The sequence below is a fragment of the Aegilops tauschii genome, chromosome 2 (genome assembly GCF_002575655.3).
Source record: "Aegilops tauschii subsp. strangulata cultivar AL8/78 chromosome 2, Aet v6.0, whole genome shotgun sequence".
NCBI lineage: Eukaryota > Viridiplantae > Streptophyta > Magnoliopsida > Poales > Poaceae > Aegilops > Aegilops tauschii.
In genome coordinates this window covers 430,535,954-430,606,240 of record NC_053036.3, presented here as the reverse complement: position 1 = coordinate 430,606,240, position 70,287 = coordinate 430,535,954, and the positions used below count along the sequence as shown (strand labels likewise).

The following is a 70,287-nucleotide window of genomic DNA, read 5'->3' as shown; positions in this document are numbered from 1 at the left end:
AAGGGGAGGCAGAGGTGGGCGCTGGGCCTTGGCGAGGCAAGAGGAGGCCCACGCACGGTCAACACGCGCGAGCGGCCGCAGCGCTCCAGCAAAGTCAAAGCGACCTAGCGCTCGCGTCTTGAACGAAGTAGAGGCGCGACGCGGTGGGGCTGCGGGGCACAGGGAGGCGCGACTCCGGTGGGCAGGTGCCGGAGACGAAGCGGCGCGGATCCGGGCGACGGTAGGAGGTGAACGGCGCGGCTGCTGCTTGAGGAAACACGTCCATGGTTGCTCCTGCTTAGAAGGGAGACAGAGACTGGAGTGTGTGGAGAGAAAAGGGGGAGGAATAGGGAGATGGAGGAAGGAGAGAACGGGAGCGGAGCTCATCTGCTGGAGCTGCTGCTTGACGGCAGATCGAAGCGACTGGCGAGCTCTGGCTTGACGAGGCTAGGGGCACAGGGACGGGCCTGCGGGGGAAAACTGCGGTCTCTTCGTGAAGAAGAGAAGGCCGCGGAAGCTTGCTGCTGGTGGCGCACAGCGGCGGGGTGCTCGGGGAAGAACCGGTGGAAGCGCACGGGAGGCTTGGGCAGAAGCTCCTGCTCGGGGAAGATTCGGTTCGGAGCGGCAAGGACGCGCGAGGAGACGAGGTCGAGCGCTCCTGCTCGGGCCTCGGGAACAGAGGAGGTGGCGACTGGAAAAACGGGCGCCGTGGTGCTTTGCTCCCCGGCGAGCTCAAGCGAGGCAAGGGGATCCACGGGCGCGAGGAGAAGCAGAGGAGGCCGAGGCAGGGAACGACGAGGTGGTGGCTGCTCCTGGGATCGAGCGAGGATGAGGGAAGCAGAGGAGACCGCAGCGCCTTCGGGATTGGGTGGAGGAGGAGACCAAGGAGAAGGGGATCTGGGAGGATCCCGAGGAAGAAGGGAGTTGGTCGGCTGGCGGCGGAGACGGGATGGATGGATTGGACTAGGGTTAGCTATTTATATATTAGGTTGATATTTGGGTAGGTGTTCCCTCATCCCTCCGATCGCAATCGGATGATCAAGAAATTAAAAGGTAGAGAGTCCAAACAAGAAAATGGAGATGTTTTATAGATGTTTGGGGATGATCCGGACCCAACGGTAACAACAACCCGGGTCGGGTTCGGGACAATTTTCGGACGCGCGCGAGGGGTGGTCTTAGAGGGGTCGACAAAGACAAAGTGTCTGACAAAAGGCCCTGGAGAAGACAAGACAGAAAACGAGGAGCAACGTTGCAAGTGAGGTTGGTCTCGAAACGGTCAATGTAAGCAAGGGGGAACGCGGCAACTATGAGCGGATGCAAGTTTTATGAAAACATGCGGATGCAAGTTTTATGAAAACATGCGGATGCAATGCGATGATGAATGCAACAAACAAAAATAAAACACACGGCGAACACGAAATATATGGAAGTCTTCTGGAGCATCGGTCTCGGGGCGTTACAACACTCCACCACTACAAGAGGATCTTGTCCCGAGATCTAGGATGGCACCGGAGAGAAACGGGAGAGGAAGAGGTAAAACAAAGTTGCTTCTTTGACAAACGAGTGAAACCACGAACCTTGAGAGGTTAAATAATTTAAAGAAGAATACAATGGAGATGAACGCGATTGCAAACACTCCGTTAGATAAGAGGAACCTGGGATACGACGAGAACCAAGAGGTTAAGTGACAAGATAGATATTTAAACCACTCCGGTTAAAACAAGATAGGGAAGGAATAAGAATGATATAATTTGGGCAGCACTCCGACTGTAAATGGAAGGAATTGAACATGAACTTTACAAGATGAGAGGATACTCAATGAAATTAACAACACATTGCCTCCGGAACTATTGAAAGAATGGCACAAGGGGTAAGAAAGATTTCAGACAGCACTCTGGTTGAGAAGGGAGGCAAAACTTGACAGAATGGGAAGAACTTGAAAAGAGGGCACGACACTCCGGTTGGAAATGGATAAGCACGAAAAGAACACGGTCTTGATAAAACGAGACAAAGGGTCAAAGAGAGGAACATCACAATGCCTCCGGGACGAACGAATAGAAGATAGATCGTCGGAATAAGAGAACGGAGAAGGAAATGGTAACTTCTACCACAATTTAATTTGGGAAGCATCCTTCCAAGAAGGTTAGAACGGAGTTGTTGAAAAATCAACAAAGAAAGGATATGATCTTCGTGGGCTTATGGAGACATCTCAAAACTTGAGGTGAAATTCTGCCACTAACGAAAACAATTGCTTGCTTGAGATCAACGAAGAGATGAAAACTTCTCTCGCCGAGAGGATAGGAGAAAACTTGGATCATTGATAAGCACCATAATAGCAACATTCCTTAGGGAAAGCTTTAGGTGAAATCTTTACCAAGATAACTCCAATGGAGGGATTGATAGGTTGAGACCATCTCCTAAACGAAGAGAAAATGATGGATTTAAAATATCTCATTCTTGACAACTTGAATCGCGAAGGGAAATTTTCAAGAATGACATAACACCATCTCAAGAGATAAGGTAGAAAGAATTGCACTTCGGAATGCAAGATGAAGAATGCTTGAACTCCTCAAAACAAAACATGTGTTGAGCACCATGTTTATTTTGAAGTATGGCTTGACAGATCATAGCTTCGAGAGAAATCTTGAAGAACAATTGAAGAATGAAAGGGATCCTTGATGAAGCACCATGTAGAGCCTCCATGAAGAACTCCGGTAATAAAAGGATGATAAAAAGAAAGAGAAGTTGACAACACAAGGTGAAGCCTTGCAATGATTTGGGTGGAGCTTTGAAATGATATAACCGAGAAAACTTGGAACTCCGGAAAGAAAAATGAACAAATGAGATCAAGAATTTTGATGAATCTCCGGAATAAGGAATTAATCACTTGGATGAAACAAGAATAAGAATTATGTTATGCATATCCTTCACCAATTTAAATTGATGACAAGCAACGGATTTGGCATGCCACTTATTTCTTTTGCAAGGATTGAAGAGGAATATAGCGCCAACTTGAAGAATTCTTCGCCGAATCACCGGGAGGAATGGAAAGAACGAACGAAATGATACGATAATAAAGGAATAGGAATGTTGAACAAACCACCGGTAGGATTTGGAAACAACAAATGAATTAATATGATAACCAAGAAAGAGAACTCTTGAACAAACCACCGTAAGAATTGGAAATGAAAGTAGCAAAGGCGCAATTCACCGGGAAGAATTAGAAAACAAATAAAGATACTTGACAGAATTTAGATACATGAGAACGAAGAGATCATGAACTGATTAGAGGATACTTGAATGATGCACCTGTAAGATTTGGAGAATGAGATCTGAAAGCTGAGAATGAATAATTCTGAGATGATGAGTTCCAGAGAATCAAACTGAAAAGACTTCTGAATTGCTCCGGATGGATGAAAAGAATTCTCGCAATCGAAAACTATTATGAGAGGATGGCATCAAGCTTGAACTACACATCTTGAAGAGAATGGAGCAAGATTTAAGAGAAACTCTTCTTCGGTCTTCAAATGTTGAGAATGACGATGAGAAACACCACCATGAATTGTTGAGATACTACGGGATGAAAATTAGAAAGGTTGAACCAACGATGAAAAGAGTTTGAAAGATCTTGGAGAAAGACATTTGACTGATGATAATTCATTCTTACGTCAAACTTTGAAAAGAATTTTAGAAGCTCCGGAAATATTAGAAGAGTCAGGTAAGATCCTGGGAAAAGACCTATGGGTTAGGGCCCACTCAAAAGAAACACCGTTGAACAATTTAAAAGAGAGATTGCGCCAGTTGAATTAAATGGCTTGAATGAGATAACAACCTCGAAATAACTTGAACGGATCGAGAGTGGAAACGCGAATCTTCTGAGATATCTTCGTCACTTCGGATATGAATAAAGAGAGATGAACGATTAAGAGGTGCACCGGCATGGAAAAGCATTTGAAACAAGGAAAGGAATGTGATCAACATTGAAAGCTTGAATTGAATCCACCGGAGAAGAAATAACAACGAAGGATGATGAACTTGAAGCTCCGTTGTATCTTCATGGGAAATCACCGGATAAGAACATTGAATGAAAAGAATGAAGAGACTTCGCATCAATAAAAAGGATACTTGATTAAGAAATCTGAGTCCTTGAAGAAAAAGGGTGGGAGGGCAGGAAAACAAAGACAATTTGGGACGGATGAAGCAAACACCGTTGCAAAGAACTGAGAATTGATCTCGCGAATGTTGAAATGATCGGATCCACTTGAACAGAAGCACGCCGGTTGGAAAAGAATTGACATGAAAGTCTCGATAATCAAGAAGGATTATCATCCACATAGAAATATGAGAACACCGCTTAGGATAAGGTATGGAATCAACACTTGACATTGAAGCAACTCGAATACCACAACTTAAAACAAAACAAAGGATTGGCTTGCAGAATAAGCCAGAAACAAACATATGATAGATCCCATATCGTATCATGTGTGTGTTGGAAAGATATCCTACGAGATACTTGAATTCCCACTTATAGCTCCCGAAACTTTCTGGTTATGCAATCTGGTGTTGGGGATACAGGGGACACAAAATATATCACCCAAACTAACAATACCTATATCCAGCTGTATCCATCCTTCAACACATAACCAAGAAACCTTTGGAAATCATTTACCTCAACCTTCGAAAAGCATCCGTTATATGAGTTATGGCAATACTCCCGAACTCCCGCCCAAGTACTGGGTGGCGTCGAGGTGATCTCACCAACAACTGCATAAAAGAGATTTTCGATGTCGGCGAAACTCAGGTATTCCAGAACTGCAACGATAAAATTGTGACGACAACACCTCGGAGCTCAACTCCCCGGGACACTGCCACAACCCCTAAATGTCAGGAGGCACCAAGAACAATGTTCTCATCACAAAACCATCGGAACAATTCCAAGATACCCGCGTGATACTAAAAAAATTAGTGAAATTTGAGGAGAGGAGAGTCAAAACTTCTACGTCAGGGGGCCTCACCAGAGCGACGAAGGGGCTGAGGAGTAAAAAGAATCCTACTCTCCAATATATATAATCCTAAGACTCAAAACATTTTTGTTCTAGACTCAACAACGTCAGCGATTCGATCAAGCAGGGGGCTCCTAAGTCGGGGATGGCTCTAATACCAATTTGTAACACCCACGATGCGACTATATCTCCCACGTGTCGAGGCACGACTTAGAGGCATAACCGCATTGTGGTTTTGTCGCAAGAAGGGTCATCTTCACACAATCACATGTAATGAACAAGAATGGGATAAAGAGTTGGCTTACAATCGCCACTTCACACAATACATAGATAAATCATACATCAATCAGAGTACACACATAGGTCCGACTACGGAACCAAAAGAAAAGAAGACAACCCAACTGCTAGATCCCCGATCGTCCCAACGGGGCTCCACTACTGATCAACGGGAAAAGAAACATAATTACGACCAAGGTCCTCGTCGAACTCCCACTTGAGTTCGGTAGCATCGCCTGCACTGGTATCCTCGGCTCCTGCAACTGTTTTGGAAGTATCAGGTGAGTCACGAGGACTCAGCAATCTCACACCCGCGAGATCAAGACTATTCAAGCTTATGAGAAGGATGGGGTGATGAGGTGGAGCTGCAGCAAGCACTAAGTATATATGGTGGCTAACATACGCAAATGAGAGCGAGAAGAGGAGCAACGGAACGGTCGTCAACTAGTAATGATCAAGAAGTGATCCTGAACTCCTACTTACGTCAAACATAACCCAAAAGCCGTGTTCTCTTCCCGGACTCCGCCGAAAAGAGACCATCACGGCTACACACGCGGTTGATGCGTTTTAATTAAGTCGAGTGTCAAGTTCTCTACAACCGGATATTAACAAATTCTCATCTGCCACATAACCGCGGGCACGGCTTTCGAAAGTTTAAACCCTGCAGGGGTGTCCCAACTTAGCCCATTATAAGCTCTCACGGTCAACGAAGGATAAACCTTCTCCCGGGAAGACTCGATCAGTCTCGGAATCCCGGTTTACAAGACATTTCAACAATGGTAAAACAAGACCAGCAAAGCCGCCCGATGTGCCGACAAATCCCGATAGGAGCTGCACATATCTCGTTCTCAGGGCACACCGGATGAGCAAGACGTCAGGTTGGCATAGACCCTGATTTCCCAGGGGGCGCCAGACATCGCTCGGTTTGGACCAGCACTCGAAGGAGCACTGGCCCGGGGGGGTAAATAAAGATGACCCTTGAGTCTGCAGAACCCAAGGGAAAAGGCTTAGGTAGGCAAATGTTAAAACCATGGTTGGGCCTTGCTGGAGGAGTTTTATACAAAGCGAACTGTCAAGGGGGTCCCATAAATCACCCAACCGCGTAAGGAACGCAAAATCAAGGAATATAACACCGGTATGACGGAAACTAGGGCGGCAAGAGTGGAACAAAACACCAGGCATAAGGCCGAGCCTTCCACCCTTTACCAAGTATATAGATGCATTAATTAAAATAAGAGATATTGTGATATCCCAACATATCCATGTTCCATCATGGAACAAACTTCATCTTCACCTGCAACTAGCAACGCTATAAGAGGGGCTGAGCAAAAGCGGTAACATAGCCAAACAACGGTTTGCTAGGAAAGGATGGTTAGAGGCTTGACATGGCAATATGGGAGGCATGATATAGCAAGTGGTAGGTAGCGCGGCATAGCAATAGAGCGAACAACTAGCAAGCAAAGATAGAAGTGATTTCGAGGGTATGGTCATCTTGCCTGAAATCCCGCTAGGAAGAAGAACGAGTCCATGAAGAAGACAAACGGACGTAGTCGAACGGATCCTCACAACTCCGGAACGAAACCGAAGCTAACGAGAGAAGCAAACCGGAAAGAAGCAAACAACATAGTAAACAAACATCACATAAACATGGCATGATGCACAATCAAGTATGATGCATGTCCGATTTAATGAGCATGGCATGGCAAAGTGCAACAAACAACACTACAACTTAAGTGGAGCTCAATATGCAACGAGTTGCATATTGACGAAACACCACATCAATTATTTAGTTCTCTCTCGGTTATGTACCCAACAATATTAAATGTTATTAAACATGGCAAAAGGGTGAAGCATAAGAAAACTACCTATTTAGGAAAGTTTAAATGAGGCCGGAACAACAAACAACAGTTCCGGAAAATCCCCATGTGCATATTTTAGATTTGGTACTGTTCTGCCATAAACGCAATTTTAATGTTGTTAAACAGCAAAATAAAGTGCACCATGTTAATCTATGCATTTTTCTACCCCATTTACATATAAATTTTATTTAAAATGGAGCTACGGTTATTTAGTTATGAAATAAATCATTTTAGCATGGCATTTGAGCAAATTTAAACAAACAGCATTTTAAACATTTTAAACATGGATGCAAGCAGCATATTATGAAACTAGATAAAATTCTAAGCATTTTTCATATATAATGTTTTTACAAATGATGCATGGTTATGGAGTTATTGTATGCATGATCTAGAGGGACTTTTCTGTAAAACTGCACTCTCTGGATAATTAGCTAAAAACGCGGCAGAGGAAAAACATGCATCGGGCCAAAACTTGAACAGGGCCGAACAGGAGCAGGCGCTGGGGTGTGGCCTCACCCAGTGGGCCTTGGCCCGTTCGATGGAGAGGGAGGCCGGATGAAGGGGAGGCAGAGGTGGGCGCTGGGCCTTGGCGAGGCAAGAGGAGGCCCACGCGCGGTCAACGCGCGCGAGCGGCCGCAGTGCTCCAGCGAAGGCAACGTGACCTGGCGCTCGCGTCTTGAATGAAGCAGAGGTGCGACGCGGCGGGGCTGCGGGGCACAAGGAGGCGCGACTCCGGTGGGCAGGGGCCGGAGACGAAGCGGCGCGGATCCGGGCGACGGCAGGAGGTGAACGGCGCGGCTGCTGCTTGAGGAAACACGTCCATGGCTGCTCCTGCTTAGAAGGGAGACAGAGACCGGAGTGTGAGGAGAGAAAAGGGGGAGGAATAGGGAGATGGAGGAAGGAGAGAACGGGAGCGGAGCTCATCTGCTGGAGCTGCTGCTTGACGGCAGATCGAAGCGACTGGCGAGCTCTGGCTTGACGAGGCCAGGGGCACAGGCATGGGCCTGCGGGGGAAAACTGCGGTCTCTTCATGAAGCAGAGAAGGCCGCGGAAGCTTGCTGCTGGTGGCGCACAGCAGCGGGGTGCTCGGGGAAGAACCGGTGGAAGCGCACGGGAGGCTTGGGCAGAAGCTCCTGCTCGGGGAAGATTCGGTTCGGGGTGGCAAGGACGCGCGAGGAGACGAGGTCGAGCGCTCCTGCTCGGGCCTCGGGAACAGAGGAGGTGGCGACTGGAAAAACGGGCGCCGTGGTGCTTTGCTCCCCAGCGAGCTCCAGCGAGGCAAGGGGATCCACGGGCACGAGGAGAAGCAGAGGAGGCCGAGGCAGGGAACGACGAGGTGGTGGCTGCTCCTGGGATCGAGCGAGGATGAGGGAATCAGAGGAGACCGCGGCGCCTTCGGGATTGGGTGGAGGAGGAGACCGAGGAGAAGGGGATCTGGGAGGATCCCGAGGAAGAAGGGAGTTGGTCGGCTGGCGGCGGAGACGGGATGGATGGATTGGACTAGGGTTAGCTATTTATATATTAGATTGATATTTGGGTAGGTGTTCCCTCATCCCTCCGATCGCAATCGGACGATCGAGAAATAAAAAGGTAGAGAGTCCAAACAAGAAAACGGAGATGTTTTATAGATGTTTGGGGATGATCCGGACCCAACGGTAACAACAACCCGGGTCGGGTTCGGGACAATTTTCGGACGCGCGCGAGGGGTGGTCTTAGAGGGGTCGACAAAGACAAAGTGTCTTATAAAAGGCCCTGGAGAAGACAAGAGAGAAAACGAGGAGCAACGTTGCAAGTGAGGTTGGTCTCGAAACGGTCAACGAAAGCAAGGGGGAACGCGGCAACTATGAGCGGATGCAAGTTTTATGAAAACATGCGGATGCAATGTGATGATGAATGCAACAAACAAAAATAAAACACACGGCGAACACGAAATATATAGAAGTCTTCTGTTGCGTCGGTCTCGGGGCATTACATACATGAGGGTTATGTTGTGGATAGAGAGATAGATAGGGAATTCCTTGCTTGCAATGATAGAGATGATCCTAAGAAATTATTATGCAAGTTGAAACAAAATCTTTGAATGCTAGAATGAAATATGATCCTAAGTTTGCTACTTCACCTATCTTTGTTACTGATAAGGATTATGAATTATCTATTGATCCTGAGTTAATTACTTTGGTTGAATCTGATCTTTTCCATGGTTATGAATCTGAAACTGTTGTGGCACATTTTACTAAACTGAATGATATAGCAACCGTATTTGACCACGAGGAAAAAATTTGCTACTACTATATTCTTAAGTTGTTTACTTTCTCATTAAAGGGTGATGCTAAGAAATGGTTTAATTCTCTTGCTCCTGGCTGTGTGCGTAGTACCCAGGATATGATATATTACTTCTTTGAAAAATATTTTCTTGCTCATAAGAAACAAGCTGCTCTACAGGAAATATTTAAATTTGTGCAAATTAAAGAAGAGAATCTCCCTCAAGCTTGGGGGGAGGCTTAACCAATTACTTAATGCTTTGCCTGATCATCCTCTCAAGAAAAATGAAATACTTGATATCTTTTATAATGGACTAACCGATGCTTCTAGGACTATCTAGATAGTTGTGCTAGTTGTGTTTTGAGGGAACGAACTGTTGAACAAGCTGAAGAACTACTGAATAATATACTGAGGAATGGTAATGATTGGACTCTTCCTGAACCACCACCCAAGCCAACTATGAAAAAGATGGGTATTCTATTTCTCAGTCCTGAAGATATGCAAGAGGCAAAGAAATCTATGAAAGGAAAAGGGGTTAAAGCTAAAGATGTTAAGAATTTACCACCTATTGAAGAAATACATGACCTCGACATCCCGACACAGGTAGTAGAGGTAAATTATCTCCATAGATTTGATGAAGGTGATATTCCTTATACTAAGTCTGCTAGTCAACGCTTGGATGAATTGGATAACTTTATTGTCAAAGAAGAAAACTTTAATGCATATTTTAGTAGACAATTGAAACAAAATGCTTATATGATTGAACCCTTGAGTGACTTTATGTTTAGAACTATTAATGATGTCAAGGGTGTGAGTAAACATGCATTCATGATAAAAACCCAAGTAGAACAAGTCATCAAGTCACAAAATGATTTGCTTAATGAGATGAACAATAAGATGAATGATCATGCTGTTAGAGTTATGACTAGGGGTGGTAAAATGACTCAGGAACCCTTGTATCCTAAAGTTCATCCTAAAAGAATTGAACAAGAATCTCAAAGAATTAATACTGATGCACCTAGTCCATCTAAAAAGAAAAAGAAAGATGATAAGACTTTGCATGTCTCTAGTGAACCTACTATAGACACACTTGAAAATCCAAATCATATTTCTATTTTCTGATGCTGAAACACAATCTGGTGATGAACATGAACCTAGTAACAATGATAATGAGGATGTTCATGTTAATGCTCAACCTAATAATGATAATGATTTGGAAATAGAACCTGTTGTTGATCTTGATAACCCACAACCTAAGAATAAAAGATATGATAAGAGAGACTTCATTGCTAGGAAACATGGTAAAGAAAGAGAACCATGGGTTCGAAAACCCATGCCTTTTCCTCCTAAAGCTTCAAAGAGTAAGGATGAAGAAGAATTTGAGCGCTTTGTTGAAATGCTTAGACCTGTCTTTTTGCGCCTTGGTTTGATTGACATTCTGAAAATGTCTCTACTCCTCGATGGATCGCCGGGCGACGACATCCTCCAATTCCTTCTTCAATTCCTCACGACTTTGCTTGAAAGCAGCCACAGATTCCTCCACCTCCTGATCGCGCTCGATCCGGAGCTTCCTCAAGTAACCCATCAGTTCCTCGACGACCGCTGTCAGCGTCATCCCCGAAGCACTAATCTGCTCATGCAGGATCTTCCAGCCGGCGGCCTCCTCCTCCTTCTCGGCGAGCGCCTTGAGGAGCTTCGCATTGTCACCCATGAGTTGCTCGACGAGGCCGGTCGCCTTCTCAACCGAGGCATCGCTCATCTCAAGAAGCTTCATCAAGCCGTCGACCAGCTCCTGCTGCTTAATGAGGCCAGCAAGAATGTCGTTGTCACCGGCCAAGGACTTCAGCAACACGAGCTCGTCGCGATCGCCGACATGGTGAATGTGCTTGTGAGAGCCCTCGCATGCCTGTGAGAGCTTGTTCGAGGGCTCCGCAGCGCGCCGGGACATCTCTGCTGCGGCTGCCGCTTGGCGGCGGGACCTTTCTAGTGCTTCTGCGGCCTTCGTCTTTGCTCCCTCGTTATATGTCCAGCCGAAACTCCTCCTACCGGTCATGGCAGAACGACTTGACAGGAAAGATCAGTTTTGTGGGTGATGAGGAGAGGAACTGTGAAGTAATTTTTGAGTGGGTAGTTTTTATAGCCCGGTGCTAAGTGTGAACACATATTGGTTTGATCGGTGTGAATAGATTTGAAATTACTTTTTTTAGGTGATGCAATTACTTATTGTGTTGTAATCTGCAATGTGACGAGAAACAAGGTCAAAATTTATTAATGGTTCTGGGCCTACAAAGCCCGTTTTTGTTTTTTTGGCTCATCGCAAACAGTTCTTATGGATCAACCGTATGCCACGCATTGGAAGCCCGAAACGGTCCCCAGATGGCGTACGTGGGCCCGCATTCTCGGATGTACGTGTACGTGTATGTGAACTGTATGCCACATATCACACACATCTTGTTAAGTTGAACTGTTTCTGTTATGTTCCCTAATCGAAAACAGTTCGTCCGAGTGAACCGTATGCCGTATATCACACACACCTTGATCTGGCTGATTGTTCCTGTTGTGTTGCCTAATCACAAACAGTTATCAGAGCGAACCATATGCCGTATATCGCACACACCTTGATATGGCTGTCCATTTCTGTTGTTCTATCTCATCGCAAACAGTTCGTATGGATCAACCGTATGCGCCGCATCGCACACGCAACTAAAACCTGAACCGTGTTTGATGTATCCACCATCGCAAAGGTTTTGCATCTTTTTTGACGAGGTTTTTACATCACTGTTTGTGATTAATGCATCGCACACAGTTTCGTCAAAGGGTCTCTGATCATAGTGTCGCGTTAGCAGCATCCTGCAGTACTGTGGGTTCTTCTGCTACAAGAATTTGACTTGCATATTACTGATAGGAAGGAGCTAATAATCCCGTAGCTGATAACTTGTCTAGGTTAGAAAATATCCTTGATGGCCCACTACCTATTGATGATAGCTTCCCCGATGAACAAGTACCTGTCATAAATGCTTCTTATAATACTCCTTGATATGTAGACTATGCTAATTATATTGTTGCTAAATTTATACCACCTAGTTTCACTTACCAACAAAACAAAAAAATCTTCTTTGACTTAAGACGTTACTTTTAGGATGACCCACATCTTTATAAAGGAGTAGATGGTATTATTAGACGTTGTACACCTGAGCATGAACATGAACAAATCCTACGGAAATGTCACTCTGAAGCCTATGGAGCACATCATGCGGGAGATAGAACTGCACATAAGGTACTACAATCTTGTTTTCATTGGCCTACTCTTTTCAAGGATGCTCGTAAGTTTGTGTTATCTTGTGATGAATCTAAAATAATAGGTAATATTGGTAGACGTCAGGAAATGCCTATGAATTATTCACTTGTTATTGAACCATTTGATGTTTGGGGCTTTGATTATATGGGACCTTTTCCTTCCTCTAAAGGGTATACACATATTTTGGTTGCTGTTGATTATGTCGCTAAGTGGGTAGGAGCTATCCCAACTAGCAGTGCCGATCACAACACCTCCATTAAAATGCTTAAAGAAGTTATTTTCCCGAGGTTTGGAGTCCCTAGATATTTAATGACTGATGGTGGTTCACATTTTATTCATGGTGCTTTCCGTAAATTGCTTGCTAAATATGATGTCAACCATAGAATTGCATCCCCATATCACCCCCAATCTAGTGGACAAGTTGAACTTAGAAATAGAGAAATAAAATTAATATTGTAAAAGACCGTCAATAGATCTAGGAAAAATTGGTGTAAGAAACTTGATGATGCACTAGGGGCTTATAGAATTACTTATAAAAATCCTATCAGTATGTCTCCATATAAAATTTTATACAGAAAAGCTTGTCATTTGCCTCTTGAGTTAGAACATAAAGTATATTTGGCAATTAAAGAACTCAATTATGACATCAAACTTGACGGTGAAAGAGGTTATCTGATATTAGCTCACTTGATGAATGGAAAACCCAAGCCTATGAAAATGCCAAACTATTCAAAGAAAAAATCAAAAGATGGCATGATAAAAGAATCCAAAAGCGGGAATTCAAAGTGGGTCAATATGTTCTGTTGTACACTTCTCGTTTTAGATTTTTTGCAGGAAAACTTCTCTTCAAGTGGGGAGGACCATATATCATTGAAGAAGTTTATCGCTCTGGAGCTATTAAGATCAACAATGCCGAAGGCACTAATCCAAAGGTGGTCAATGGACAAAGAATTAAGCACTATATTTCTGGTGCACCTATTAATGTTGAAACTAACATAATTCAAACCATGACACCGGAGGAATACATAAAAGAGACCTTCGAGAACACTCCAGAACCCTGAAATGGAATAGGTACGTAATACAGTAAGTAAACATACTCCAAAAATTCCGCAAAAATATTTTCTGTCAATTTTGGAATATTATTAAAAAAACACCCGAGAAGGCAACCAAGGTGCCCAATAGGCACCAGGGCACGCCTGCCCCTCTTGGCGCGCCCTGGTGGGTAGTGGGCCCCTCGGGAACCTTCTCGACTCTGTTTTCCTATGGTATACTTGTTTCCCAAGATAAAATTCTTCATACATACCCGAGACGATTTGACCATGGCATCGCGAAAATATCCTCTGTTCTTGTTTTGTGCTATTTTTCTGGAAGATCTAAAAGTATGTCATCTCAAGATTCAGATGGAGAGAGCTATGTCTCCCACTATGTTTGCAGATCCAAAGATCTTTTGGGAGATTTATCCCTACCTATGGTCCACCGAGGAGGAGGAAGATACCGACTTGGAGGAAACGAGGGATGCCAGCTCAAATGAAGATGAAGTTCCACTACCTCAACCTGGAGATATGCACGTGGAATTCAAGAAGTCAAGTCTCCCAAATGGAGTAAACAAATCTAAGATCCAATTTATCCCGTCCCGTTTTCTGTAGGAAAGCAAGGAGGCACTATGCGAAAAGATATTGAATCTTGAGCAAGAAAACGATGATTTGAGGGAGGAAAATTGTATCCTCAAGCATAAGCTGGAGAAGAAGAATGCTACTTCCTCACCACCACCACCATCACCAAAGAAGGAGACTTAAGCACACAGGTATCGGAACTCCCCTTGGCTTGTGCCAAGCTTGGGGGAGGTGCCCCGGTATCGTATCACCATCACTTTTATTATCTTTGCCTATCTTAGTTTGATCCTTAGTTATTTCGTGATTTAGTTAAATAAAAATGTAGTATGATCTATTTTTGAGTGCTAGTTTCGTGATCTATCCATCTGTGTAATCAAGTTGAGAGTTATATAATAGATTAGTTTGAGTTTTTGCTTCTTTACTTTTATGTTTCAATCAAAATAAAGAAAATAATGAAAAAGGTCATATGCCAATCCTATGGAAAGTAATGATATTACATTAGGAAAAGTATAAGTAGTAAAATTTATTGAAAGTTGACAAACATAGCATTGGTCAATGATGCAATTCACGAAAGAATTAATAAGGGAAGAGAAGATTCACAAGCAAATATACTATCTCACTACAGGAATCAGGCACTTTGCCGTCTGCCATGGCAGATGGCAAAGGCATGCCTGGGGGACGGTAAAGGTTGACGTCCGCCAACAGACGGCAACAGGTCCGGCTGGATAGGCTACGACGAAGGGCTCTTTGCTGTCTGCTGGCGGACAGCAAAGATGAAATGGTCGTTGCCGTCCGCTAGCAAACGGCAAAGAGCCCGGACGGCACACGTGGCAGGTTTGGTCCGTTAGGGGGTTAACGGCGTGCTTTGACACCGCTGGCATACGACAAAGACCGTTGCACCTTTGTCGTCTGCCGGTGGACAGTAAAGTGCACAAATAGGCCAGCCCCCAGGTGCTGCCACGTGCCATCCTATGTCGTCCGCTAGCAGACGACAAAGGTGCAACGGTCTTTGTCGTCTGCTAGCAAACGGCAAAGTAACCAAATAGGCCAGCCAGTGCCCCCAGGTTGCACAGGTAGCTGCCATGTGGCAGCTTTGCCGTCTGCTGGCTGATGGCAAAGAGCCTGTATAGCCCCTGTTTTTTCTTAAATTCATTCAATTTCAACACACAAATTTCACAGCAGACATATGACATATCCAACACACAAGTTTCATCATACATACATAACCAACACATAGTTCCATCCATGCATATTACAATAGTTTCACATTGTTCACCAACACCTATCCATCCATTGATATAACAAGTTCCACATTGTTCATCGATACAAAAGAAAAGCAGAAAGGGAAAAGAAGCAGTCCATCCATGCAAGCTTCCATGAAGTAAATGAAATCTGCAAAATGGGAAACACACTACTAGGAAAAGGCTAATTAGTGGCGCACTTGTTTTTGCCATTAATGGCGCACTACAGGTGCGCCACTATTATCACGCCATTAGTAACAAAATAGTAATGGCGCACCTCTGGTGCGCCATTAGTATCCCAGATCTAACTTAGTAATGGCGCACCACATAAAAGCGCGCCAGTACTAACAATTTTTTTTCGAATTTCTTTTCAGAATTTTTTTTTCAAATTTTTTTCGTTTTTTTCTTAATCTCAGGTCACTATGGCTTAATCTCAGGTCAAATCGCACTCCGTGGTCAAACTTCCCAGAAGGTCACCCATCCTCACACTACTCTAGCCCGAGCACGCTTAACTTTGTAGTTCTATCCAACCCCATCACCAGCTCACTTCACAGGCACTTGTTGATATATCTATCATATCAATCCTATTAAACCTTGTTGATGTCTAGGACTTTGTTCATGTTCATGAGTGTGATGAAATTTTGAAAAAATATTTCAAACTTCCCGGTCATATTACATATCATATTTTGAAAAAAAATCCAATTTTTTTTCTGTTACTAGTGGCGCACCACTAGTAAGTTTGAATTTTTTTCATTTTCCCCCCTCTAGATCTTAAAAGCCCCGTAACTTTTCGAGTAGATGATTTTTCATATAAAAAACTTTTTAATCCGAGTTCGTATGCAAAAGTTATGCCCATTTTACTAAATTCCAGAGAGATTTTGCAAATAAAGTCGAAATTCATATTTGTAAATTTTCCCAACAACTAGACCACATATCACATGGGAAACTTATTTTCTTTTATTTTTTTGACATTTCCATCATTTTCTTTTATTTATTTTTTAAACTGAAAAGGCGGTCCAAGGGGGGGTGCATTTAGCACCAGGGTTACTAATGGCGCACCTGGTGTGTGGTGCGCCATTAGTAGTTTTGAAAAAAATATTTAAAAAAATTGTTAGTACTGGCGCACCATGGGATAGTGCGCCATTACTAGTTAAAACTAGTAATGGCGCACTGTCCACTGGTGCGCCACTACTAACAATTTTTTTATTTTTTTCAAAAGTACTAATGGTGCACGGTGGGTGTGGTGCGCCATTACTATGTCAACTAGTAATGGCGCACTATCCCCTGGTGCGCCACTGCTAACAATTTTTTTTGAAAACTACTAATGGCCCACCACACACCAGGTGCGCCATTAGTAATATGTCAATAATGGCGCACCTGTATCTGGTGCGCCACTGCTATATAGCAGTGGCGCACCACATACATGGTGCGCCATTAATGTCCATATCAGCTATAGCCCTTTTCCTAGCAGTGACAAGAAAGTTAGAGGAAGAAAACTAGAAGAAGAAGAAGAAGAAGAAGAAGAAAATGAAGAAGAAGAAGAAGAAGAAGAAGTAAGCATACTTAGGTAAAATGGAGCTAACCTTGCTAATTATGCCATTTTTAGTGAACTAAGCATATTATGCCATTTTTTATATAAAGCAGCTAAGTATAGGCATTATTGAGCTAACCTAGGTAACTAAGCATATTAGAGCTAACTTAGTTCATTTTGGAGAAGAAGAAGAAGGAGAAGACTGGAAGAATAAGAAGAAGGTTTTTACCCTTTTCCTTCTCATTCGTCTTCTTTTATTCTTTCCTTTTCTTCTCTTTCTTCTTCTATTCTTTCTTTTTCTCCTCTTCCTTGCTTTTCTTCTTCTTATTCCTTATTTGTGTCATTTTAGAGCTTACATAGGTAATTATGCCATTTTTTAGCTAACTAAGCTTATTATGTCAATTTGGAGGAAAATAAGGTAAGTATAGGTCATTTTTGTGGTAACATAAGTAATTATGCCATTTTTTAGCTAACGTAGGTAAAATGGATCATTTTGGAGCTAACCAGGCTAAAATGGATCATATTGGAGCTAACGTAGGTAAAATGGATCATTTTGGAGCTAACCTAGGTAAAATGGATCATATTGGAGCTAACCTAGGTAAACTTGGTCAGTTTGGAGCTAACCTAGGTAAAATGGATCATATTGGAGCTAACCTAGGTAAAATGGGTCATTTTGGAGCTAAATTGACTAATTATGCCATTTTTGAGTTAACTAAGCATATTATGCCATTTTGACATAAGTAAGCTAAGTATAGGTCTTGATTGAGCTAACCTAGGTAACTAAGCATATTAGAGCTAATTTAGCATTTTAGAGCTAACTTGGAGCTAACTTAGGTCATTTTGGAGCTAACTTAGGTAAATTGATCGTTTTGGAGCTAACTTAGGTAAATTGATCATTTTAGAGCTAATTAGGCTTATTATGTCATTTTCGAGGATAATAAGCTAACTATATGACATATATGAGGTTACCAAGATTGTTATACCATTTCAAACCTAAGTAAGCTAATTATGCCATGTTTTACATAAGTAAGCTAAGTGTATGTCATTATTGAGCAAACCTAGGTAACTAAGCATATTAGAGATAACTTAGCATATTAGAGATAACTTAGGTCATTTCAGAGGAAACAAAGCTAAGTATAGATCATTTTGGAGCTAAGTAAGCTAATTATGTCATTTTGGAGGAAGATTAGCTAAGTCTAGGTCATTATGGAAAGCATTTTGGAGGAAATAAAGCTAAGTCTAGGTCTTTATGCATTTGGTAGGCAAAACACTAGAGAAAACTTACCGTCATCATGGAGGTGAAGGACTAGTCGGGTTTACGCCACTGCCAGACGGAGAAGGACCGGTCGGGGTCGGGGTTACGCTAGTGCGAGACGGAGAAGGATCGGTCGGGGTCGGGGTTGCGCCAGTGCGACACGGAGAAGGATCGGTCGATGCTTGTCGGGAGGCATGCTGCACCAATGATCATTTGCAATGTCTCGTTAGCATGATGCAACTGAAATGTGAATACTAGTAACTAATGACCATTCAAATGAAACTCATTGTGTCTGCTATACCAATCTCAGGCATCGGCGGAGGGGTCTGACCATTTTTCTCGCACACGGACTACACATTTTGTTTTCATGAGTCAGTCATATTAGTTAGTAATGAAACGAACATTACATGCATGATTTGGCTAATAAGCAGGAGAAACTTACCACGAGGAGCTCGTATAGGGCCCGATGAGACGCGTCGTTCCGGTTCCTCTCCGCCTCCAACATACTAGACGTCCTCTGCTCCAGCTCGATCTCCCTTTGCTTGGCCTGCCTGTTTGCCTCCGCCAGAAGCTCCTAGGCCCTAGCCTCGATGGCGAGGTCCGCTGGCCGTGGTTGAGGCGGTATCTCAGGAAGAGACCTCGCGTGGCGCTTCTTGATCTCCAGGAGACTTCTAGGACAACGTATCAGTCCATCCCCAATGGCTACCGAGCCATGTTTCCTCCCCTCACCAGATAGTATCACGAGCTCTGTATCAAAAGGACTCTGGCTCGGGTTGAAGTCATCCCCTTTCATCGCCTTCCCAAAGTCTTTGTACCTCACGAGCTTGTTGTGGGAGGAGATGTTGGTGAAGCTCTCTGGATGATCGAGGTCATCCTCAGAGAATGCCTTGGCCTTCTTGAACGGGGCCATATGGGCCATGGCATAGAGGTCGTACAGCGGTGGCACTTCCTTCTTGTTGTGTTTCGCCTAAAAGAGAGGAACAACATATTAGTTAAGGGTTGAAGCTAGCATGAAGAATGAAATTGCATGAATCGTTAAGGGCTGAAACCACATACCCAGTGATCCCCGTACTCAAACAGGTTGGAGCTCCCTTGCTGGTGTGGCACACCTCGCATTTGGGCACGCTTATCCCTGGCCTTGTTGTGTTCGGCTAGCCATTGAGGAGAGCACCACTCATCCACCAACGCCTCCCAACAGTCCATCATATCCGCACACCATCTCGAGGGCACCTAAGTTTGGCAAAGAGAAATTTCAGCGCTACGCCTATGAATGAAATCAAGGAAACTAAGTACAAGGCCTTAAGAATAGGTAATTACCTTCATGTACTTCTCCTAACTCAGATACTTGCGGCGGCACTTCTTCTTGGCCCTCCTAATGTTAGTCGAGGCGTAGTAGTCTCGAACAGCCTGCACCCTAGCCTCGTGCCGTAAGTTCTGAAGTAGGCACTTGCACTCGGCTTCGAGAACCCTGGCCGCCTCCGCCTCGTGTTCCTCAGCAACCCTGTAGAAGGTCTGCAATCGAACAAGACAACACTGATTAGTACAATCACTAGGTAATGTTGATTTTAAATTCTGTAAAGGAGAAATTACCCAAAACCGCCGCCTCACAATGTCAGCCACCGTCTCGCACAAAACACCATCGACCCTCTCCTCTGGTGGGGCCAGGGCAGCCACGTACAGCTCCCAGCTCATTGCTAGCTGTGGAGCCTGACCCTCACCGGGCAACGTGACCCACCCGGGGAAGTGCTGCCGATAAATCACACCAAGGACCTGGTTGGGCCTGCGGACACCATCGGCGTGTATCCAACCCCTGAGTATGACAAGGCCAACACATTAGATATTAATTTGAAGAAACATGAAGGACAAAGGTTAAAAAAGAGTAAATGCACTTACTTCTCCCCGTTAGGCTGAATCAGCCAACTCTGATCACGGGTCGCCGGCACGGCCGGGAGCTTCGTACCACCATGCTGGTAGACCCTCTTGCCCTGCTCAACCAGCTCGCCCTCGCTGAAACTATCGTCAGACCAAGTCTCCTCGCCATCAGCATGGCCACTAGTCTCCAAAGTCACGTGGGATGAAGACTCTGGGACCGGAGTCTCGTGGGACGAAGACTCTGGGGCCCGAGTCTCTTGTGAAGAAGGCTCGGCGATCCGAGGCTCGTGGACCGGAGTTTGAGACGGGTCCAAGTCTGACGGCTCCACCTGAGATGGAGCACTCCGGCGGTCCGAAGAATCAGCTGGGGGTGGCGGCGAGGAAGGCACAACAACCTTCCTACCTCTCCCGCCACCACGTCCACCTCTAGGTGCACCCCTCTTCGTCTTCCCCCGACCTCTCCCAGCCGAAGAAGAAGCGCTCGCCGGTGTCCCCATGCTGTGTACGAGCGCTCTCCGAAGCTGCTGGGGTGGAATATAGCCACCCCTCCCAGCACGCGCCAAGGAAGAAAGAAGCTCGGAGCGCTCTCGACCCGCGCCCACCATCTGTCAACACCTGCAATGACAAAGTGTAAACGAAATTAGTACAACATAAATATAATAAAAAATTTGGTGGGTGAAAACAACACCAAAAAAATTAAGCAACTAATTAACTAACTAACTAAGTAATTAACCTAAAAAATAACTAACTAACTAATTAAAGGTTTTTTCTTAAGGCCAGAAGTGGTCTTTAATAGGTTAAAATTATTTTAGTGTTTCAAAAATATTTGAGAAAATTTAGGGAAGCTCATTGGACATATATTGTCCATATATAAGAGTTTCAACACACGGTCATGTTCAAAATATTGGTCAAATCCATCAAAAACCCTTTTCTGATATTTCAAGCTTTTGGAATATTTACATAGGAAATATTCTCTATAAATTCCAAGAAAATTCTAGCATGTAAAAAATGCCCATATTTGTTTATCTTGCCAAGTATCATCTCTTGGAGAACAAGATGACATCACCAAAACCCCTCAAACTAATTAACCTAACTAACCTAGAAACTAACCTAACTAACCTAGTCTAAAGATAACTAACCTAGAAAATCAAACTAACCTCGAAAATCAAACTAACCTAACTAACAGTACTAACTAACCTAATTAGTAGCAGTACAAAAAAAGAAACTAACAGTACTAACTAAGCTAATTCCTCTTTTCTTCTCATCTTCTCCTCTTTTTCTTCTTCTTCTCCTCCTCCTCATCCTCCTCCTCCTCCTCTTCTTCTTCTTCTTCTTCCTCTTTTTCTTCCCCTTCTACTTATTCTACTTTTCTTCTTCTTTTTCATCTTTTTTTCATTTCCTTTAATTATGACTTTTTAACTAAAAGCTAACACTAATCTAATATAATATAATCTAATCTAGCTAACTATATATCTAATATATCTATTATCTAAAACAGAAAAGAAAAAACAGAACTCCTCCTCCTCTTCTTCTTCTTCTTCTTATTTTTCTTCATGCTTCTTTTACCTTTTCCTCTTTTATTCTCATCTTCTCCTCTTTTTCTTCTTCTTCTCCTCCTCCTCCTCCTCCTCCCCCTCCTCCTCTTCTTCATATTCTTCTTCCCCCTTCTACTTATTCTACTTTTCTTCTTCTTTTTTCATCTTTTTTTACTTCCTTTAATTATGACTATTTAAATAAAACCTAACACTAATCTAATCTAATCTAGCTAACTATATAACCTAAACTAATTAAACCTAAACCTAAACTAAATAACTTAAACTAATTAAACTAAATAACCTAAACTAATTAAACTAAAAAACCTAAACTAACTAAACTGAAAAAACTTAAACTAAAAAACCTAAACTAAACAGAAAAGAAAAACATAAAAAATAGAAAAGAAAACAGGGGTAGGCAGGGGCTCACCGTGGGGGGCGGCGATGGGTCATGGAGGGGGCGGTGACAGGCCGGCGGCGAGGCGGGGTGGCGACGGGGCGGGGAGGGGGCGGCGACGGACGGCGCTCCTCGGGGGGCGGTCGACCCGCGGCTACGGCGGGGAGGCGGCAGCGGGGAGGCTCGGGAGGGGGTGGGGAGGCAGGGAGGGGCGGCCACGGGGCGGGGAGGGTGCGGCGACGGCGCGGGCAGGGTGCAGCGGCGACGGCGCGGGGTGGCACGAGGGAGGAAGAAAGAGGAGAGGAGACAGAGAGAGAGGGCGACGGCGGGGGCGCGGCCGTTAAGTCAATTTTGAAGCTTTGCCGTCCGTGTCGGTGTCAAAACCGGTGGATCTCGGGTAGGGGGTCCCGAACTGTGCGTCTAAGGCGGATGGTAATAAGAGGCGGGGGACACAATGTTTACCCAGGTTCGGGCCCTCTCGATGGAGGTAATACCCTACTTCCTGCTTGATTGATCTTGATGATATGAGTATTACAAGAGTTGATCTACCACGAGATCGTAGAGGCTAAACCCTAGAAGCTAGCCTATGGTTATGATTGTTGTTGTCCTACGGACTAAACCCTCCGGTTTATATAGACACCTGACGGGGCTAGGGTTACACAGAGTCGGTTACAAGGGAGGAGATCTACATATCCGTATTGCCAAGCTTGCCTTCCATGCAAAGGAGAGTCCCATCCGGACACGGGACGAAGTCTTGAGTCTTGTATCTTCATAGTCCAACAGTCCGGCCAAAGTATATAGTCCGGCAGTCCGAGGACCCCCTAATCCAGGACTCCCTCAGTAGCCCCTGAACCGGGCTTCAATGACGATGAGTCCGGCGCGCAGATCGTCTTCGGCGTTGCAGGGCGGGTTCCTCCTCTGAATACTCCATAGAAGATTTTGAACACAAGGATCGTGTCCAGCTCTGCAAAATAAATTCCACATACCACCGTAGAGAGTGTAATATTCCACAAATCTAATCTGCTGACAAGTCTCATAGCGTGACATCACGCCACGGCCCTGTCATTATTCGAACCGTTTTTCCCAACCAGCTACTGCACATATTGCGAGGCGGTTTTCTTGGCACGTCTTGTCGAAGCAGAGATCGTGTCCCCTTATCACGGGATTCTCATCAATACAGGTGTGGGTAACCCAACTGCGCCATCAATCATGGCGCTTGGGGAATAAGCGAGTTTACCAGGCAAGTGGGGAGGTGCAGAATCCCTGCTGCCTTTATAAGGGGATAAGGACTCCCTTTCGCACCCACGCTTTCTTCTTCCCGATCCATTCCCCTTCGCTCGAGCTCCAGCGCCCAAGCGTTCATCTTCTCCGCCCACAAAGGCCTTCTGAAAATGTCCGGATCCGGAGCAGGAGGCAAGTGGATGGCCTCTACCGTCCAGGAGAAGGATATCAAAAAGCTTCGGGAGGCCGGGTATCTGGCCAAGAAAATCAGCCAACGTCTCCCGACGGCAGGATAGATCGTCCCTACTCTGGAACCCCACGAGAGGGTTGTATTCCTCCCTCACTTTGTCCGCGGGCTAGGGTTTCCCCTCCACCCGTTCGTTCGCGGCATCATGTATTATTATGGGATCGATCTTCACGATCTGTCCCCTAATTCCTTCCTCAACATCTCGACATTCATTGTCATGTGCGAGGCTTTTCTCCGCATCTCGCCACACTTCGGCTTATGGCTGAAGATTTTTAATGTGAAGCCCAAGGTAGTGGGCGGCGAGCACGCCGAGTGCGGGGGTGCTATGGTGAGCAAGATGCCCAACGTCACATGGCCAACAGGCACCTTTAACTATCCCGTCAAGGAGTGGCAACAGCAGTGGTTTTACATCACCGAGCCGCGCGGCACGAAATGGGCCGCTACTCCCGAGTTTCGATCCGGAGCCCCTCTGCGGCTTACAACCTGGGTCAAGAAGGGCCTGAACTGGTCTTCGTCCGACGAATTGTCGGTGCTCCAGACGCGTGTTAAAGATATGGAAGGCAAGAACATTGAACTTGTCAACGTAGTCCAGGTGATGTTAGTTCGCCGGATCCTGCCTTGTCAACACCGGACTTGCAATTTATGGGAATTCGATGGCAAAGCACCAAACCCAGCGAGAGCTTTTTGGCTCCTCGCACAAAGACATCTGGAAGGTGCTTTTCAAGTCCAGCAAATCATGGCCGGACTCCGCCAAAGACCGCGGGTACCAACTGTCCCGCCCTGCAAGTTCGGTAAGTCATCATACTTTTTATCCGCATAACCTAAAGGAAGCGCTTAATGTGTTTTCTACAACCCTCCTAGGGCTGGACGAAGAAGGCAGAGTGGATCCATTATCCGGCCCCACGGCCCGAAGAACCGGCCGTCCCACTTCTAACGAAGATGCTGGTCCCGACGCCTTACAAGGTGCCGAAGAAGACGGCCGAGAAGGAGGCCAAAAAGACCCGGGGTGGCCTTCGTCGCCGCGACACTTTGGACACAATATCCGAAGGCTCTAATGCCCGTTCCACCTCTGAAGAGGACGAGGAGGAGGAGGAAGATGAATCCCCCACGGGGGGGAGAAAGAAGAGGACGGCCTCCGCACACTTGGAGGCCGAGTCGCCTAAAAGGGGAAAGGCTCCTCTTCCGGAGGAGTCCACTGCTGCCGCCGACAGCGGCCCGGCGTGGGATCCCAGGGCCCAGCCCCTGGTGAACTCGTGAGTATATCAAATCCGAGTACATTTATGCATCCAGACTCATCATGGCATAGTATTTTAACCTGAGCCATATTTTTTGTAGTCCGGCGAGGTCCCGTACCAAACAATCCTCATCAGAGGATTCGCTAAGCTCGGATGCTATGGAGAGCGGGACGCCCCGAAGGCCCCTTACTCCAAACAGGTGAATAACACCGAGGCTTCATCCCAGAAGGACCCCGGCCAAGGAGGAGAGGAAAAGACCGTGAAGGCGCCGCCTGGAGGTCAAACTTCAGGGGACGGACACATGGGGGAGAAAATTCCCATGGGAGCTGATGGCGGGGACCATCTTGAATTCGGCTCCGAGCCGGATGCAATTCCGGAGACCAATACGGCTCCAGAATCAAGCAGGCAGGCTCTCTCAGCTGGGGGGCGTGCTTGTTCCACCGGCAACCTCTGTCCAACCAGAGGTGTCGGATGCCTTGTTGGTGGCGCTGAAGAGCGCCTCCATCATCGATGAACACCGTGCCCTTATGGGTGCGGTGATTGAGAAGATTCAGTCTGCTGAGAGTGGACTGAATGAAGCCTGTATCAGCCTTATAAAAGGTTTTGAGGTATGTTTTATGAGGTTTCGAAGAGTGTCATGGTATGGATAGCAGCCCCTGATACACTGTTCGGTGAAAGAAAGAACCGGACAGAGGATCAAATTTATGTTCGCAGGAAGACTCATTTGATGACATCTTTCTCTCTTCTGTTATAAGCAGGCGTCTGTAGCGACTGCTGCCTCTCATACTGCGGAGGTCTCCAGACTGAATCAAAGTCTAGAGCGGGCCGAAGAAGAACTTGGCCAGTTGAAAATGCAGTTGGGAGATAAACAAGGTATGCGCAAGTCTTGTTCGCGTTTATTGTGAATGAATTTTCAGTATGATAAAATATGTTTCATGATTTGCGCTAGGGATGATGACCGAAGTCGAGGCTCTTAAGTAGGTTGTGGACGAGGCCGAGAAAAAGGCAGCCGTAGAGCAGGCTCTTCGTGAGAAGCACGAGTCCAGGGTTATTGAAGCTGAGCAGGGGCTTCAAGAGGCCGTGAAGAAATGCGAGACTTTGGAGCAGAGTTTGACGGAGAAAGAATCCGAACTCACCAAGGCTCATCAGGCCACGAGCGATGCCCGGGGGAAACCCAAAGCGCCCTGCAGGGGATCCAAGAGGCGAGGAAGATCGCGGCGGGTAAGGCTTATTCCATGTAAAGCAAGTATTTGAGGAGAAAATTATGTTTCTAATTTTGAATTCGGATTTCTCAGGGGTATTTGCTGAGCTGCCCCGCAGCATATCGGATGCCGCCCAATTCTACCGAGCCGAAGAAAGGAACACTACGGATAAGCTCTTCTGGTCGCAGTATTTGGCACCGAATTATCCGGTGCCTTTTGTTGATCAACTGAAACAGCTGATCGAACTGCATAAGGCGGCGGAACTAGCCATGAAGGATCTGATTATCCGGCTATGGCCCGCCGAGCCGATTCCAAGCAGTTACTCCGGGCTCGTGAAGCGGCTTGTGAATGCCTACCCTCGACTTGATGTCATCAAGCGGTCGGTCTGTATAGAGGGTGCGCGAATGGCCTTCGCCCGCGCAAAGTGCATTGGGGGAAGATGGATGCTGAAAAGCTGATGACCGAAGGACCGCCAGAGGGGAAGGAGCACCGCAAGCCCGAATTATATTATGAGAGTGTCCTGAAAGGATCCTACCTTGCAGCGAAGCTATGTACCAAGGACATTATATTTCCATGAATGCAAATCATGTTGTCCTTTGTAATGTTTGAACAAGGTCATTTATATTATTTATTGCCTGTTATATAAAAGTTTATCCTCCTGCGCGGCCGTTTTATATATTAATCCTGAGAGTTGGCCAGTCGTCGGCTTCTGCCCCCACGTAAGAAGTACGGGGGTGTTCGGGATAAACCTGATCTCTCTTTATCCCAATTTTGGGTCCTTCGAAGGAGGTGTTTAGCACAACGAACCAGGCAATCGGACTATAGGGCTTTATCGCTCTCACTTAGCCATAGGGGCTTTAGGAAGGTAGGCGCAGCCCCTGGTGTTCAGAAGACCGCACGAGGGGCTCTATAAGCACCTGATCGGAAGAAAAACCGATCCATCGCACGCTGCATTGGTTACGGCATTATGCGGGAGAAATCCTTAAAGAATTTACAACCTCTCGAACAGCTGACCAGCTCTCGCCGTATCATGACAGTCGGTTTTCAGCTTTCTCTACTGAGGTGCTCGTCCGGAAGAACCGGGACACAATCGCAGTAGTTCTCCCAGTGCTACCTTAGCCGATATAGCGGAACGTAAGGTACCAAAACGTGGGAGTCGGGCAAACCCAACTATTGACCCAAGACATGATTCAGAGTTGATGCATATAATGCTATAGGTTCGGGGTGCCGAACTTCCGTGAAGGTGTTCGGACTTTATTGTCGTATTATGGGTAAAACGAAGCCCCTGGCATATTTGAAGGTATATCGCGGCGTACGGATGCCACTTGACAAAAGAATTTTAATAAGAAATAACAACAGATAAGCGTCATATGAATCCACATATTGTATTTGAATAGTACGTCGATGCGTATGAGTATAGGTAATGTGATAAAAAAAGAGATATGACTGTAGAACCTGCTGAGATCAGGGGGAAGAAGTTGTGTGCGGATCCGGCGTATAGTCGGATGGTCATCGCGGCTAATATCTAAGGATTCCCTTGCGCGTTCGAGCTGCCTCCATATTGCCCGTCATGGTCGGCGCAAAGGTGAACCTGCAAAGGAAATGTAAGAAATGTTTGTCTGCCGGAGAGCGGTTGAGCCACTGAGTACGGCCTGTCCTGGCCTTCGCCGGAGTGTTTAATTGAGCTCTGGGTGAGCCGGGCTATCCTTCCGCGAAGTAGTTCGGAGTCCGTTGACGGTGTCTGGGAGCTTGCCGTAGACTCGAGGTTCAGCTGCAAGGTGCTGCTCGTTGCTTCTGCTGTTAAGGAAGCGGTGTACTCGTTGGTGCCGAGGGAAAGTTTGGCCTTGCCATTAACCGTGATGACGCCGCGTGGGACGGGCATCTTGAGCTTACGGTAGGCATAATGTGGCACCGCGTTAAATCGAGCGAACGCGGTTCATCCGAGCAGTGCCTGATAATCACTACGGAAAGGGACGATTTCGAAGATTAACTCTTCGGTACAGTAATTGTCTGGTGATCCGAAGACTACCTCAAGGGCAATGGAGCCTGTACAGCTGGCTTCCACACCTGGTATAATGCCTCTGAAAGTGGCTTCAGTGGGTTTGATCACCGAATGATCGATGCCCATCTTGCGCACTATGTCATGGTAAAGCAGGTTTAGACTGCTGCCTCCGTCCATAAGGACTCGTGTGAGGTGGAACCCGTCAATTATTGGGTCGAGGACTAGTGCGGCTGGATTGCCCTGATTGGCGTTAACCGGACGATCTGTGCGGTTGAAGGTGACCGGCCCTAGTTTATATTGTGGGACGACTAGTTCCGTTAAGTCGGCATCCCTAAGGGTGCGCATCCGGTCCGGGTTGGGAATGTGGGTGTTGCTTACCACGTTCACTGTTTGGATTTGCGGGGGAAATTTCTTTTGCCCTCCTGTGTTCGGTGATCTGGGCTCTTCGTCACCATCATCGCTTTGAGACCCCCCGTCTTTGTTTTTGGCGCCTGCCCTGCCGGCTTGTTTGAAGACCCAGCACTCTCTGTTGGTATGGGTGGCTGGCGTTCCTGGGGTGCCATGAATTTGGCATGGGCGGTCGAGTATGCGGTCCAGACTGGACGGACCCGAACTGTTATTTTTGAGTGGCCCTTTCCGCTGACCGGACTTGGAGCCACTAAATCCAGCATTAACTGCCGTATCTTCGGCGTTTTCACCATGTTTACGGCGCTTGTGTTTGTTGCGCCGGGGTTTGCCGTTGCTATCTCTGGCTTCTGATGTGCCAGGGTTGCTTGCTGTGTTGTTGATACGGGCAAACCAGTTTTCGCCCGCACAAAAGCGGGTCATAAGTGTCGTGAGGGCTGCCATGGATTTTGGCTTCTCTTGGCCGAGATGTCGGGCGAGCCACTCGTCACGGATGTTATGTTTAAAGGCCGCTAGGGCTTCGGCATCCCGACAGTCGACAATTTGGTTCTTTTTAGTTAGGAACCGAGTCCAGAATTTCCTAGCTGACTCTCCGGGCTGTTGTGTTATGTGACTTAAATCGTCAGCATCCGGTGGTCGCACATAAGTTCCCTGGAAGTTGTCCAGGAATGCGTCTGCCAGGTTCTCCCAACTTCCGATGGAATTTGCCGGCAAGCTATTCAGCCAATGCCGAGTCGGCCCTTTGAGTTTTAGCGGGAGATACTTGATGGCATGTAGATCATCTCCGCGGGCCATGTGAATGTGGAGGAAGAAATCCTCTATCCATACCGCGGGGTCTGTAGTGCCATCATATGATTCAATGTTCACGGGTTTAAACCCTTCTGGGAATTCATGATCTATTACTTCATCAGTGAAGCATAGGGGGTGTGCGGCGCCTCTGTGCCGGGCTATATCACGACGTAGTTCATACGGGTCTTGTCTGCTGTATTCGGTCCGGCCGGATTTGTTAGTATATCCGGCACGATGGTCATCGTCACGCGTTGGGGGGCGCCCTCGTGATCCATAGATCGATCTTTTATGTCCTGCTTTGTTTTCCAATTCGTTTCGCAGGTCCTGTGTGTTGCCCCGGGCCTTGGTGTTTTTGTTTGACTGGCGACGGGGTGCGGGCTGGACTTCGGGTTGATATGCCGTTCTGTCTCGGCCACGGGGTGGCCGATCAGCCGCATCATACGCTGGTAGTGTGGGGTTTAATGCTTCCTCCTCGAGTTGGGGTAGCAACCTGCGCTTTGGGTAACTCTTGGTTGGGCGCTCGAGTTCATATTCCTCGGCCGCCAGGACCTCAGTCCATCTATCCGCTAGCAGATCTTGATTAGCCCGAAGCTGTTGTTGCTTTTTCTTCAGGCTATTTGTTGTGGCTATAAGCCGACGCTTGAAGCGCTCCTGCTCGACGGGATCCTCAGGCACGATAAATTCTTCGTCGCCGAGGCTCACCTCGTCTTTGGAGAGAGGCATGTAATTGCCATCCTCTGATTCTCCGTCTGCTGCCTGTTCCTGAGGGCTAGCTTGTCCATCCTCCCGCTCGAGGCCTGGCTGGAGGGGATTGTCTTCGTCTTCGGCACTATCCGGAGCGTTATTGTCTCTTGTGCCGGTATCGATGCTTTTGCTGTGGCGGGACTTAGAGCGGCGCCGCTGACGCCGGTGCTTGGATTGATTCTTGGAGGGATTATCCTCCATTGCCTTATCGACATCGCCTTCTTTGGGGGTGTCCACCATGTATATATCATATGATGAGGTGACAGTCCAGCGCCCTGTGGGTGGTGGTTCCTGTTCGTCTCCTGCATCGTCGTCCATACCGTCGATGTCTTCGGAGCCGAAATCGAGCATGTCGGTTAAGTCGTCGATAGTGGCTACCAAGTGGGTGGTGGGTGGGGAACGAATATCTTCGTCGTCCGCTTCCCACTCCAGCCGGGCATAGTTCGGCCAAGGGTCTCCAGACAAGGAGAGAGACCTTAATGAATTTAGCACGTCGCCTAGTGGCGAGTGCTGAAAGATATCCGCGGAGGAAAACTCCATGATCGGTGCCCAATCAGATTCGATAGGCATGGACGCAGGCGGTTTGGAGCCCGTGGCCGGGGACGAATCCAAGTGTCCGGCAACACGGGTCCCATAGGAGGTGAAATCAGTATTCGGCTCTATCGCCGCTGAGTGTGCGGCCTCCATGGCGGGGTCTATCCACTCACCCTCGGACGACACGGTCTGCTCCGGATTGAGGGCCGGAGTAGTTGCAGGTGTGATCTCCCGAACACTGTCTGACGGCAGAGCTAAGTCATGCTCATCGTGACTGTGCGGCGCACCTGACATGGGCTCGAATCCGTCGAAGATCAAGTCTCCGCGGATGTCGGCAGTATAATTTAAGCTTCCAAACCTGACCTGACGGGCAGGGGCGTAGCTTTCGATCTGCTCCAGATGGTCAAGCGAGTTGGCACGCAGTACGAAGCCGCCGAGTACGAAGATTTGCCCGGGGAGAAAAACCTCACCCTGGATCGCATCATTGCCGATGATCGAAGGAGCCATCAAGCCTTTATCGCGACGGCACAGTGGAACTCTCAATGAAAGCACCAATGTCGGTGTCAAAACCGGCGGATCTCGGGTAGGGGGTCCTGAACTGTGCGTCTAAGGCGGATGGTAACAGGAGGCAGGGGACACAATGTTTACCCAGGTTCGGGCCCTCTCGATGGAGGTAATACCCTACTTCCTGCTTGATTGATCTTAATGATATGAGTATTACAAGAGTTGATCTACCACGAGATCGTAGAGGCTAAACCCTAGAAGCTAGCCTATGGTTATGATTGTTGTTGTCCTACGGACTAAACCCTCCGGTTTATATAGACACCGGAGGGGGCTAGGGTTACACAGAGTCGGTTACAAGGGAGGAGATCTACATATCCGTATTTCCAAGCTTGCCTTCCACGCAAAGGAGAGTCCCATCCGGACACGGGACGAAGTCTTGAGTCTTGTATCTTCATAGTCCAACAGTCCGGCCAAAGTATATAGTCCGGCAGTCCGAGGACCCCCTAATCCAGGACTCCCTCAGTCCGCCCACCTTTGTCGTCTGCTCGCGGACGGCAAAGAAAGCTTTGCCATCTGCTAGCGGACGGCAAAGAAGGGCCCCGTTAGGGGTTGACAGCCAGTGGGCCAAACCCCCTCTTTGCCTTCCGCTAGTAGACGGCAAAGAGATGGCTCATGGCAAAGCCAGCCTTTGTTGTCCGCTGCCTCTTTGCTGTCCGCTTTCTGCTGGCTTATGGCAAAGCCTACCTTTGTCGTCCGCTAGCTGACGGCAAAGAGTGGGCAGACGGCAAATCTGCTGATTCCAGTAGTGTCTTGGACATGTTTTATGATTGTGAGCCTCCATTTAGTATTTTATGTCAAATTGTTGATGTTGGACATGGAAGACAACGTAATGATTTATGTTTGTTCATATTCACAGAGAAGTTATATTGTCATAGATCCTCCAACATGTGGTGCTTGCCCAATATCTTTGCTAGCCAAAAATCCGCACCAAGTAGAGATATTACTTGTGCATCCAAAAACCTTAAACCCAATTTCATGTTATGAGAGTCCACTGTATCTACCTATGGATTGAATAAGATCCTTCAAGTAAGTTGTCATCGATGCATAAGGCAATAAAAATTGCTTCTAAATATGTTTGATCTTTTATTGTAAAGAAAAATAAGCGTTGTACAAACTTGTGATGGCAAAGTAATAAAAGTGACATACTGCATAATAAAGGTTGCTATCATAAGGGCCAATATAACGTGACGTTCTTTTGCATTAAGAGATTGTGCATTCAAAACCAAAAGGCGCATGACAACCTCTGCTTCCCTCTGCGAAGGGCCTATCTTTTACTTTTATGTATTTACTTTTTATGCATGAGTCAAAAGTGTTCTCCTCTATTCCTTTTTATTTTTCTCTTTTGCAATCATCTTGTGGTGGGGGAAGATCTAGGCACATATATCCAGTTGGATATGAGTGATCATGAGTTATTATTGTTGACATCACCCTTGAGGTGAATAAGTTGGGAGGCGAAACTATAAGCCCCTATCTTTCTATGTGTCCGGCCGAAACTTTTTGCTCTATATATATATATATATATATATATATATATATATATATATATATATATATATATATGTTGTGAGTGTTAGCAATAATAGAAGACTAAATGATGGTTGAGTATGTGGACTTGCTAAAAAGCTCCGACATGAGACCCTTCCTGAAACTATGATGAATTGCAATTGCATTGTTGATTGAGAACATAGTTTGTTAGTTTTCAAGAAAGTTTATGCTTTATACTTCGATGTTGTGATGAATTGTTACTTGCTCATGAGAAGTTTTATGATAATAAATATTGTTGTTATAATAATGATCATGATGCTACTATGCCCGTATTTTGTTTTTATCGACACCTCTCTTTCTAAACATTTGGACATGATTTTCGATACCGGCTTTCGCTTGAGCACAAGCAAGGTCTAAGCTTGGGGGAGTTGATACGTCTGTTTTGCATCATGTTTTCCTACTGTTATTTATAGTGTTTTTATTCAATATAAAACTTTGTGGAGTAATTCTAATGCCTTTCCTCTCATATTATGCAAGGTTTACACAAAGAGGGAGATTACCGGCAACTGGAATTCTGGACTTGAAAAAGCTACGTCGGAGATACCTATTCTGCACATCTCGAAATGAGCTGAAATTTTACAGAGATTTATCTTGGAATATATAAAAAATGTTGGAGAAAAGAAATACCAGAGGGGGCCACCTAGGTGCCCACTAGGCACCAGGGCGTGCCTACCCCCCTAGGGCGCCTTGGTGGGTAGTGGGCCCCTGGCCAGCCTCCAGTGCCCATCTTCTGGTATATAAGGTTATTTTCCCTAGAAAAAAATAAACAGAGGACTTTCGAGATGAAGCGCCGCTGTCTTGAGGTAGAACTTGGGCAGGAGCACTTTTGCTCTCCGGTGGAGCGATTCCGCCGGGGATAGTTCCCTCCTGGAGGGGAAAACCGAAGGCATCGTCATCACCAATAACCCTCTCATCATGGGAGGGCCATTCTTCATCAACATCTTCAACAACACCATCTCATCTCAAAACCCTAGTTCATCTCTTGTGTTCAATCTTTGTATCAATACCTCAAATTGGTACCTGTGGGTGACTAGTAGTGTTGATCACATCTCGTAGTTGATGCTAGATGGTTTACTTGGTGAAAGATTATATGTTCAGATCTATTATGCAATTCAATACCCCTATGATCTTGACAATGAATATGTTTTGTGAGTAGTTACTTTTGTTCTTGAGGACATGGGAGAAGTCTTGTCATAAGTAATCATGTGAATTTTGTATTCGTTCAATATTTTGATGATGTGTATGTTGTGATTCCCTTAGTGGTGTTATATGAACGTCGACTACATAACACTTCACCATCTTTGGGCCTAAGGGAATGCATTGTGGAGTAGTTATTAGATGATGGGTTGCAAAGTGACAGAATCTTAAACCCTAGTTTATGCGCTATTCTGTAAGGGGCTGATTTGGATCCATAAGTTTAATGCTATGGTTAGATTTTATCTTAATTCTTCTTTCATAGTTGCGGATGCTTGCAAGAGGGGTTAATCATAAGTGGGAGGCTTGTTCAAGTAAGAACAACACCCAAGCACCAATCCACCCATATATCATATTATCAAAGTAGCGAGCGCGAATCAAACAAACATGATGAAAGTGACTAGATGAAATTCCCATGTGTCCTCAAGAGCGCTTTGCTTGTTATAAGAGACTGTTCTAGCCTGTCCTTTGCTACAAAAAGGATTGGGCTACCTTGCTGCAGTTTTGTTACCATTACTTTTACTTGCTCGTTGCAATTTATCTTTCTAACAAACTATCTGTTACCGACAATTTCAGTGCGTGCAGAAAATACCTTGTTGAAAACCACTTGTCATTTCCTTCTTCTCCTTGTTGGGTTCGACACTCTTACTTATTGAAAGGACTATGATTGATCCCCTATACTTGTGGGTCATCAATGATGCAGATGCGTTGCCAAATGTAATCGTATGCGATGCAACAACATATCGCACACACCACATTCTGGCACACAAGTGGGATTGGTGATCAAACGTGTCTAATGACGCAGTGAAACTAAACAGTGTTTCATACTGAACTGTTTGCTAAACAGTATCTAAGGCACACGGGCCAACATAGGAACTGTGTGCGATATGTGCCCCATCGCACACGAGTTTTCTGCGGAAATCGTCTGCCATGCATGACACCATTGCACACGTTTCGCGAACAATTACCGTGTGCGATAATGTGCTATCACAAATGGTTCAAGAGCCCCTTCGCACACATACAAGTGCTACAGATCGTTTCTGATTTGTCGTGTATCACCAACGGTTGCGGTATGAGTGACGTGTGCTTTCTGTTTGGGACCGCACACGTTTCCTGAAAAATTTACGAGTGGGATTGTATTTTACATTGGGCATGGTTTACTATAAGCTCTCGCGTGCGATAATGTGCTATCACAAACGGTTCGGGAGCCCCTACGCACACGTAGAAGTGCTGCAAATCGTCAGTGATCTGTTGTGTCCGACGGTTCTGCTATGATTGACGTATGCTTTCCGTTGTGGATCGCACACACTCATTTAGTTGAACCGTGTGCGCATCAATGGCCAGGTTAAAACAAAAATATCACATTTGAATCGGCATGCAAAAAGCAAATTCGCCACCATATGCAATTGAATAAATAGTGTCCACAGGAATAACATTCATCAGAATTCGCAACAATTGCAATTGAACAAATGGTAGTTAAATTCCAATTATTTGTCGACATATATATGCATTACATAATTAATCATAGTGTACGAAATACGAAAACATCATCACATGGAAAACAATAGACCCATGTGTATATGTTTAGCGGCTAACGCTTACTCATTGTTCCAGGAGAAGGCATGCTGAAATCTTCATTATCACCAGTGGGCTTGATGTAGTGATTCAGAAAGAATTTGCTGATAAATCTCCTAACCATCAGTGATTCACCAACGGGGAGCGGTTCAGGGGTCCTCGGTTCAAAGATGAGTTGTAGTATTTTTAAGATCAGAATGTGTCATATGAGTGGAGTAGAAGATATTAATTAAGATAGACTTACTAGTACTAATTCGCGAGCATCTTCACAACTATCAGCAGATCTGCAAATGGAGATCATGTGTCTACAAACATAGTATCCACGAAGGTTGGTCCCTTCACAACCACATAGTATCCAGATTTTTCCATGGCTCTTCTTGCATGGGCAACCTCCACAACCACATGATGACGGCGTACTCCTCATCCATGACTGTCGCTGTTGACATCCTCCAAGCAGTCGCAACAACGTCTGGTAGAAGTCCGAACATAGTAGATTTAGAGGATGGGACTAGAAAGGAAGAATAGGTTGGGGAAAGGGGAGCGAGAAAAAAAGATGAGGCATCTGCGTTGTGCGCACCACAAATATTAAGGTTAGTTAAGTTGGTGTCCGATTTGTTTGTTGTGCGCATTAATAAATCACCAGAAACTGATCTAGCGGTATAGGCACCAGTTCCAACGTGCAAAACTGAATGCACATACTAAGTTTCGTGATGAAAAGGATCCGTCTCGTAGATTGTAACTTGGTAGAACAAGAGAAAACATGTTAGCACTGAAAATAAAATCAAATAATACAAAAAATAGTGCACTTTGAAGAATGAAATTGAAATCATATCTGCTAGGGGGAGAATGATAACTGTGACATCGAAGTGTTTTCATAGATGAATATTTGACAATACAAGAATGCAAGTACTGAAGAATAGAAAGATTCATATTTGAGGCAAGTGAACAGAAAAACATGGGAAAACGACAATAGCAATTTTGCATGGAAAGAACGATGCACGACTGGAGATCACGTAAAGAAAAGTAATTGGACAGAAGAAAACCCGAAAAAGAAGAGGAGGAAACAGAACTGGGACACAAGAGCAGAACATGACAGGTGCAAAGGAATAAAAAGATGAACGTTGCAGGGACCCGTGGAATAATATAACGAGGGATGTAGGATACACACACATAGGCAGACGTATTATCTAAAAAAAGGATAGGCAGACGTATAACAAGGATCAACAGATGTTTTCGTATAAAATAAACACGTATGTCGTCCCGTATTCAAACAATTAAAGAATTTCAATCCATTTTTTGATCATTTTCTGTTCAAACATGTGCACGAATCACGGCGCAGATCTACGGCTGCAGGTGTTTTCGTAGGTGCGTACCCCGCACCTGCGTGCCCCTACGAATTTTCGATCACAAAAGGCACACAAACTAAGATTGACACAATTGATCCCGAAGTTGATGACATTTAAGCCAAAATCTGCAGCGATTCTCGTCTAGCTCCATTACTGATTCTGAAATTTGAATTTTAAACTCACTTTCACATCCTTGCTACTAGCTCCGTCCAAGAAAGAGAGGAGAAAAGCGCGGCGAGCAAGGCAAAGCTAGCTGTGACCTCCAACGGGCCTGGGCTGACGATCACCTCACCTGCTCAGCAACACGCAGTCGTCGTCCCATCACCAGCTGTATCTCACGTCATCACAGCGGAATCCCCGGGCGCACCCTAGCACCCAGCTAGGTCACTGCACATGGGACCCACCCAGCCCCCCGTAACGGCGAAGCGGAGCCTCTCCTGCCGCTCGGCCCAATCAGAGCGGCCGGATGCCCGCCACGTGTCCCGCGGCACGTGAGACCCCGTACGGGGGAAGCGCAAAAGACCTCGCCGCCGCGGCGCGTCTGGACGGAAGGAGGATCGGAACGGAACAGAACAGCAAAGCCTCTCTCCAGTTTACTTTGGGTTCGTTCCTCCGGCGGCCGCCTGCAAGGAGCCCGGCGCCAGGGCCAAGGCCGGATTGGATGGCTCATGCCGCCGACGCGAGGTCGCGCTGCGTCGTCGCGCTGCTCTTCGCCGTCGCCGTCTTCCTCGCCTGCTTGCCGCCCGCCGCCACCGCCTCCTCGTCTTCCCGGTCAGGTGCGTCGTCTCGTCCGCCATGCGTTCGTTGCTCTCTGCAACCCCCGCCGCAAGGCCACCTCCTTGGTCCTCGGGCCGACCGGAAATCTCCTCCGCTCTTTGACGCCTTTGTTGGCTTCCCTCGCAGCGGCGGCGGCATTGCAACGAGTCGAGATGGCGGCCGTGTACACCCCGCAGGACCTGCAGGAGAAGCCGGATGTGACCAAGGTACGTACGCGATGAACGACGGCGACCGCGCCGCCATGCCGCGGCTTCGGGACGAAGGAAAGGCGGCTCCTTTGGTGGTTTTCTTGTTGTCGTGTTTCGAACTCATGGGGTTTTAATTTACGGTGCGCAGGACGCCGAGGAGGACGTGAGCACGACGGGGTTCGGCGCGGAGGAGGAGAGGGAGGTGCCCACCGGGCCGGACCCCATCCACCACCACGGCAGGGGACCCAGGCGCCGGCAGTCGCCCTGATCTCGCGCGCGGCGGGGCAGGTGGAGGATGCTTCCGTGAGTCGGTTCATCCAGCGTGAGTGAGCCATGTATCAAGAACCAGATTCTGATATGTCCTATGCATGGGTGCTCTGTTGAATCTGCACATTGGATTCTGATTCCATTGTTGTTGTAGGCTACTAATCAAAGGAACAGGGGAAGAGCTACAATTCATAATAAGGGTTGTACAATGAGCTGTTCTTCCCCTAAACAAACTTATTTCTTATTCTTAGTTTTGTTATTACTTGCTTGCCTTCCCTGCGATTCTGCTTTTTTATGTGGCGTTGATTTATTTATAAATGAATAACTGGTTCCTGTTTCAATTGTCTTGTAAGTTGATCCATGATTGTCCAATGCAAATTGGGGGCAAGAAGCAATAACTCCTTTTTTATTCCAACAAAAAAGAAAGTTTGTTCTGTTCTGTGTTAGGGCTGGGAAAGAGGTCATCAACAGTTTGTCTGAGACGTGTTGGGCCCATTCTGAGGCCTGGGATGTGCTATGCACCGCTAGCTATTGCCTCAATTTTGTCTCAAAAAAGAAGAAGCCATTGCCTCAATTTGTCCAAGACTTCATTTTCTTCATATTATTTAACCTAGATTTGCTAGCATTTTGGGTATTGTGGTGTTTTAAGTTGCACAAAAATCTTGTTTCGACAAACTTATAAGTTCTTGTTCAATCTTGAACATGTAGTTCAGATATGACTGCACTGTTGTGTACTTCAAAATTTTGCATGGGCACAGGGGCAGCTTTGCCTAATTAAAAATTGTACTGTAGATGAATATGAAAGAGTTTTGCACCATGAATTGGAATACGTTTTGATGTTGCTGGAACTACATTTACTCTGGAAATTGAAGTGGTTGTCTTGCTGGTACCAAGGTTTATCAGATTTCCTACACCCTGCAGAAGTCAGAAGTATTCTCTAACTCTGTTCTAGGTTCTGGAAAGATGCTAAGGATCAAACTGGAACACATGAATCTGTTTACACTGCAAGGGTTGGTACAAATGCGCTGATAAGAATTGCCTTTTGTTCCATTAGCATCTCATCTACAGGACCTGTCAATCTGAAATTCCTCTGAAGTGCATTCCCTCTAGTATTTCAGTATGTTGAATGGATTCAGATTTCGTAGAAAATGATTCAGATATGGCAAACAAAAGAAGTACTCGCCTGATTTTGTGAGATACATTTATGTTGCTGGAACTATATTTACTCTGTACTTTCAAGTGGTTGTCTGCTGGTAGCAAGGTTTGTCAGATATGCTACAGCCTGCAGAAGTATTCTGCAACTCTGGAAAGATGCTGAGGATCAAACTGTAACACATGAATCTGATTAATGCATTTGTCCTGTCGATCCATCATTCCTCTGAAATGCATGCCCTCCAGTATTTCAGTCTGCTGAATGAATTCAGATTTTGTGAAAATGGATTCAGATATGGCAAACAAAAGCACTTACAAGAATAGCAGCACAAATCCCGATGTGAAAAATATCAGTCCCGTTCAGAGGCATTTCACTTTGAAGTTCACCGACATTTAGCAGTGGATTTGCTCTATTTTGATCATGCTGGTGAGAGTGGCTTGCCAGGATGTAGCCGTCACTCCGTCACGGACACTTACTAGTACACATCACGGCAGCGAACTGAAGAATCGAACAAAACACATGAACAAATCGCAACGAACCACGTACATGCTACAACATGGCAGCGAACTGAAGAATCGAACAAAACACATGAACAAATCGCAACGAACCACGTACATGCTACAACATGGTGTCGGCCCTGGAGGGCAGCCTCTTGAAGAAGTTGCCGGCGGCCGACGGCATCCGGCTCCGGAACCGCGGGTGGCGGAGCGCGTACAGCCCGGCGACGAGCGCCACGACCCGGAGCGGCGTGACGTACAGCGTCACGGCGGCGACGAGGCAGAGCGCCGTGAACAGCGCCGTCGCCCTTGGGTCCCTCCACGCGAGCAGCGACCGCACCCTCTCCCCCTGCGTCGCCACGTCGCCGACCACCGTCTGGATCCGCCCGGCCACGCTCCGCAGCCTGTCGTACCGCAGCCGCACCACGTCGTTCGGCTTCGACGTCGGGAACGTGTCCAGCTCCTCGTCGATCTCGTCGAGGTGAGTCGCCTCCGCGCAGGAGAGCCTCGCGTCCATGCTCGCCGGCCGGCGGGGCCGGCGCCGGTAGTTCCACAGGCCGGCCAGGGCCATGTACAGGAACATGGTCGGCAGGATGAGCTCCGGGAAGCACATGAGCGTGACGAAGAGCAAGTGCACCAGCACGGTGGTCACCGGGTTCCTCCAGTGGCACACGTCCACGAGCCACCGCGCCGTGCTGGCGGCGCCGGACAGCAGCGCCGTGACCCGGAAGAAGTTGGCCTTGCTCCGCCGCATGCTCCACAGGTGCGAGCCCGCGTCCAGCATGTACTCCACGACCTCCCGCCGCAGCGGCGGCTCGGCCCGGCTCAGCCGCGCCGCCACGATGCTCATCGCCTGGCGCCGGAGCGCGTCGAGCTGCGGGATGGCGAACGGCTGGACGTAGTGCATCTTGGGGAGGAGGGGCTTCCCGTACAAGCACATAACGCTGGCGAGAGAGACGGAGGTGAGGCGCACGGCGAGGCAGAGCTCGCCGTTCTTGCGCACGCCGGACGGGTGCAGCACGACGAGATGGTGCGCGTTGGTGTACACCTTGTCCATCTCCAGCGTGGAGAGGCGTATCCTCACCTTGCCCATCACCTGGTCTCTGAGGACGGCGTTGCCGGCGGCGGCATTGGCTTTGCCGAGGTGGCAGTTGTCGAACATGGCGAGCGTGAGCACCGTGCAGGGGTCGTAGACCTCCCACGTGTACTGCTCGTTCCACCGCGGGCTGCACGAGTCCACGACGGTGCGCGTGCGCACCCACTTCTGCCCGTACTTGGCCACGCAGTAGGCGTCTGTGGTGCCCCGCCCGTCGGCGGTCTTCATGGGAGTGAGTCCCTGCGCGCCGAGGACGCCGACCTCGAGCACGCCGACGGGAGGGCGCCACAGCTGCCGCGCCGTCGGGCGCGTGTCGCTGACGTACATGGTCGGCTCGTCCATGACGTGGTACGCGCCCTCGAGGCACGCCCGGAGGTGGACGCGGCCGGCGAAAGTGGCTTCCGGCCGGCGCAAAGGATGCCCGAACGGCTCCAGGCTGAACCACTGCGAGTGGACCGCCCCGCGTTCGAGGCGCTTCTCGAAGATCGTGAGCGGCAGCACGGCACGCCCAACGATCTCGTCCTTGCCGGGGTGCGCCCGGGCCTCGACGATGAGCACCGCCGGGTCCTCGAACGGCTCCGCCACAACGAAGACCAGCTCCTCGTTCCACGCCAGGCTTGTCGGATTCCTCATGGCGCACGGCTTGGTCCGGAGCATCATGCCGCCGACTTGCACCTTGGCGAAGACCTCGACGTGCTGCCGGACCTTGTCGCCGACGAAGCCGCCCGTCACGACGTCCTGTGCCTCCAGCACGTTTATCCGGAGGTACCACAGCTTAGGCGTCACGTACACCTTGGACCGCGCGCTCTGCACCGCGGCCACACCATCAGCGCCGCCGCGCGCCGACGCCGCGTCGGCGTGCCATGCGTCCCCAAACGCCTCGTCGGCCTGCGTGCCGACCCACACCGCGAGCATGACCTCGGTCGGCAGCACCATCTTGCCACCATGGCGCACGCTCTCGAGGCGGTACCACTGCGGCGCGAGCGGGCTGTCGGGCGGCACGCGCAGCGGCACCTCGCTGATGTCGAACGCGACCCTGCCGACGTAGTCGTCGCGCGCCACGGCGTCCCTGTCCCTGACGAACACCTCGAGCGCCGTGGCCTGGACGCGCTCCCTGGAGAAGGCGAAGACCTGGTTCCACTCCGGGCTCGACTTCCTGTCGTGGTGCGGCGTCGTGCCGCGGTAGTTGCCGAGGCGCACCTCGACGTAGGGGTTGCAGCCGCCGGTGACCGCGCCCACGGGGATCCCGCGCGCCTTAACGACGCGCACGTACAGGTAATGCATCTGCTCCACGAGATCATAAGCACTCGCGAGCGGCCTCTCCCGGGAGCCAAGACCCATCCACCCGGCTCCGCCGCCGCCACACCCACGCCCGGCGCCGCTGCCGACAGGCCACTGGGGCCTGACCTGTGGCTGCGGCATTGCGCCCTTGGACTTGTGCTCCTCCGCTCTGGCCGGTGGCGCCTGCGCGTGGAAGACATACGGGTACGCCATGACCGGCAAAGACGGCCACCGGCTTCTCCGTGGCTGCTCGCGCGTGTCGGCCCGTCGGTTGTCGGTTCAGCGGTCGACTTCCCCGGAGGTCACCGGCGAGGGGAGGCATGCAAAGGTGGCAGCAGCATCAGTCAGCTAGTACTGCTAGTTAAGCAATGGGCTGTACATGTGGCCTTGCAGAACCTTGAAGCATTTGTGGTGGGTGGTAAGATTGTGTGACCGCGCCCGCTTCCATGGACGCGGAGGTGGGGGGAATAAAGATGAGCGAGATCATGCCAGTCACGGCGAGCTGGTGGGTTTCTTTAGATTTGGAGTCTCGGTGAAGACACCTGAGATTTCCCGGGAAACTGCCTGCGTCTGTTACTCTGTTTCCAACTGTATTGTGAAGTTTCCACAGTAGTGTAAACCAGGTGGACATCTGTACTGTAATGCGTTAAACTTTTGTACTGTCAATTGGAGTACATCAGTACTAACAGACCGCAAAATGATTCTTCTTCTCTAACATCGCGTATAGAAGCGAATAAAAAACTTGTTCGCTTAATGCATATTGTAGATGATTTCTCAGCAGAGTTTATGGGATTGCAATACAAGGGAGCAAAGTGTGTACTTGCTGCTTGAAAAGCAAAAGCACCTCCGGAGCTTTGATCTTTGGGGCCTGGTTCTGCTTTAACCTGATAAGCTCTTTTTCCTCTCTCTCCTTGGAGCTTTATTCTCCTACACTCAGTAGTTGTCATACTTAAGTATGAGGCCTCGTTAAGTATATTGACCAATCTCAAATGAAGAGTGGTGCTGACTGCTGGGTCTTTCAAAAGAAACAACTTACATTAGGCAAATCTAGCATCAATCTAGGGTCCAGTAGCACTTCGAGAACTAAAATTTACTCCGTGTCTTACTGCAAATTATTCCTTGGTTTCTTGATTCCTACGGGTGATCTCAAGATCCTTTGCACTATGTCGGCGACCTTGGTTTATCGATCCATTTGTAATATCTCCTCTTGTTAGTTGCTGTCAGTTGAGTGCACGTGCTTTACCAAAGGTTAAATGCTCCCATTTGTTAAGGAATAACCCAAGTATCTCTTTTACAGATGGAGCAAATCATAAGGCCAACATGTTATTATCAACGTCATGCCATACCATGTGAATCCGAAGCAAGTTACTGCAATATCCTAGTTCAGGATTGACCAAAGGCAACTAGTCATAGGATCACCTCTTTTGCTGAAAATAATAAATGGGTGTCTTGCAAGCAAGTGATAACTTGCTGTCGACAGATGGATGCGGGCATGAAGGCCTGGTTTTGCTCCTAAGCAACTGCACGATAATACTACATGCTAGATATACATCTATTTAAGCAACAAGTAATTCAGGACGAAGGGAGTAGATAATGTCCTAGCTGATGTTTGGTTTCCTGGCTGATGTCACAGCGGAGGAATTTTTATCTTATTCAAGTACATGAACCAGAGAATAAGAGGATGTTGTTGGGATTTCAAAAAAAAAAAATTGATTTGGCTTGTGGGGAAGATGATGAAGTGTTTTATCAATTGAATTTTGTCATATCCAAAGGCTTGCAATACGTCGGCTGACGCGTACTCCCTCAGAGCATCTTCAACAGCCGTCCAACGCGCGGCGCGCTAAAAATAAGTATACAACGTCGGGTGAGCCAGCTTTTGCTCACGGCGGTGCACTGGCTCCAGCGGCCGCCGCAAAATTAAGCGCGCCCGAGCCGCTCCAGCAGGCGCGCTATATTTCTTTTTTTTTCCTTGACGCCTACTATGTAAACTACAATTCGATACACATTTGGTTCCGATAGTATAAATGTGAGATAGTTCGTCATATAGCCTGCTTCTACGATACAAAATAGTGCATAGATAGTTCATAGTCTTCTCCTATGATAGATAGATAAAACGAAAAACTACTACTACTCGTCATTCTCCGACTCGGGCTCTGCCTCGGTGATGTCCTCCTCCGACGTCTGAGCGTAGGCGTCAAGAAACCGCTCGTCGCTGGAGTCCCAGGACGACGCATCTCCTAGCGCGATGTTGAATTTAGTGTTGACGCCACAACGCCATGGCTTCCTCGTCCATCTCGGCCAGGCTGAGACGGCGCTCCTGCCTCCGGTTCTCGTGACGATCCTCGTCGGTGATAAGCCGCGGGGGAGGCGCCAACTCCTGTGCCCGCTCCCGCGTCGCCACGTCCGTGAAGTTCATGTCCCAACGGGGCCGCTAGAGGTGCCACGCCGCAGCGTCGTATGCGCGGGCGCCATCCTGGGCGGTGTCGAAGGTCCCGAGGCCGAGGCGCACGCCGCCCGACCGAATCTTGGCGGAGTAGGTGTCGGACGGACGCACGCGGACGCCGCGGTAGCCCGAAGCTCCCCGGCGACGAGGCGGCATGGTGGCGCAGTGGTGGCGTGTCGGTGGCGAGGAGAGAAAGCGGTAAAGGGAGCGACGAGAGAGCGGCAGAGCGCGCTGCAATTTATAGACGCGTCGGACGCGGTGCGCCAAATTTAGCGCGCGAGCTGCCGCCTTTTCTCGCGCGCGCTAGTTTCACGCCTCCGCTGAAGCGCGCGAAAACGTCCCGCACACGTTGAAATGCCAGTTTTTTCGACGCACATCCTTTGGCGCGGCTATTGGAGATGCTCTCACGAAAAATTCTCCACCCCTCGTCGAACCCTAGGCGAAAGGTTTCCCCAAATCGAGTTCGTCACCAAAGCGCAATATAATGGCGCCGTTCGGGCCATGGGCCGACCTCCACCCGGAGCTCCTCCTTTCCATCGCCGACGGGTTGTCGCTAAAGCACTACGCCGCCATCCGCTGCGCCTGCCCAGGGTGGCGTTCCGCCCTCCCGCCGCCGCTCCCTTCTCTCCTCGTTTTTGCCGACGGCCAGCGCGCCTACGCATTATCGTTTCTGATGCGGCGCTCGATCCACTGCTCCACGCTCCGGACGCGCAGCTGCTTCGTTGGCTCGAGTAACGGCTGCTTCGCGGTCGCCAGCGAGTGCGGGGAGATCTCCATCCTGAATCCCCTGACCGGCGAGGAGATCAAGCTTCTTCCGATGAACTGTGGCAAGAAGGAGCGCAAGGTCGTATTCGCGCCGAACCCCAGACCCGACGACTACACCGCCGTCGCCGTATGCCACGGCAAGAAGCTGGCCTACACCAAGACCCGAGACATGAAGTGGTTCATCAGCGACGTCGCCATGGGCAGGGGGGATCAGCTCATCGACCTGGTCTACGACACAGACGGTGGCAAGGTCTACTGCCTCACCGAATGCGGGGACGTGCACGTGCTCCACATTCCCCGTGGCCGCCGCCGGAAGCCTATAGTCGAGCCCTTGCTGCCGGAGCGCCCGTTCGACCCCGCGGCCGTCTTCGCAGCGCCCTACCACACCGCTTCTAAGCCCACAAGGTTCAAGCAGATCTTCATCTGTAATGGTAGCCTGTACCAGGTATGGCGGAATGCCACCGGTAACATCGCTTGGCGGCTGCCAGAGGGCGGCCGGTTCATCATGTCCGACAACGACATCTTCGTTCTGAGGTACGACCCTGGGCGCATGCCATGCTGGGACACGGTGAATGATCTGGGAGGCTACTCTGTGTTCATCGGCAAGAACAACCCAGCGGTTGTCCAAGCTGAGGATGTCCCTGGGGTGAGGGCCAATTGTGTGTACTGGATCGATGAGCGGTGGAGAGGCGTGCCTATGGTGTTCGACATGGTCACCCGAACCTCTGCACCCTTTGTTCTTCCCTCTGCTGACATTGTTCAAAGCCCCCTATGCGGAACAGGCTGCTGGTACTTCTTCAGTGATAACATTACAAGCATCGACAACAATGGAAGGAAACAGCACATGAGTGGAGACGTGGAAAGATCTCAAGAGCAGCAGGAAGCTAAAAGATCTAAGTTATAAGCTGGTTCAGTTATTTATAGAATCCTAAATTTTTTGCCTTAGCTGAGTTCTGTTAGTTTCACATATGACTGTGCAGGTTATTTAGATGCTCTTTATGTTCCTAAATTGTTGTGCTGTAGCTAAACTTATTTAAGTTATTATATAAGTTTGTTCGGTGTTCAATATATCTTTGAGTTATTGGTGCTAGTTTGTCATTTATATTTGTATATGGCTGCTTTGGTGTTAATTAACAGGGCAACTCTTCTTAATAAATGGGAGGCAAAACTTCGCCTCTGTTGGGGGAGAAAAAAAAAATCGTAAGGCTGTCTGGCATTGTGGTGGGTTTTCAGAAGCACATATCAGTTGCTACTTTGGATTTAGACAGTTGTTGACAGTCAGTACCCCCACAAAACAACTAAACAAATGCAAAAGAAAAGAGGAAACAAATGCAAATTGGCATTAGACTATGCGGCCTTTTATTTGAATAATCCAGTTGGTCTGTTAGTTTATAATGTGTACTCTTAACATATTCAATATGGTCGTTTTCTTTTCCCAACAATCTAAGGAAATGAAGCTCAAATTTTGGGTGCGCAGTCACTTTGTTCTGTTTAGTTGCTTCAAAGTTTGTCAAGATCAAGCGGCGGAAGGGCCTATGAAGGCACTAGGCGTGCCATGTGAGTTTTGTCAACTTGTAGGTCACAAAATTACACAGATGGATGGTTCAGAACTTCAGATTGCTTTTTTGGTAGTAGGAAATGAGCTGGGATTGTTCTTAAAATGTATCACCCACGATCACCAAGATCAGTTCTACTAATCATGTATACAAAATAGAGCAACTTTGATGATTGCAGCATCAAAGGAATTGATGATATAAGTTAGCTCATGAATTGGCAGGTATTTTCGTTCTCCGCTATGTTGAAAGTCCAGCAACTTCATATGTAGTGTTGATTATAGTGTCATTGGAATCAAATGCTTCAGAAGATTTAAAGAGTTTTATTCCAGAAAAAAGAGGAGCAAGCATATCTAGAGCTCTCTTCTTCAGTACTCCCTCCGTCCCATAATATAAGAGCGCTTTTTGACACTACACTAGTGTAAAAACGCTCTTATATTATGAGACGGAGGGAGTATATAACAAACCACCTATTTTTAAGCTTTCCGCAGTCCTGTGCACAGCATTGCACTGGTAAACACCATGAAGACCCTGTAGATGTGTTGATGTAGCAATTCCTAGGAAGGTAATTGTTTGTTCTCTTTGATGTGTCTTGACAGCATCCTTTGCTTTTAATGGAAATTTAGTTGGTTATAAAAGAAGGTCCTCTTTCACTAGATTTGTTTCCCAGGCATCTCATGTGCATGAATGAAAGATTAAAATTTGTTACCAGCACTGTCTTTTAATTTTCTGTTTGTTGCATAGTTTTTTTTTGTACTGTAGTACTACTTGATTTGGAATTTACAATGTGGTTAGGTGAGCTCTATTTTTCGGTCTAAACTGTATCGTCTATGTTTATTACTGAGCTTCTTGATTGTCCAGCTCTTTGAAGGCAGATTCAGTAATGGAAGGCAGATATGCTACTGTTTAGTTGATAGGTGAGGTACTTGCTCCTTATCCACAGGTCTCTTCTTGTTGTTTACTTACTGGTTACATACTCCAAATAATCACTCGAGACAATTCAGTCTTGAAATTGTTGAATCATGTTTAGTGTTGTTTAAATTATCACTCAATTGCATACCACTGGAACTGAATTATAGACAAACTCATGTTGAATCATGTTTAATGTTGATTAAATTATCACGCAACTGCATACCATGGGAACGGAATTAATTAGACAAAGTCATGTTAAACTGTCAGAATGAAATTTATATACATAATATTGTGTGATTTCTCCTTGATTGAATGTATTGAGAACTTGTCAACCTTTGTTTATTCATGTCACTTATCATGTTGCAGGTTTTGGAAACTCCTCACCTCATATGCTTGCTGCTTGGACACATATCTCATGGTTCTGGACAACCTGTTGATACGATGCCCCTCCTTACTCGGAGGCGCTTGGCCACCTCTGGACGGCCATTGCTCCCAATGGTGTGTGGACGTGGTATTGAGTCCTTGACCTTGTAGTCCTCCACTCTCACTGGTGCCACTTGTGCATGGAAGGCATGCGATGATCGGCGAGGCCAACAAACACGGCGGACAAGTCGGTCAACATCTTCTTTGGTTGTATGTGGCTTTCAATGTGAGTGCCCTCTGTGGCTGTGTGTGTCCACCTTTTTGTTACCAGCAAGAGGAGGGAAGTAAACTTTCTTGCTGTTGTCGACTTGTCGTGGAAGTTCTTACTTAAGCTTGAAGCATTTGTGAAGTCTAGACCATGAATTCTGGTGCAGTACAATTGCAGGGGAAAGCTGGCGTGAGTGTGTGCCTCCATCGGTTTTCTTAGACAGGGGGGTGAAGGTAGTAAAGAAGAAGAGTGATGTCAGTTGAGTATATCGAGTCAATTGCAAGGGGAACTTGTATAATGACCCTCATGCCTTTCCATGGTTCAGCAAAGAAAAAAGGAATGTCAACACTTTGACGAATAGATTGTACTACTAGTTACTGTACTAGTTAACTTTCAAAAGTGCATCATGTCCTACTAACAACGCCATGGTTCATGGAATCATTAGGGACAATGCTAGTGCTCACCGAGTCATTGAGGACAAAAGTATTTCTCTCCTTGCATAAGCTGTGACATCATATTCAGTAGCTTCAATATAAACTTGGAAGAATTATGTACGGAGTAAATTTTGTAACATTGTATTCTTAAGCCTCATTATTTGTAACACATTAATCAAAATGTCAGATATGAAACAGTGATTCTTGTTCCCTAATTACATAGACATGTGAACATGTTCTCTCAATCCAGAAATGATTTCTCAGCAGAATCAAACTGGATTGTAGTTTGAAAAACAGAAGCAGTTCAGGGTCTTTTGGGGCCTAGTTTCACTCCTTCGAGCTATATCTTTGACCACTTATATATGTTTTATTGGAGCTGGCATTTTAACTCACGCAAATGGATGCACTGATTAAGACAGGCAAACTGCTGCTCCTAAGCAAGCGTGCACGAGTAAAAGAATATGAGTGACCTCCAGGTGCCCAAATCATGGAGAAACAGAACCAAATTTTATGCAAAAATACAATAGAACATAAGCTTCTAGTACCTTTTTTGATACGGCAACAAAAATGAATCTTAATGAGCATGGAAATCATCTGTAAGAAATGCCATAGCTAAACAGCAAGATTTCAAGAGTGTAGAAACATTTGACACTAGAAATACAGAAACCATGATAAAGCTAGCGTATAGCAATGGTTTATGGTACTGAAATTACAGCACAAAACAAAGATATGTTAGGCTGCGTGCTAGAGTACACGACAAACAGTTCTACTGCAGTAGCATTAACCTGACACTAGCAGAGTTGCTAATCCTAGACCCTCAAGCAGAGGGAACCAACAGGCCGGCCCCATAATCCCAGATCCTCAAGCAGAGAACCAACAACCGAGATAATCCCAGGCCCTCAAGCAGAGAACCACGAATCCCCATCTTATCATAACATGCTATGGTAAGTCTTGGGGTGAAGGGCAGACAGAAGAAGAGCAGGATTGACTGGTCAGGATAGCGGCTAAGAAAGCAGCAGACACGGCGGGCTGGAGGACTAGTCTGAGATGGACTTTCTCCTCTCCCTGCAGTGAAGCAGAGTACTCAACTCATCGCATGGACATGAGGGTGCGCCTTTGGTTGGCCCTCTTGGAAGGCTGAGCGGCCTTCTTCTGGTTCTTCTTCACCATCTTCTCGATTTGCTCTATTGAGCTGGTCAGTTTCTTCTCCATGAGATCAGCGAGCGCTGGATCGATGGGTTTGGTTGGAGTCTTCTGTGAGCTCTTGGATGGCGAAGAATAGACCTTGAAGCCGTGCTCTGCCTGGCTAGGTGCAGGGTTTGCAACCATTTCAGTTAAGCCAGAACCAGAGGCGATAGCTTGGGAGCCCTGAGCTTCAGTAGAATGAGGAGTGCCCTGCTCTGCTGGTACCGGAGTCGTCAAGTTCGCAGGTTGCGGAGATTGCTCAGGCGTTTCGCTTTGCTGCCGAGCTGCAGCAATCCTTAAGCGGCTTCTCTCAATAGCCTGAAAGTCAATAGTCAGAAGAGCAGCACGTAGAAAGAAAGAACTTGCACTGAAATGCATAATTTTAGCTAGAACTACCTGCTGCCAAAATAACATTTGAATGGCTTAGCAGATAAACAGAAAACTCAATAAAATATAACAAATATGTAGCCAAGACAGGTCAGCAGAGGTAGGCATATATGTTTTGTAAATTAGGATTCAGTGATAACAGCAATGTTAAAAAAATCATGCCATAGTAAAATGGTTGATATGCACGCAGAGCTTAATTTACTAAATTATATTGTTCCACCAATTAAAATAACTTGAGCTAAAGAATATATCATTTGAGCGACACGCACGAAACATTTAAATTTTGAGATAGCACATGCTACCATAGTTAATTGTATATACAATATTTTAACTCAAAATATTAGTTAAGGGGATTTTACTAAATAGATATCTAACTGGCGCATGCTATTGTATCAATAGTATACAGTAGCACAATGTACAGCATATGCAAAGAATTTTTAGCCTCAAGCTATAATGCATAATGTACAGCATGACCACAAGAGGATAATGCAAACTATGCGAAGGATATACGCATATAGACAACATTGTGGGTTATACTTAAGAGTATAAGGGGCACATGTTTGCAGAAATTTATAGGTATAAACAACTTGGGAGAGCTCCATTTACACTTGGTCAGGTAATATCAAAAGAAAAGTCAGCAGCTTAGGAAAATAGCCCAAAAGTGTGTGCATTTATTGGCATACTTGAACAAAACATCATACTGAATTACACTAATAAAATATCTGAAGTCAGTTAACTGTTGATAGAAAGAAATGGTTTAAGATAAACAATACTGGTAGACAAATAATAGTGCTGAAAACTAAAACTAATATAGCACAAAATCATATAGCTGAATCATACTCAGGCATCACTCATCAGTACAGGAAACATAAACACTAAGCAACCAACAGCTCCGATAGGCAATTCATAGGTGTTTCTTTGGACAGTGAGGTAGCCTCTCCACCCGATAATAACTGCACTTTAAGCAGGCATGACAGTGTTCATCTAACATGGACACTTGATGCAGGGAAGCAGGAAAATGTTTTGTTAATTCTTGCTATGATATCTAACTAGATGGAAGAAAACAAAGTAATGGTTCATGAGCACAAGAATATCTTCTGTCGATACTTCATACCAATAGTCAAAACCCCAAAACCTGACAGTGCCAAGCACGGAAATAATATTCCTCTGATCCGAAATTATTGTCACGAGCTGTACACAACTTTGTACTATCGCAGCAGTTCCTCCACGACAATTAAAGCAGACCAGAGGTAGTACATCTATTCTGCTCACTACTAAAAGTTATAGCAGTATCATGCTTTCATAACCAACTAGTTGCCATTACGTTCAAATATTGTCCACAAAACCATAACAGAAGTAGCACAAAATTATTCAAGTACCATTGTTTAATTGAAACTTGGTGTAAATAAGATCCTGTCATACTTCATACCAATAATCAAAACCCCAAAACCTGACAGTGCCAATCATGGAAATAATACATCTATTCTGCTTACCACTAAAAGTTATAGCAGTATTATGATTTCATAACCAACTAGGAGTCACCATTAAGTTCAAATACTGTCCACAAACCATAACAGAAGTAGCACAAAATTATCTAAGTACCATTGTTTAACTGAAATTTGGTGTAATTAAGGTATTGAAAGCAAATTGCTGCAGTTTGGCCATTTGTTAACAGTTAAGAGCTACCAACAATAATCAAGTACCGGTGGAAATGTAACATAGCACAAAATCATATAGCTGAATCCAACTCAAGACTATTGTCATGGGATTCCACAAGCCCACATTGGTAACAATTGTACTTCAAACATGCTGTTACCGGCCATCAACAACTCCAGAACGGAGTTGGCAAAGAAGAAAAGGCACTATACACCTTCATCTAGAAACTCCTTAAACAGCACAGTGCAGAATCGTAAGCAAGATAGCAGGCGAAGCAACTACATTTTCAAACAGTTTCAACTACTCACGTCAGAACAACATTACTTGATCTGAAGAAATTGGTCATCACCTTTACAATCACCGTGATATCACGGAGCGGCGTCCTCGGGTACCAGCCAGGAAGCGGGCTCCTCCTCCTCGGCGGCGTAGCCTTCACAGCCCAAGCTGGCGGCACGTTCTCCTTGTTGCTGGAGGGCGACGCGAACCGCCGGGGCAGCGGCTTCCCAGCCCGCCTCCCTGCCAGCGCTCCCGGCGAGGCCACCCTCCTGATAAAGAAGCCGCCGCCAGAGAGGTCGGTGAGGGCCGTCCTCTTGAGTTCCCTATGCTCAGGCATCTTGGAGATCTGCAGGAGGCACGCGGCAGAAGAGATGCGGATCGGTGAGAACTCGAAGAAACGCATCAAAAGAGCAAGAAATGGCGGAAAACTCAAAAGGGGGCATCCCCTGCGCACGCACCTGTCCTCTCTTCTTCCCTGGATCTTTCTTGTACGATTCGTATCTCGAGATCCTTCCAGCCCTGCTCCCGGAAATCCACCAGCGCAAAACGTCCAAGAAATCGTCAGAAGACCAAGAAATCGCCAAAAGACCAAGAAATGGATGCGGGGAAAGCAACGAAAACCACCAAGAACCCTAAGATTTCTCGCGCATTACCTGTCCCGACTCCCGCTTCGATTCCGCGCCGCTAATCCCGACCCTAGAACAGATCTGCAGCGAGAGAGTCGAAGAAACTCATCAGAACCCGCAAGAAACGGCACGGGAGTGGGGACCAAAGGACGAAACTCGAGATTTCTCACGATTTGCTCGGCCCTTCCTCCAATCTCGCCCGCTTCGAACCCCTGATACAGCTACGGACTCTAATCTACCGCTAACTACGACTAATTTCCGGGGGAAATCCCTAGGGTTTATATTACTAGCTACGGCTAGATGGGGAATGGGGGTGGGGGGGGGGGGGGGGGGGGGGGGAGGCGCCCGGCGGGATATATTGAAAACTCAAAGTTTGAGGCTGGCGGCCGTGGGACGAAATTTCGGTCCACGGGTTCCGCCGTGGACCATGTCGCATCCGTCCGTCCGTTTGTATGAGGTGGACGGGCAGGATGAGTCCGGTGTGTGGGAATGGTCCATTGGCATCGTAGCCGTTGATGTTTTTGACTTTTGAGCGTGTTCTGCCGCTGTGAGATTTGGATGCGTTCTTTCGGGAGGGGATGGCGTGGCCAATAATGAACGACTCATGCCAGCCTCGTGACTGACGTCAAAAAAGGAAAGCTTTTCCGGTTGGCGACGTCGTCTTCTTCAATAATTCCTATACTCCCTCCGTCCGATGAAGAATGTACATATAGGTTTAAAATTTGTTCATAAAAAATGTACTTTCATCTTTTCAATGCACTTTAAAATAGAAAAAAATTCTTCTCTCTCATCACACGGTAATCAAGACCAATAGCAATCTACACATGGTCTTCTTAATTTCTACATGCACTTAACTCATTGGAGGGTGGGTAATTAAAGAGGAGAGAGATAGTGGCTTGCACCTTTTCAATGCATTTTTTACTCAACTCCATAATTTGTCCTAAAAAATTTAGATATACACTCTTCACCGGACGGAGGGAGTATGGCATATTTCATATACTAGTAAGCAAATGCGCATAGATGAAGGCTAAAATTTGAAGGGCGACTCTCGGCGTCGTTCGGCCGATGCCTCGCATCGATCAGTTACCGTGCCAACCGTCTGATCTCGCTTAGGGCAACTTCAACAAGCCGACCCAACTCGTTTGGATTGAAGCGGACAAAAGCGTCGGCTCAACGCGCCGACCCATACCCAAAACGCGTCCGCTCGGTGTCTGTCTGAACGCATTTCAAGCCTAAAATTGAGCCTGGTTTGCGTCCGAGCGGACGCGAAACGGACACGCAACGCGTCCCATCGGTTTCGCCACGGCCCCACATGTCGGTTGGCCAACCACTACCCGCGGTCATATTAATTGCGGCCACGTACCGCGGGCCCACGCAGTGGAACCTACAGGAGTTCGTCATTTTTTAATCCACGCGCGCGAGGGGGGGGCGGCCTCATCCACTTTCACTTGCTCTCCCTGTCCACATCCGCCGTCGCCTGCTCCCTCGCCGGTGACAGGCAAACCCTAGCGCCATGGGCTTCCTCGGCGGCAAGGGCAAGGGGGAGCACACACCCGGCGTCGGCTCATCTCGTGCGCCTCCTTTGCTGCCTGGACACGTTGTGAGGGAGTGGCTGAACATACCAGTGCACCAGGCACGGTGGCACTGGCGGTACCGGCAGCCACTGCCGTATCCAGATGTCAACCTACCCCACGGTTGACATCTGGGTCCGCAGCGCATCCCGGTGTCGCAGTCGCAGAGAGCTCACGTCAAGGAGGTACGCAGGCACCGGGAGCTCCTGACGTCGGCAGCACCGGCTTCCTGCCTCTGCACCAGACTCTCCCAATTGGGAGGTCTGGTTTGCCCTCGAGCACGAAGAGGAACGCCGCCGCGGCGCCCAGTACCACCATGCCAGCCCCCGGCCGCCCCCACAGGTCAAGCCGAAGGAGGAGGCCTATCAGGCCGCGTTGGCGGCGGCCATGCAGAGCTCCATCAAGGGACCCTGCGCAAGAAGGAGGAGGAGGAGGTTGCCTACCATGCGAGGCTGCGGAGGCTCTCGCCCTATCTGTGATTAGGGACTGCGTGATTCCGCCGTCGCCGTTGAGGCTCCCTGAGCCCAAGACCAAGCCGCCGTCGCCGGAGCCCGTGGCGGAGCGATACGTGTGGACTGGTGGGTTGCACGAGTAGGTCAGCGCGACGGCCGTGTGGCTCGGTGCGACGTCGGCGCGGGAGGCGGCGTACCTCGAGCATTGGAGGGGCCGCGCGCTGGCGGAGGAGCGGGTAGAGGGCGAGCCCCTGATGCAGGTCGAGCGCGGCGAGGAGGAGTGTCTTGCCCGCGGCGAAGCAGTCCAGCCGACGATGCAGCAGGTGCAGGACACAGCCCGTGCCTGGGAGGCGGCATTCCCCTGGGCTGGCCCGGCGCCGGAGTTTTTCGACCTCACCGACCCTGGGTCGGACAACGAGGATGCCTAGGGCACAGCGCGCGGAAGCGCAAACTTTATTTTTAATTATGTTTCATTAATGTTTATGTGAACTTTGGCCTGCGGTTGACCGGCTTTAATGTTTAATTATGTTAAATTTGAACGTATTTGTTGTGTTTTTAGTTCGTGTAAAAAAATTCGTCAGACCAGCGTTGGGTGTATGCGCCGACCTAATAAAAAAGGGATACTGATGTTCGCGCAGCCGACCCAAACGGATAAAAAATAAATAAAACATGCATCCATTTGGGTCGGAAGGTTGGAGTTGTTCTTAGGCCAATGTCCATAATTGTGTGGTACGCTCGGTCGTGTCTCCCATCATGCCTCCTTCGCAAGTGCATATGCCCCGACACGACACGGAAGGAACAAAATCTCATGCAGCCTCCCGCCATGTCTAGGGTGAGAGGGTCGTGGACGCCGATCCTTGTAGCTCTGTCCTCGTGACCTTGAAGCATCCCCGTGTCGCGGGCTCGTGGCCTCTAGCCACACCGTCGCGCACGTGGACGTCATCGTCGCTCCAATGGTAACGGTCGATGCAACGCATTCTATCCCTCGTAATTAGTGCGAGTAACCTCCATCATTGTTCGCAGCAACGCCATCATTGATTGCAAAAGTTTCTTGGTAGCTTGCTGTTAGGGCATATCTCTGTCTAATCGGTGTTGGTGTGCATGGCAATGTGTTTTGCGGATTAACCGTGTGCATTAAGCATTTTAGATTTATGGCATAAGACGGTTTTATTGCCCGAAGAAAGAAAGAGTAAAGAAGGTTTTTCGGCTTTTTTTTTTCAATTGATTTGAATAGGAAATCTGTTCTATTAAGAGGGGTTTCGCGTTGAAAGGTCTCTTTGAAATCAAAACGTACACAAACTATATGCACCGACATGTCCTTCCCCAACCTTGGAGCGATTCATCTGTTGTGCACTGGGCTTATTGGCAGAGGCTAAGCGGTAGTACCACTTAGGCGGTACTTCTGCTGGTTGTACCGCGACTACTACCGTTGAGTTCTCCGTTAGGCTTCAGGTAAATCACGGTAGTACCGCTTGCAACTGGTGATAGTACCGCTTAGGTGATACTTTCGTGAAGATGTCGCGGGCACTACCGTGGGTTTGTCTGGATGTCATCCAATAATTTGCGGTAGTGCCGCTAGCATTAACGATAGTATCGCTTTGTGCGGTACTTCCGCTCTGGTGTCGTGCAAAACTACCGCTGGTTTCTCTGTATGTCCCTTCGGCGAAACTAATATGCTAGTATCGGATCGGTGCTCGTTGGGTCGCTTTTACCGTGCTAAGCGGTAGTACCGCTTAAAGCACAACCAATGCATAACGGTTAGATTTTTGTCCTATATAAAGGGGGTCTTCTTTCGCGAGAAGACATACCTCTTTTTCCCCATTGCTTCATTGTTGACCAAAGTTAAACTCGGCCTTGATCGATGGTTTCTCTGTATGTTCGTTGTTTATCTAACGGCTCTACCGTGTCGAACTAATCGACTGATTCATTATTATTTTTCAAGACAACTTGGGTCGGACCTTTTTTTTCTCTCTTTTCCTGCCTTGCAGTAAATGGACTAAATTAATCTGACTTCTCTTACAAAAAATAATAAATTCTAGCATTCCAAACAAACTCAATTCACCGTTCTGACATGCAACTAACAAGAAAGAATTATGCAGTTAAACTAAATATACCCAAAACCAACACCTCACTTCACTCCTACTAATTGCTTTTCTTCGTCGCCACTGTCCCTTCGTTGCCGGCGAGCAGCATGTACTTGTCCTTCCTCGTCAGCGCCGTGGGCGTGAACCCCAGCGCGTCGGCGAGCACCCGCTGCACCTGGTTCGCCACCTCGATGCTGCTGTTCTGGCCGCCGGTGGGCACCGGCTTCAGGAAGTGGACGGAGTACTCCGGTCGAGGGTTCATCAAGAAGTACACCGAGTCGAAACACTTGTCGATTGGCGACGTCGACGTGCCGTAGAACATGGTCGAGCGCTCGTCCACCGCCACGGGACTCACCTCGTCGGCAAGCTCCGCGAACAGCGGGCTGAACCGGAGCAGGTACGGCTCGCGGCACGTGGTGCCCTCGGGGCTAACGACGACGTCACCCCGCGCCAGCAGCAACGCCATGCGGCGCCGGTCCTCCTCGCGGCCGCGGGTCAGCCGGAGCAGCGGGATGGGCGAGATGAGCTCGGACAGGCGGCCCAGGCTGTATGTCACGGCGAAGACGGACTTCCCGAGCGCACTGGAGATGGCGATCGCGTCGAGGAGCGTGCGGTGGTTGCACACGTAGAGCCGGCCGCCTGCCGTGGCTCCGTCGACCGCGGAAGTAGGGGCGCCGGTGACGCGCACCCGCACGCCGGCAAGTGCGGCGGCGACGCCCGTCATGCGCCGGGGGAGTATGGTGTAGATGGCGATGCGGACGACGGCGAGGACGATGGCGAAAGGGAAGTAGATGTACATGGCGAGCGCGGAAGCCGGTGTCGGCGTGAACGCCAGCCGACCGTCGTGGAAGATCATGGGCTTCGGGTAATGGCACGTATTTTTCATCTCGGTCTGCTTTAGCCCATCGATAAGCTTCTCCATCGTTGTGTCCGTCTTCTCGTCCTCCATCACGTCGGCGAAGTACCGGTAACCTGCCTTCACCTCCCTGCCGACCACCGCGTCGAACCCAACGTAATCTTTCAAGAACGCCTCCACCATCACCGTTGGAAAAGTCCTGCTGACCGCCGCCACCTTCACCTCTTCCGGCGACTCTCCGGCCACCTTCGCTAGCGCCTCCACGTGCGCCGCCTCCTTGAAGAAATACTTTGGCAGCACGGCCCTCCCGATCCTCGCCGCCTCGTTGCGCCGCAGCCCGCAGAAGGAGACCATGGCCATGGCTTTTAAACACGCCCCGTGCTTCAGGACGCGGAGGAGTGGGTAGAGCGCCAGCAGGAGGAAGCCTCGGACGAAGCTGCCAGCCTCGACCGCGACGAGGAAGAAAGGCGGGAACAAAGTCGCCGCAGACGGCATCGAAGAATTCAGGAGCAGCGCGTCGACGTCGACAACCGCGGCGGTCTTGCTGTTACCGAGCAGGCGTGTTGCTGGAAGCGGCACCGGTGTTCCCGTCGTCGGCCGCGTGGTCTGGCGGTGGCCCCCGAGGAGAGATGAGACGAGGTTGTTCTTGATGAGGCGGTGGAGGCTGAGCATGCGGTGCGCGAAGCGGTTGCTCGTCGTCGAAGTCGCCATGGACGTCTCCATCGATGTTGGTACGTTGTTGTTTGTTGTAGAGCCGAACCAACAAGCTTCTTGTTTTGATTTGGGAAAAAGCAGCTCCCCCTCTATTTATATCGAGAACCTTGATCCAAATCCGGTCGATGCCCGCAGGCTATTTTCCTTTACCAATTACAATTCCGATAGGATCTTCCTTCGGAGTTTGAGTCTGACATTGTGTTGTGTCCTTGTGACAGTACTGTACTTCCTATTGAGTTCGAAAACTATATTTAAATTTGTGCAGTTGTTATTCCTCACGGGATGGAAAAATCGTTTGGACCCGTTTACCTGGCGATCGATCGCCCAGGGCGCGCCTGCCTCCAGCGCGACCCTGTTGTTCGCCAGGGGACCTGCGGAGAACGTCTCGGAGTCTTTTTTTTTTTTTGATAGGAAACACAAATGTATTCCATTACCAAGGCAAGCTGGACCTGCGGAGTGTTCCGCAACTCCGCCGGCGAGTCCGGTCCGAGGTTGCGGAGCGAGAGCGAGCGTCGTAGACGAAGTAGATGAAGTAGTTGAAGTATGCGAAAGTAAAAGTGACACAGGGAGATAGAGGAGACCAGCTTTATTAATCAATGATCAGGGATTACAATGATGACTCCTCGTTGCTTTATATAGGGGGTAGGTGGTCAAGGGATAAGTACCCACTTAACAAAAGAGGGGAAACGGGAGGGGCCGGCCCGTGCGTTTTGCACGCGGCCGCCGCCACCCCTCCGAGTGACCCGGTTTCCCAACACTCCCCCTTGGGTAATTATCCGTATATCCATGCCTCAAAACTCCGAAAAACCCAGTGGGAAAAAAATGTGGAGAAAGAGCACACAGTATACGTTGTTGTATTGCACGAATTGCCTCGTCAAAAACCTCGTGTGAGAAACATCAGGAAAACTCACTCAAGGAAAAAAGAGTACGATCCACTCAACCATCAAGTTGAGTACTCGATCATCAGGATTGAGATTTTAGCGACGAGTTTGTGAAGTTTCTCCCCCTGAACCTTGCATCTCTCTAAGTCTCATCATACCGATTCCACGCACACACCTCTCTAAGGTTGATGCCGGTAATGATTTAGTGAACATATCAGCAAGATTTTCACAGGACTTAGTATGCAAAACTCTTACCTCGTTCAACTGTTGCAGCTCATGCGCATAGAAGAACTTGGGACTAATATGCTTTGTGAGGTTACTCTTCACATAACCCATCTGGACTTGTGCAACACAAGCAGCATTATCTTCATAGATAATGGTAGGGGTTTGTACGGTGTTCAGCCCACATGTCTGCTGAATGTGGCCGATCATCCGCCGAAGCGATACACACTCTTTTGACGCTTCAAATAGTGCCATGATTTCCGAGTGGTTCGTGGAAGTCGACACAAGTGTTTGCTTGGACGATTTCCAAGAAAACGCAGTTCCACCACAAAGGAAAACATAGCCAGTCTGTGATTTGCAATCATGCGGGTCCGACAGGTACCCAGCATCGGCATAGCTTATAATAGATAGGTCTTGATTCCTCTTATAAAATAGACCAAGATCTTTGGTCCCTTGCAGGTAACGGAAGACGTCCTTGACACCTTTCCAATGTCTTTTGGTAGGTTCAGAACTGTACCGAGCAAGCAAACTGACGGCGAACACAATGTCTGGCCGTGTATAATTTGCGAGGTACATGAGTGCTCCAAGTGCACTCAGGTAAGGAACCTCTGGTCCCAGAGTTTCCTCCCCCTCTTCCTTTGGCCTGAACGGGTCCTTGTCTGGCTGTAAAGATCTTCCGACCATCGGGGTCTTAGAAGGATATGCCTTATCAAATCCAAATCTCTCCAACACCTTCTGGGTGTAGGCCGACTGGTGCACTAGAATCCCATCAGGGGAATGTTCAAGTTGCAGACCTAGACAGAACTTGGTTTTACCCAAATCCTTCATCTCGAATTCCGACATCAGGTAGGAACTCGCTTCCTCAATATCCTCAGGTGTACCGATTATGTTTAAATCGTCCACGTACACCGAGATTATACAGAATCCATCTTGGGATCGCCGTATAAAAACACATGGGCAATCTTTATTGCTCGTGTAGCCCTTCTCATGAAGGAAATCACTTAAGCGATTGTACCACATTCTACCAGACTGTCTGAGTCCGTACAGTGCCTTTTGAAGTTGAACACTGTATAGACTCCTATTTGCTCTATCATGGTTAGGAACAGGGATACCTTCTGGAACCTTCATGTATATGTTCGAATCCAAGTTACCATATAGGTAAGCAGTGACAACATCCATTAGTTTCATTTTCAAGCCCATGTTTACTGCCATCGAGATCAAGTATCTAAAGGTAACTCCATCCATGACTGGGGAATAAGTCTCCTCAAAATCGACACCTAGTCGTTGAGTGAACCCTTGAGCAACGAGCCTTGCTTTGTACCATACTACCTTATTATTTTCATCTCTCTTTCGAACAAAAACCCACCTATGGCCAACAGGGCGAATGTGGGGAGGAGTTCGACAAACTGGTCCAAACACCTTCCTTTTGTTGAGAGATAATAATTCGGCAGTAATTGCCTGCTGCCAATCTTTCCAATCCGACCTTTTCTTGCAATCAGCGAGCGTGTTAGGCTCAGGGTCAAGATCTATGATTGAGGCAATTTTGGTAGCAAAGTTGATGTCGACAATCACCGTTGCTCGGTCCAGGGACTCCCCCGTATAAATATAATTTATGGCCATTTCGTCATGGAGCGCATCAGGCGCAAACACTTGCTCTACCAAATTTCCCATTATGGGAGCAAGGTCCTTTAGATTTCCCGCGCCGATGTGTGCGCTCACATCTCCGCTGGGTGTTTCCCCTATGGGAAAGTTTAAGTCCGGAATTTCGTGCACTGAATTTTCCGTACTTGTGCCAGGTCTCGACTGGCTCCCCGTTTCAATTTGGGGTACTTTGGTGACAGGCTGTGATAAATCTCTCCTATCCTTTTTCGTCGGGCGTCCCCGAGTACTTGGGATTTGAGAAGCCGGATTTCTCGTCCTTTTAGGCCTTTGGACGGGAGCGGGCATACCATCATTTTTCTTCGGTATTTCAACCCTTTCCGGTGCATTGCGCGCGTGCACATGCGATTTTGTCACAGTCTTTAAGTCACTAAAGTGGTCGGGCAGTTGATTTGCTAAAGACTGCAAATCTATTATCTTTTGGACTTCTCTCTCAGTCTCAGCAGTGCGCGGGTCATGAGCGTGGATCCCCGTGGCTTGCCACGTGATTTCTCGACTTTTAGCATCAAGGGGTTGATTCTCTCCCCCTAAAGTCGGGAAAAGATCCTCGTCAAAAATGCAATCAGCAAAACGAGCCGTGTGACAGTCTCCTGTCATGGGGTCCAGATACCTGAATATGGACACAGTCTCATAACCAACGTATATCCCCGACTTACGGAGCGGGCCCATCGCCGATCGCTGAGGGGGTGGTATTGGTACATATACCTGGCAACCGAACCTACGAAGGTGGGAAATTTTCGGTGCCGACCCTTGCGCAAGTTGAACAGGAGAGTGGATGTTGTAGGCCGACGGTCGAAAGTTGATGAGATTAGCCGCGTGTAACACCGCGTGGCCCCAACATGTAGTTGGTAAATTACAACCCTGAAGGAGCGGTCGGGCAATGAATTTAATTCTTTTAATCAATGCCTCGGCAAGTCCATTTTGTGTATGAACATGCGGTACCGAGTGCTCAACTTTGATTCCCATTGCCATGCAATAATCATCGAACGCCTTTGAAGTAAATTCTCCGGCGTTGTCCATTCGAATAGACTTTATACGATAATCCGGGAAATTATTCCGCATTTGGATGATCTGTGAGATCAATTTTGCAAAGGCATGGTTCCTTGTTGACAGCAGGCAAACATTGGACCATTTAGAGGAAGCATCAATGAGCACCATGAAGTACCGAAACGGCCCCGTGAGGGGCTGAATTGGACCGCATATGTCCCCTTGGATACGTTCCAAGAACGCGGGGATTTCATCCCTCACCTTGAGGGGCGATGGCCTAATGACTAACTTCCCCTTAGCGCATGCGGAGCACACGAAATCATCAGGATTCGGGAAGTTCTTCACGTTAACATTATGGCCATGCGAGTTGTTAATTATATTTCTCATCATCCTAAGTCCGGGGTGGCCTAACCTATCGTGCCAGAGGCAGAAGAGTTCAGAGCTTCTAAAGACGGTCTTGAGGGTAGTGTACACGGGCGGTGCTACTATCTTAGTGTAGTATAGCCCTGTGTCAAACGAAGGAAGCCTTTCGATAACATGTTTACCACCTGCATCCCGCTTTGTGATGAGGAGGCATTCCTTGCCGTTTTCATCATCGGTCTCAACATGGAAACCATTAGCGCGGATGTCTCTAAAGCTCAATAGAGTACGAGTCGACTCCGGGTACAACAACGCATCATTAATGAGCAAAGTTGTTCCCATGGGGAGTATAATAGTGGCTCGTCCGGAGCCAACTATGTGAGAACCGCAGCCGGCGATTGTCATAATACTTCCCGGAGATTTTTTAATGGACTCAAAATACTTAGTTTCTCGTAAAATGGTATGAGTGGTGGCGCTATCGGCAAGGCACGTTTCCTCCATTCGGGCGCCACACGCGTTCTAAAATATGACATCTAATTAATGTAATGAGGAAGAAAATACATTAAAAATAAATGCACACATCTCAGAACATAACATGCTATCATGTAAAAATAATGGAATAAATGAATAAATGTCATCCAATCGCCAAAGTAAAGAATAAGTTTATGCTCTCATAGAGCTTACAACCAAATCGAATTTATTCAATTTTATTGTATCAAAGCACGGAATCGTGATAACCAAAGAGGTATGCTAAGTGGGCTCGGTGAAGAAGCCATTCACTTCCGCCGCAATCTCCATACTAGTGAGCTGATCCTCCTCAGAAATTATCTTGGAGGCAGCATCAATGTCTAGTGGCGGCGCCGCCGAGGCGGCCATGTGGTCAACCTCCATGGCGACGTGGGCCTCGGTAGAGACCGCCAAAGCTGCCGCGATGGGCACCACGGGGGTCGCCTCTATAGGCGCAGCAGGGGGAGTAGCAATCATCACGGGTGCCGCCATGGGCGCCGGTGGAGCTCCCTCCTGAACCAAGGCGAGGTGCGTCTCACGCGCCTTCCGAGCCTTATATGCATCAACGACCTCCTGTGGTGCGCGGCACTGGCGGGAGAAATGCTCCACCGAGCCACAACGGAAGCAGTCCTGAGGCCTTTGCCCTCCCTTGCCCGGCTTGTTCTGCTTAGCCGGGACGGGGGGTGAGGGCCCTTCTTCTTGCCCTTCCGGCCCCTCTTCTTCTGTTGAGGCTTGCGGACTTTGAGAGCGTTCACCTCCTGGCGAGAACTCCCCCCAAGTGGTTGCGCGACAAAGTTCTTTTTGAGAACCTCGTCTTGCGCCTCCGCCACCTGGAGGACGTCAATCAACTCTGAATACCTCGTGTAGTTCCCCTGGCGGTAGTTCCGTGAGGACTGGACCGCGTCGGGGTGGAAAGTGGATAGGGTTTTCTCAATCTTCTGGGAGTCGGTAATCTCAGTACCACACAACCGAAGAGTCGTACAAATCCGGTGCAGAGCCGAATTGTACTCCCCAATCGTCTTGAAGTCTGCAAACCTCAGACGGATCCACTCTGCCTCCGCATGTGGCTTCACAGTGTACTTCAGCCGCTCAAACCGCTGCTTAAGAGCGGTCCAAAGGCCAGAAGCACTGCGCTCAGCCATATACTCATCTTTCAGAGTAGGTGACAGGTGATGACGGAGAAAGTGCAGAGCCTGCGCATTCTCAGTCTCGAACTTGGGATCAGTGACGGCCAGCTGGGCCCCCTGACCGATCGCCCTCAGGAGGGTTTTGCCCTGGAGAAAGATCTCGCAGTCCGAGGACCATGACAGGTAGTTCAGCCCTGTCTGGGCCAACTCAGGAAACTCCTTGTGGACAATTCCGGCCATTTGCGATTTATGCAAAAATCATGAGATTACAGCAGGTAATCTTTTGCACAAAGCAATGTTAATAAACTTATTCAATAAAATGACGTTCCAATATTTAAAACATGCTATTATATGACTTACTAAATGATTAAGAGTGCTAAACAATTAATCTACAGCAGTAAAATCATACAATAATATCATGTTACAAAAAATAGCATGTTAAGCGCATCTAGTATGTGAAAACTAGCCCAAAAATTGAATTCCCGAGGTATTTTTAAGCCCAAATACGCATTTTCAGCGAAAACAAACAGTTCCAGGGGGGTCTACGCGAAATATTGCTGCAGGAATAAAAAGATCGCGCGAAAACTGAAAAATACAGGGGCTAAACCGCAATTTTACGCGACAGCCGACGCCCCTCTTCATTTTTTTTTCATGGAGGGATCCCACGGCCGCGGCCCATCCGGCCCAACAGCCAGCGGGCCGGCCCAGGCACTGCGCTCAGCTCCTGCCCGCAGCGACGCTAGGGTTTCCCCTAGCGCCCAGGGTGCGGCGCCGGCCTGGGGCCGGCCAGTACGCGCGGCGGGGGCGGGCGCCACCCGACGGCGGCCAAGGCACGCGCCGGCGGCGGCCTGGGGCGGGTCAGCTCGCGCGGCGGGGCCTGGCGCTAGCCGACGGCGGCCAAGGCACACGCCGGCGGCGGCCTAGGGCCGGCCAGCTCGCGCGGCGGGGCCTGGACGCGGGGACGGCTGGGGCTGGCCATGGCCAGTGGCGCGGCGCGCGGCACAGCCACCGGACGGCGCGGCCACGGCGCGCGGCGCGCGGCTACGACGACGACGGCCGGCACGGCACGCGGCTGCGGCGACGACGGCCGGCACGGCACGCGGCGGCCATCGGGGCGCGCGGCCTCGGCGGGGCGGCGCGTGCAGCGGGCACGCGAGCGTGGCGACGGCAGTCGAGCGCTTGGCGACAGGGACGTCGTCATCTGCCTCGGGATGGCAAGATCGTGCGTCTTCGGGATGTCACGACGCGTGTACGTCGGGTACAACGCGGCGGTATCGTGATCATCTGGATCACGATCTGTACCACTCCCGTATAGTGTAGTCAACAAGTCTCTCGTGATCCAAAAACATCGACATTGGTCGGCGACGTGTTCGTCCGCTCGGTTTTTGGGAGAGAAATCCACACCATAGGTAGATGTATCCGAAAAAATAATCTAATCGCAAAAACGGAATCGTAGTAACGAGAGGAATCCATTTTTGCAAAGAGTGGGGATCGGATCTTATACCTCCGCGGGATCAACGAAAGCCTGCGTGATGCAGGCTTGACGCAGGCTTGACGGAGAGTTGATGGAGCGAAGTGTGCTGATAACGTGTTCCGCAACTCCGCCGGCGAGTCCGGTCCGAGGTTGCGGAGCGAGAGCGAGCGTCGTAGACGAAGTATGCGAAAGTAAAAGTGACACAGGGAGATAGAGGAGACCAGCTTTATTAATCAATGATCAGGGATTACAATAATGGCTCCTCGTTGCTTTATATAGGGGGTAGGTGGTCAAGGGATAAGTACCCACTTAACAAAAGAGGGGAAACGGGAGGGGCCGGCCCGTGCGTTTTGCACGCGGCCGCCGCCACCCCTCCGGGCGACCCGGTTTCCCAACACGGAGAACGTCTCGGAGTCTTCTTTTTTAGACGAACGTTTCAGTCTTTTTTCCGGGCAGACCCTATTTGAGCGCCACTTATAGGGCAATTTGCTAACGGGCGCCTGCAGCGCCCCACGTTGGGCCGGCCCATCTAGAGGTGAACCCGCGATCAGTTCTGTCAAAAGGCAAAAAGGATGCACGCATCTAGAGTCGAACTCGCGATCATTCTTTCTTCTACGATGACAGTAAGCACTACGCCATCGAATTACTAGCAACATAACTATTGTTTTATTTTCTTTGTTCTCTACAGCCACGGGAGTCCCCTGTTTTGGGAAGCTTCCAGAAGCATCCCAAACCGGGTTTTTTTCCTGGTCCGTGGTCACATCCTGGGAGGTTTTTATTTGGGTTTTCTTTTTTCTTGTCCTTTTTAAATGCGTATTTTTAAAATTCGTTTTTTTCTAAATTGATGGTTTTCTATTTTTGCGTTTTTATATGAAAATCGATGAACATTTTTCAAAATTTGAAATTATTTCAAAATCAATGAACTTATTTTCTAATTTGATGAGGCTTTTTCAAATTCGATGAACTTTTTTCGAATTTGATGAACTTTTTCCAATTTTGATGAATTTTTTTATCAAATTCGATGAAGTTTTTTTTCAAAATAGACGAACCTTTTTCAAATTCAATGAACATTTTTCAAATTTGATGAACTTTTTTTTTCAAATTTGATGAAAATTTTCCAGTTTTGATGATTTTTTTAACAAATTCGATGAACTTTTTCCAAATCCGATCAACTTTTTTAAAATCTAATGAACTTTTTTAGAAATTTATGAACTTTTTCTAAATCTGATGTACTTCTTTTCAAATTTTATCGAATTTGAAAATAGTTCATCGGAAAATGAATAAAGTTCATCGACTTGAGAAGAGTTCACGAATTTGAAAAAAAAATCATATAAGGAAGAATAAAAGAGAAATAGAAAACAAAAAATGAAAAAAGAGAAAGAAAAGTAATAAGAAGAACAAAAGAGGGAAAAGGATGTTAAGTATTAGGTCTCGCTAACTTGCCGAGTGGTTAGCGCGTTGTACTGTGGAACAGGACGTCGCTGGTTCGAATCCTCTCGCGCGCGCCATTTTTTCCGGTTTATTCCTTTTGGTCAAGCCCCCGTTTTGGGCCGGCCCAACAGCACGGTAGCGTGGGCGCCAGAACCCCTAGTTGGCGCCGAAGGCGCTGACTAGGAGCTCCCTTTTTTCCGCGCTGAAACGGCGAAATCACTAATTAAGAAGTACTCGTTGCAAAGAACACACCACTTTCTCAGGTCACGACAAGTGGCGCACATGCAGCATGCCACTTGTCGCAACCTGAGAGTTTTCCTTTTTTTCGTAGATCCGTTTATTCAATACGTTTTATCTCTTAAATCGTGCGTCCAAATCTCGAACTGTTTTCAGTATTGGATTCCTCGCGTCGAGATCTTTAAAACTAGATCCCATGTTGATAGGTTTTGACAAACTTTTTTTTCATGAAAAAAACCGGGCGAAAAAATCGAACCGGGAGCACGGTTTTTTCCCTTTCCGAAAGAGGCACGGGCGTGCCTCTCACGAAATCACAACCGTGCCTCTCGTGGAAGCAAAACCGTGACTCTCGTGGAAGAAAAAAATAGAAAATATGTTTTTTTTTCGTTTCCGAGAGGTACGGCCGTGACTCTTGCGAAAGCACAACCGTGCCTCTCGCGAAAGCAAAACTATGACTCTCGCGAAAGAAAAAAAACAAAAAACGCGTATTTTTTTCCCTTTCCGAGAGGCACGGCCGTGACTCTCGCGAAAGCACAACCGTGCCTCTTGCGGAAGCAAAACCGTGACTCTTGCGAAAGAAAAAAAAAGAAAACGCGTTTTGTTTTCCCTTTCCGAGTGGCAATGCCGCGACTCTCGCGAAAGCAAAATCGTGACTCTCGCGAAAGAAAAAAACAGAAAACGCGTTTGTTTTCCGTTTTCAAAAGGCACGGCCGTGACTCTCGCTAAAGCACAACCGTGCCTCTCGCAGAAGAAAAACCGTGACTTTCGCGAAAAAAAACGCGTTTTTTTCTTGCAAAATTTTTTTTTCCAAAATTTTTTTTGATCGAAAAGCTAAGAAAGACCGGGGGAAAACCAAAACGTCAAAAAAAACCCCGAAAAAACCGTTTAAAAGGCTGAAAACATGTGCGGAAAAAAAATTTGGAGGGAGCGTCCAGAGCACGACACGTGGCGAATGGCTGAGAGCGCGCCAAGTGGCGTTGATCGTTGCGAGGCTCCCGAAGGAGCGCTCATTAACTAGTTGCTCCCCCGAAACGGTTCAGCGCCCGATTCCAAAATCGGCGCTCAAGCGGACGCCAGTGGGCCGCAGCCCAACAACGCGATACTCCTCACTCGGTAGCCACCGGTGATGAAGCCATGTACCTAGGGTTGGGTCATAGGCCTGACCTAGACACCCTCCCCTAGGACATTACCCTAAAACTAGAAGCGTTCGAAGAGGAGTCATCATCCACTCGACCATGGAGACTGTCACTCGACCGCCAGAAGATCTAAAGCCACTCCGCACTGCAACGGTCGGACATTTACATCATAACCTTAATGGTCATTATGTCTCTTTATTATTAGCGTTACCGGTAACGCCCCCCTCTTGATGACCTTAAATCCCTTGTAACGTGGGCTGGCTGGGGTCCTGGCGCACTCTATATAAGCCACCCCCCTCCACATGCACAAGGGTTCGCACCCCTGCAAACACACGCATACATAATCCAGTCGACCGCCTCTGGGCTCCGAGACGTAGGGCTGTCACTTCTTCCGAGAAGGGCCTGAACTCGTAAAACTCGTGCGTACAACTTCGCCATAGTTAGGATCTTGCCTCTCCATACTTACCCCCCTATTCTACTGTTAGTCTTAGTACCACGACAGTTGGCGCCCACCGTGGGGCAGGTGTCTTAGCGACTTGTTGGAGAAGTTGCAATTTTTCCGATCCCCATCATCATGGTTTCTGGTGGAGGCTTGGCCGAGGGCTGCGAGATCCGTCTCGGCGCGCTCGTGTTCGTCGCCGACGACTCCGCTTGGCTCCAAGAGGCTCCACTCGACGTCGAGGCGCTCCCCGTCCGCGGGGCAACGTACTTTCACGCATGCGTCCGCGGCGTCCTTCTGCGGTAGCCGTCGACTCAGTATCGGTCGACTCCTATGGCGTCCTCGCTCCCTGCTGTTCGCCGGCGCAAGCATTCCGGTCGGTCGCGGCTCCAGTGGTGGGTGAGGCACGCGGTGGCTCGCCAGTCGGCCACCCCACAAGTCGCGGCAATCAAGCCCGACGAAACTCTCTACGACCTGTTCGACTGGCTCCGCCGAGACTGCATCCAAGTGCGACAGCAGTGATCCCGCGGCGGAAGTCTTGATGGTCAATGGACCGCACAGTCCTCCCGGCTTCCCCCGCGACGACGGTGGCGATGGCGGTGGCGATCCGTCGCGCGTCCACGAGGAGTACTGCCCCGAGCCCCTCTCTTCGCGGCAGAGGGAAGAGCTTCGCCGCCGTAATATGGATGCACTTCACACTCCTATCGTTGGAGAAACCCCCGAGGCCCGGGCCTTGGAGGAGGCGTGCCTGGCCAACTTGGCTGAGCGCACTCGACTGGAGAATCTCCAGCACGCACTCGACGAGCGTGCTCGACAGCGGATTCCTGAGTCCCGTCGACGACAACTTTTTCCGCCCCCAACTCAGGTATACCGAACTCCAATTCAGAATCTCACAGCTGCAGCCCGAATAGCAGAGTCGATTCAACCTTCCCAGTCAGAAGCAGGCAGAGGTTTGATGCAGATCCGGGCTTTACTCCGGGCAGCGGGAGAGCAGAACACAACAGTGTCTCTGTCGTGGAATAGGATTCATAGCAGATCTGGGGTGGCAGAAACAGTTCAGTCGGCTCACAGCCCAAGATCGCCTCCGAGGTGTGAGGGACGTGGAGATCGGCGAGAACAGTACAGAAACCGTGAGCAGTATGATCACCGACTCGACCATGATGATCGTCGTCGAGTGCCCACGCCTCCCCCAAGGAGTGGGTCATACGTGCCTCGGCAACACGATGACAGACGCCCTCACAGTGGTGGGCGAAGGATTCTAGCGACCACCGAGAGCCGGGCTTTGATGCGAGATCTATTCTC

The 70,287-nt window shown here is 48.1% G+C and overlaps 5 protein-coding genes and 1 long non-coding RNA gene across 7 annotated transcripts; 3 read left to right on the top strand and 3 right to left on the bottom strand.

Annotated features, from left to right (window-relative positions):
• The first annotated feature begins 37,172 nt into the window (after nt 1-37,172).
• LOC109771232 (uncharacterized) lies at nt 37,173-38,294 on the top strand. Its single transcript, XM_020329926.3, has 3 exons — nt 37,173-37,497; nt 37,625-37,704; nt 37,835-38,294. Exons 1-3 carry the CDS (start codon nt 37,188-37,190, stop codon nt 37,952-37,954), a joined length of 510 nt encoding a protein of 169 aa, XP_020185515.2. The 5' UTR covers nt 37,173-37,187; the 3' UTR covers nt 37,955-38,294.
• A 1,316-nt stretch (nt 38,295-39,610) lies between these two features.
• LOC109771231 (FT-interacting protein 1-like) lies at nt 39,611-42,458 on the bottom strand. Of its 2 annotated transcripts, XM_020329925.3 has the most exons (2): nt 42,232-42,458; nt 39,622-42,197 (listed from the first exon to the last, which is right to left on the bottom strand). In XM_020329925.3, the coding sequence occupies exons 1-2, from the start codon at nt 42,300-42,302 to the stop codon at nt 39,725-39,727; spliced, it is 2,544 nt and encodes an 847-aa protein (XP_020185514.1). In that variant the 5' UTR covers nt 42,303-42,458; the 3' UTR covers nt 39,622-39,724. The 2 variants fall into 2 exon arrangements, with proteins under 2 accessions (XP_020185513.1, XP_020185514.1); XM_020329924.4 differs by having other exon boundaries at nt 39,611-42,438.
• A 2,449-nt stretch (nt 42,459-44,907) lies between these two features.
• LOC141041090 (uncharacterized) lies at nt 44,908-46,092 on the top strand. Its single transcript, XM_073507202.1, has one exon. It carries the CDS (start codon nt 44,908-44,910, stop codon nt 46,090-46,092), a length of 1,185 nt encoding a protein of 394 aa, XP_073363303.1.
• Nucleotides 46,093-46,315: 223 nt separating this feature from the next.
• LOC141041711 (uncharacterized) lies at nt 46,316-48,913 on the top strand. The gene is made up of 2 exons (XR_012202937.1): nt 46,316-47,658; nt 48,020-48,913. It is a non-coding gene; the product is annotated as an uncharacterized lncRNA (long non-coding RNA).
• Nucleotides 48,914-49,343: 430 nt separating this feature from the next.
• On the bottom strand, nt 49,344-53,172 carry LOC109771217 (uncharacterized). The gene is made up of 5 exons (XM_020329908.3): nt 53,019-53,172; nt 52,876-52,929; nt 52,681-52,741; nt 52,296-52,568; nt 49,344-50,221 (listed from the first exon to the last, which is right to left on the bottom strand). Exons 4-5 carry the CDS (start codon nt 52,557-52,559, stop codon nt 49,808-49,810), a joined length of 678 nt encoding a protein of 225 aa, XP_020185497.1. The 5' UTR covers nt 52,560-52,568; nt 52,681-52,741; nt 52,876-52,929; nt 53,019-53,172; the 3' UTR covers nt 49,344-49,807.
• A 2,907-nt stretch (nt 53,173-56,079) lies between these two features.
• LOC109771224 (probable glycerol-3-phosphate acyltransferase 2) lies at nt 56,080-58,522 on the bottom strand. The gene has a single exon (XM_020329919.2). It carries the CDS (start codon nt 58,520-58,522, stop codon nt 57,014-57,016), a length of 1,509 nt encoding a protein of 502 aa, XP_020185508.1. The 3' UTR covers nt 56,080-57,013.
• Nucleotides 58,523-70,287: the final 11,765 nt, after the last annotated feature.

What these genes read in the sequence shown, in the direction of transcription:
- LOC109771217 (XM_020329908.3), bottom strand. Translation starts at nt 52,559, where the DNA reads ATGCCTGAGCATAGGGAACTCAAGAGGACGGCCCTCACCGACCTCTCT. An exon ending in ATATCACGGTGATTGTAAAG is followed by an intron (nt 50,222 to 52,295) that starts GTGATGACCAAT and finishes ATTGACTTTCAG; the next exon opens with GCTATTGAGAGAAGCCGCTT.
- LOC109771224 (XM_020329919.2), bottom strand. Translation starts at nt 58,522, where the DNA reads ATGGCGACTTCGACGACGAGCAACCGCTTCGCGCACCGCATGCTCAGC.
- LOC109771231 (XM_020329925.3), bottom strand. Translation starts at nt 42,302, where the DNA reads ATGCCTCCCCTCGCCGGTGACCTCCGGGGAAGTCGACCGCTGAACCGA. An exon ending in CCGACGGGCCGACACGCGCG is followed by an intron (nt 42,198 to 42,231) that starts AGCAGCCACGGA and finishes GCCGTCTTTGCC; the next exon opens with GGTCATGGCGTACCCGTATG.
- LOC109771232 (XM_020329926.3), top strand. Translation starts at nt 37,188, where the DNA reads ATGCCCGCCACGTGTCCCGCGGCACGTGAGACCCCGTACGGGGGAAGC. An exon ending in CTCCTCGTCTTCCCGGTCAG is followed by an intron (nt 37,498 to 37,624) that starts GTGCGTCGTCTC and finishes CTTCCCTCGCAG; the next exon opens with CGGCGGCGGCATTGCAACGA. An exon ending in AGAAGCCGGATGTGACCAAG is followed by an intron (nt 37,705 to 37,834) that starts GTACGTACGCGA and finishes TACGGTGCGCAG; the next exon opens with GACGCCGAGGAGGACGTGAG.
- LOC141041090 (XM_073507202.1), top strand. Translation starts at nt 44,908, where the DNA reads ATGGCGCCGTTCGGGCCATGGGCCGACCTCCACCCGGAGCTCCTCCTT.